Source organism: Podarcis bocagei, assembly GCF_964188305.1.
Source record: "Podarcis bocagei genome assembly, chromosome: 1".
Classification (NCBI taxonomy): Eukaryota; Metazoa; Chordata; class Lepidosauria; order Squamata; family Lacertidae; genus Podarcis; species Podarcis bocagei.
Window position 1 is genome coordinate 129,860,585 of NC_138125.1, and position 72,089 is coordinate 129,932,673.

Here is a 72,089-nt window from a genome sequence, read left to right on the forward strand (position 1 = left end):
TCCAATGCTCAAACCCTCCAACATTTCTCCACTGAAAATAAGGACATCCTATTCCATAACGATTTTACTATTTATACCCCACCTATCTGACTGGGGTGCCCCAGCCACTCTGGGCAGCTTCCAACATATATAAAAACATAATAAAACATTGAACATTTTTTAAAAAATAAACCCTCCTTACCTATGCCTTCAGATGTCTTCTAAAGGTGCTATAGCTACTTATCTCCTTGGCTTGGGGCTCAAGCATAGCTGTCAAGCGTCCCTTATTTGGCGGGACAGTCCCTTATCCCAGCACCATGTCCCGCTGCTGTTCCTTATTGATGAAGCTTTGTTTGGCTGCTGGCTGGGCTTTCTGCCTTTGGCTCGGAAGGGCTCAGAAGTTGAACATACCTGTGCCCGGAAAATCCCTTATTTTGGTTGCTGATCCCTTATTTTCGAGGCTGCTGGTCCCTTATTTTCAAATCTGTAAGTTGACAGCTATGGGCTCAACAATTGCATAACTCCATACCCTCCAACATTTCTCCAATGAAAATGGGGATGTCCTAAGGAAAAGCAGGACGTTCCAGGATCAAATCAGAAACCAGAATGGCTTCTGCAAATGAGGGACTGTCCATGAAAAATAGGGACACTTGGAGGGTCTGCAATGTACATGTGTATGTGGCCTCCTCCCTTTTCATCCCTCTTCTTCACAGCAGGCCCGGTACCAGTGGTACCATACATTTGAACATGTAACTGACATGGCTTCCTCCAAAGAACACCGGGCACTATAGGTTGCCCACCCCCACAGAGCTACAGTACCTAGCACCCTAAACAAATTACAGTGCCCAGGATTCTTTAGGGCAAGCCATGTGCTTTAAATGTGTGTTACGTGTGCTTCAAATATGCGCTATGAGTAAGGTAAAAAGGTAAAGGACGCCTGGACGGTTAAGTACAGTGAAAGGCGCTCATCTCACTTTCAGGCCGAGGGAGCTGGCGTTTGTCCACAGACAGCTTTCCAGGTCATGTGGCCAGCATGCCTAAACCGCTTCTGGTGCAACAGGACACCTTGACGGAAACCAGAGCGCACAGAAACACCATTGACCTTCCCGCTGCAGCGGTACCTATTTATCTACTTGCACTGGTGTGCTTTCAAACTGCTAGGTTCGCAGGAGCTGGGACAGAGCAACAGGAGCTCGCCCCGTCTTGCAGATTGAAACCATCAAATTCTGATCTGCAAGCCCAAGAGGCTCAGTGGTTTAGACCACAGCACCACCCGTGTCCCGGAGCTATGAATATGACCCTTCAGAAGGATTGGTTTACAATGATTTTTCACTGTATTTTATTTTTGTGTGTATAGTTGCACTTTAAATTATTGCACCTCACTTCGATATTACTTCTGAGGAGAGGTTGGATATAATTCTATAAATGAATGAAATAATTTCTACTCAATAAGCAGTACAACAAGCAATTACGTTTTTTCCACTCTAGATCTACAGTGGTACCTCGGGTTACATACGCTTCAGGTTACAGATGCTTCAAGTTATAGACTCCGCTAACCCAGAAATAGTACCTCGGGTTAAGAACTTTGATTCAGGATGAGAATAGAAATCGTGCAGCGGGAGGCCCCATTAGCTAAAGTGGTGCTTCAGGTTAAGAACAGTTTCAGGTTATGAATGGACCTCCAGAATGAATTAAGTTCTTAACCAGAGGTACCACTGTATTCACGCAGATTCACATTGTCATCCATGGATGGCGTACGAGGGATAGGCAGAGAGGGACGTACCTTACTTGGGTCACAGACCTTGTCTGATACTTGTAGGCAGGATCAGGTAATGTGTTCTCTTTCCAATACACAAATAATACTAAATGTGGAAAGACTTAACATTTGTGAATAGTTTTTGGGACCCTTCCAATTACTGAATTAATTCCAATTACACACTTCCAATTACTGAATTAAAAATAATATTAACGTTAAGTCAGAAATGATTGATGCCTGTGACCCTACTTCAGTCTTGCCCTCTTGTATTTTTTCTGTTTGATTTCTGCTTGAGCGGAATATAAAAAAGTCTTGCTGTATCCATTATAAGACTTGAAGACAAGCAAGTTCATTGCCAGCAGCTACTCCACTTATTCTTTTAAATGGAAATTTGCCGTCTGCTATATCACACAGGGTGAGGGGAGGGGGAATACAGAACTATTTTTTGCAGCTTGTTCACTGAACAGATTATTGGAAGGGGGAAAGGCATTTTTTCCCCCTCTTACACATTTCCAAATTTCAGTGAAAATACCATCTTGGCAACTTGAATTGGGGGAAACAGTTTTACTCTCATATTGCTACTATGCTTCATTCGGAAACTGTAACTACATCCATGGCAAAAATAATACTAATCCATGCTCCGAGGACGTTACCTATCAAAGACTTCATTTCTAAACTCGCATTATGCACAGTGGGACTTGTTTCCAAGTAGACGTGCATTTCTTTTTCAGTAAATTCCTCAGGTGATTTGCAGGATTTGGTTTTTTTAAAATAGAGGTTTGCAAGATTAGAAAAGACTGTCCAAGGCAGCAGTGGTGATGCCTGAACTTTTTTCTGATAAATTTATACGCTCTACCACACATTCTTATTCTACCCCTAAGCCTATTTATTACTTCCAAGAATTTTCTATTTATCTTATATCACAATATTTAGCTAGGTATTCTTTAAATTTCTTCCAATCCTCTTGTGTCTCCTCTTCCTTCTGGTCGCGGATTCTTCCAGTCAGGTCAGCCAGCTCCAAAAAGTCCAACATCTTCATCTGCCATTCTTCTATTGTTGGTATTTCTTGCAGTTTCCAGTTTTTGGCTAATAAATGTCTTGCCGCTGTAGTGGCATACAAAAACAGTCTAACATCTTTTTTAGGCAATTCCAGTCCTAGTACTCCACTAGGCCTCTGGTTTCTTAATAAATGCATTTTTCAACATTTTTTTCAACTCATTATAAATCTTTTCCCAGAAGTCTTTAGGTGGCATCTGGTTCTAGGCAACAAGACTGCGGCCTCCTGAGTTCAGTCACGGCTTTCTCCTGTTCTACCTCCCCACTTCACGGGTCAAAGCCACCCCCAGCCTCCACTGAGGCTTTCTGTTGTTGTTGTTGTTGTTGTTGTTGTTGTTGTTGTTGTTGTTGTTTGGTAGTTTAGTCGTGTCCGACTCTTCGTGACCCCATGGACCAGAGCACGCCAGGCACTCCTGTCTTCCACTGCCTCCCGCAGTTTGGTCAAACTCATGCTGGTAGCTTCGAGAACACTGTCCAACCATCTTGCCCTCTGTCGTCCCCTTCTCCTTGTGCCCTCAGTCTTTCCCAGCATCAGGGTCTTTTCCACGGAGTCTTATTTTCTCATGAGGTGGCCAAAGTATTGGAGCCTCAGCTTCAGGATCTGTCCTTCCAGTGAGCACTCAGGGCTGATTTCCTTCAGAATGGATAGGTTTGATCTTCTTGAAGTTCATGGGACTCTCAAGAGTCTCCTCCAGCACCATAATTCAAAAGCATCAATTCTTCGGCGATCAGCCTTCCTTATGGTCCAGCTCTCACTTCTACTCCACATGAAATCTGGACGGGGGGCGCCAGCATTCCTCTTTCAAAACAACCGAAGTTGGGGTAGAGATTCCCATTCCCCCAACCCAAGTTCCTACCATTCAGGCCCCCCTATCTTTATTTCTCCCACCTCTTCCGTCAGGGCCTGCTGACCCCAACCTGTCCCTGGCAGACGTCATCACTCCTTTGAAAGAAAGCATCAGAGCAACACTATGCCATTGTGGTCATGACTGCGCTGTTAGACTTTATTCAGTTGTTTTGCTATCTGCTGCATTCTGTCCCACCATTGGTAGTTTATAGCATCAAGTTTGGCTGAGAGATGGCAAGTTGCCCAAACCCACTTGAGGGGCAACACCAAAAGAGTGAGGATTCCCCTTGTTCTTTGCTCTACATTCAAGTATGCCTGCAGACTCTCTCTTTACCAACACATAAATTCCTCCTGGTACCCTTCATGCTGCCACAATTGCTCTATTCACTTGTCTCAGGTGTGCTTCAAATTTGCTGGGGCTTCAGTGTCTGCGTTGCTAGGAAGCAGCTGGTAAGGCCTTAGCGTGCAAGTTGTATTTGCCATAACACGTTTGTCTCTCAGCAATGACACCTTGCTTTTCGATTTGCGGCGTTTTGAAATCCCCTTTCTTGTACAGCCTTTCATGTCGCTGCGGTCTCATTCATTTCCGTTTCTTGAGGAAAGCTTCCTAGACAAGTGCTCAGGTTTTCCATCATTGTTCCTGACATTCTGCCACTTTCATCTGGAGCGGAGAATCTTAGGAGGCTCCTTCATAGAGAATGTGGTTAATTTTCGTTTCCCTTTGAGTGGAGACAACCATTTGGTTGATTTGCAACTTTGTCCCTGGCTATGGTACAAGGAGCACTGGAGAACGGGGTTTTTCCTCCTTTTGCTGCTAATAATCATAATATTTCTACAGGGAAAGGAAGGTGGAGTTCAGAAAGATGCATGCTTCCTGCTACAGAAAAGACCTAACTACAGTCATACCTCATGTTATGTCTGCTTCATGTTAGGTTCTTTCAGGATACGACCCGGAAGTACCAGAAAGGGTTACTTCCAGGTTTCGCCACTCGCACATGCGCAAATGCGCAAAATGACGTCACATGCATGCGCAGAAGCGGCGAATCGCAACCCGCACATGCGCAGACGCGGGTTGCGTTCTTTTCATGTTGCGAACGGGCCTCCGGAATGGATCCCGTTCGCAACTAGAGGTACCACTGTATTTGAGACACTGGTGAAATTGTTCAAGAATTTGCCTGCACTTCTGCCAATACTAGCGAGACCTTGACTGAGCTTTACTGAAACCACTGCACCCTAGAATCAGTTTTTAGGCATCCTCAGCTGGCTGCTTAAAATATTATCTCCTTGCTTTTTTTAATCATCTCCTTTTGGCATCCCTATGAATATAGTGAATATTCCCAGTGTGGAGGCTAGTCTCACATAAACAATTCATAAACATGGTGCTCACAGAAAGACGTCAAAGTGCAGTGAATATGAAACCCAGTTCCTTCATTCGTACTCATTATTGCCATGTTGTCAATGCTTTTCTACAGGATGCTATGTAGTAAGGGCTTGCCTTAATGTTTCCACTTGAACAAACTCTTGGTAGCAGAAATGGTTAAAAAAGAAAAAAAAAAGACTGCAAAATAGTTTATAATAATCACCCTGTTGTATCTCAATTCCCCTAGAATTCTCTTTAGGCATTTGTAATGTAGATTAGAGGGACGCGAGTGGCGCTGTGGGTTAAACCACAGAGCCTAGGGCTTGCCAATCAGAAGGTTGGCGGTTCGAATCCCCGCAACAGGGTGAGCTCCCATTGCTCGGTCCCTGCTCCTGCCAACCTAGCAGTTCAAAAACACATCAAAAGTGCAAGTAGATAAATAGGTACCACTCCAGCAGGAAGGTAAACGGCGTTTCCATGCGCTGCTCTGGTTTGCCAGAAGTGGCTTAGTCATGCTGGCCACATGACCCGGAAGCTGTACGCCGGCTCCCTCGGCCAGTAAAGCGAGATGAGCGCCACAACCCCAGAGTTGTCCGTGACTGGGCCTAATGGTCAGGGGTCCCTTTACCTTTGAATGTAGATTAAGGAAACAGACAGGAAAAGGGCCAAAGCTGCTGTGACGAGGGATCTGAAAGCATTATGAAAAGAGGACTTCTCCAGAAGTTTCCAACGGTTCTCCAAATGTTATCAATGGTGCATTGTATCAGAGTTGGCCTACTTTGAAGGCCTGTAAGGCATGTATGCTCGAATATTTCTTGCTGTCCGATTTCTGTGACCATACACCAAACTTTCCGGTCACACCTTGTATTTCATCCAGGTCAGGGTTGAGGCAGCAGCAGAGCATGCTTTAATGGCCCCCTAGATGTGCGTGTGCCCAGCCCACGCCAACAATGCCAGAGCAACACCAGCTCCAGGCCACTTTGTGACCGTTTCGGTTGGTTTGTGAACTATTTTTGGAAGCCAAACGTCTGACGGCACTTCCGCGGCTTCCGATTGGCTGCAGGACCTTCCTGCAGCCAATCAGAAGCCGTGCTTCGCTTTCAGAAAGTTTTGGAAATCAAACGGACTTCCGGAACGGATTCCGTTCGACTTCCAAGGCACGACTGTGTAAGAGAACAAGAGAGGCGTTCATGGTGAGTTCCGGCACCTCTTTTTCAAGACAAAAATAAGGCTAATATAGTTCTACCAGTTTTTTTACCAGATTCCTAAATGAAATCTCATTTTTACTTTCGAAAGAAAGAAAGAAAGAAAGAAAGAAAGAAAGAAAGAAAGAAAGAAAGAAAGAAAGAAAGAAAGAAAGAAAATACTGCTGTGGCATAAAAACCATTCACAAAATGGCAAAAGATACATACTTGGCCAACTCAAAGGTCTGATCCAAATAACAGATCAATTCCATTGAATGCTTGACCCGAATCTTCTGTTTTTAATGGCAGTATTTTATTAATGTGCATTATATCATTGTGCATTTTTAATTAAGAGTTTTCACTTTTTAATGTTCATATAATTTTATTTTATTTTTACATTTTGTAAGCCACTCCTATTTGGTCATTAAGTGGTATATAAGACGCAGTAGTAGTTTCAGGAGCCCTATGATTTTAAGACTTGCAAAGAGGAACAAATGATTCAAATTGCAATCCTAAACACACCAGGGAGTAAACCCTGTTGAACATAATGCGATTGCACTGTAAAATATTAAGAATGAACAATTTGCTCATTTAGAAGACACATTTTAACCCCCAGATACTACTGAAATCCAGCCAGGCAGTTTTCTCGCACGCTTTGAAATCAACGAAACTTTAAGAGTGTTTAATTTTGACTGGATTGAGACCATGTAAACGTAAATTGATTGTGGTGGGGGGAAGAGATGGAATCCAAGTAATGATGAAGAAGGAGGTCGTGTCCAGTTTACCTGTCAACAGACAAGTTGACAAGGCTCACTAACTTCACATTTTAGCAAACTTTTCAATTAGCACCCTCCCCCCTCCCCTTGCTATTTAAATATGCTTAAAGTAATGGTTTTCTGTAATTTCTCTCTCTCTCTTTTCCCCCTTTGGAAACATACCGTGCTATTGTCAGCTTTAAAAAGAAGCAATTTCCTGACTTTTTGAGATTGAGCAGGTCAAGGAGAAATTACTACTGTGGAAACCCTATAATTAAATAGACTAGACAGCTGCACTTATGAGAAACTAAATTTAAGTTTATGCTATTAATACTTGAATTGGGGGTGGCACTTGGAGTTGTAAGCAGAAGTTAAATTTGCTGCCAGCCACCACCACCCCCCCACTTGAAACACGTTTTCAAGAAGAAAATCTTTTTTTTTCCTTCAAAATAGCCTTTCCTTTTTCTTTCTTTTTGGAAAAAAAATATATATTTCTAATTAGCTGATAGAACAATTAGAACATGCAGCTTAAGAAAAACTCCTCTCTCCCTTCCTTTTTTACTTTCGGTTATTATAATGTTATAATTTGGGCAAAATAGGTAAAGGTGAAAACAACATATATGTTCTTCTCTACAATCATGGAACTAGAAAAACACTTTTAAACATTCAGCTAACTGAAATAAAACACAGTTTCCCAAATTGCACTAACAGTGCATATATACTTACATCTCGCACATCAGTTTTAAAAAAAGTACAAATGCAGTCATTTTAATGTTTGCAGACTGCCAACTATATATAAAGGCAAGGTTTTCTGAAGAAAAATTTAAAAATATCTTAGATTCTTGGAAGATAAATAAAGGGATGGTTGTTATTATTACTTCACAATATCACTATTTTGAAATGAAAGGGGGGGGGGCGAAGAGAAAAGAATTGTCAGCCCATAGCATGAATCTCTGGAATAACTCTTTCAAAACTAAGTGACCCAGAAACCCAAAATAAAAGTTGGCATATGACGAAACGAAGAAGGGAAAAAAGGAGAGGGGGGGTTATTTTGAAGTGGCAATACTCATGATTTTCCACAATGGGGAGTTATTCTAAGTCTTGAGGTACATTTTGCTTTCGTTTTCTCAGAACACGTGTCACTGGCTAAATAGGACTTCTAATATTATTTTTGCCTTTGGGAATGTCATGGAAGTCTCTCTCTCTTACACACACATACAAAACAAAAAAAAAGTCTTCACAACTTTCCCCCCAAATGCATGCAAAAGCAATTAATACACCTTTAGCCAAAAGAACATTACAACTACATTGTTTCAGGCAGATTTTTATCTGTGACGCCATTCAAAAATCCTTTATTGGGCCTTTTTTCCGTAATACCTTTTTTATTATTGCCATCTCTTTGTTCCTTGCATTACAGAATATGTGGAAACTCAGAGCTTGCATCTTCAAGCAGGGCATGAATTGAACCCAGGTTTATGTGCTAAACCGATCCTTAGCAGTGTCAAAAGAAATACAGTACACATGTCCCAATAGGTGTGTTCCTAGTTATCATATATTTAACTAAATTGATTCAACAACTGCTGGTAGGTGACACGTATCAAAACATGTCACATACATGCACATTAGGTAGATTGATGAATACACCAATAAAGGAAGCAATAGTAACTGGCAAAATATTTCAGATCCATGTCTGCTTCGTGTTTTCGTTCCTGCGTCTGCTTGGCGAGTCGGTAGCAGCTTTTTCCCCTTTTGGTGTGTGTGTGTGGTGCTGGAATTCTGTTTTCCAACTGCCCTGGTTCCATGGAGTAAAGGAAAACTGAAAAGGAAAGCTTCTCGTCAGTAGATGCAGGCATCGTAATAATAATATTAGATTATCATGCTGTCACGAAGCAGTCTACTTGTGAGCACATCCAGGGATAAACACACGAAAAGAAGGCCTGCTTGGAAAAGGGTGATTAGAGACTGCCACCTACCCAAACGAGCTTTGCCCACAAATCAGCAACTGTGATCCTCTCCTTAAAAGACGGAATAGTGGCAAGAAGTGACGGCGACTATTTAAAGCATAATTATGCACTGCCCCCAGCGTGCAGAATGCTTTTGCTTAACTTCAGCCAAGAGTTAATTGATAATGCCACTTTGCAAAAGCGCTGGGCCTGCACCACGCAGTCGTGTTTCAGCTACGGCTCAAGCAAATGGTTTAAAAAAGAAGTCTTTTCGGATCAAGAAAGCTTGTCATTCTTCAGATCTGATTGTCAGCTCTTGTCGGCAGCTGTGAGGATCAGCAGAAATAGTAAAACATGTGTGTTGCTGCGACGGTATACCTGGTGAAATCTAATAATCGTTTTCTTAAGAAAGAAAAGAACACTTTTGCTGATTGAGCTGCTATTTTCAGCTCCAACGCAAGATTCAGATTGCTTCTACTTTTCTTACTTGCTTAGCAAGTACTTCAAGGATGCTTTGTGAAATAAATACTTTTGGTCTTCTGTTGTTGTCAGTTGCGCTGGGATCTAGTGGAAATTCCAACGCAGTTGAACGAATCTAATGAACTATATAATGCACAGTTTATAGGAAGCCCTCAAACTAAGGAGATTACTGGAAGTCTACACCTATGAAACTCCTTGCATGGCATGATCCACTGCGGTCATAATCTACCACAAGAAAGGAATGGAAATAACTTCCGCTCCTTTCTGTATGGTCTTCGAATACAGGAATTGCCTTGATATATATTTCTCTCCCCCCCCCCCCCAATTCTGTTGGCCTTATTTTCAGTCCATATTTTATGTGTATTGAGAACATTCTTTTCAAAATCTGAAGAAAAAGTAAGATCAATAATAGCAATCAATGGCACAGTAACAAAAATGGCAACAGAATCAGGGAACTCCTAGCTTTAAAGTTTTCTGCTTTTAAAAAACATGCTTCTGTTGTCCAAGCAGAGAAAATGATATACTTGGCTGTGAGCAGAAGAGTCACATCAACTGATGCTTTGGAGTGGATTGTGTTTCAGGCTAAAATTGAGCATGTCTGTTCACCAGTGTAAAAAGTGGTGATATATGTTCATAGGATATGCATGATTCAAGGAATGTGAGAAGTATATTTCTGTTCCCAACTGAATCACTTTCCACCTCCCTCTGCCCTGCTTCCTGGTCCTGGTCATTAAAAAAACAAAAACAAAAACCACCCATCATTATAATTATTAGTTGCTGTTTCTCTTCTTTTTCCCCCCAGAAAAATGAAACTCAAACTGACTTACAAAAATGAACGTTAAAAACAAGGCGAAAACTTAAAATGCACAAGTAATGTAGACTAATACATCAAACTTAGCCCCATCCCACTAAAAGATATGCAGACAATTGAGATCCAAATGTCTGGGAGAACCAGAATGTTTTAGCCTGGTTCTCAAAAACAAATAGTGAAGGTGTTATGTCCCTATTTTCCAGGGACATCCCTTATTTAGAGAAGCCATCCCGATTTTTTATTTGATCCCAGAACGTCCCACTTTTCCTTAGGATGTCCCTATTTCCACTGGAGAAATGTTGGAGGGTATGGAGTCATCCGACCCCCAAGCCGTCTGAAGGCAATCCTGTATAGGGAAGTTTTTGTTATGTTTTTATATATGTGGGAAGCTGCCCAGAGTGGCTGGGGCAACCCAGTCAGATGTGTGGGGTATAAATAGTGAAGTTATCATTGTGAAATGGGACGTCCCTATTTTCACAGGAGAAATCTTGGAGGGGATGACACCATGCCTTTCAACCACAGTTGAATCACATCCATCACCGCCACTGCTAAGCATTGTGGACACTGTAGTTTACCCCTCATTGAGTTACAACTCACAGCAAACAAACTACAGTCCCCATAATTCTATGGGGGGGATGTGTTATGAATATGCTTTGAATGTATGGTGTATAGACAGATACAATTTATAATGAAACACATCATCTGTTGGAGGTCCTCATGCATTTGCTTGTACCTGAACATGAGGAAGCTGAATCATAAATATAATGGGCTCTTCCCCGAACCCACAAGCGGGTGGTAAATCATACTGAAATGTGGATGTGAAAACCCCCCTTGATTCACTGATCAGGTAGGGTACATAAATCATGGTTTTGCACATGCGGGACATCTGTTCTGTATGCAAGTAGCCATGTGAAAGGACAAACCACCCCAGAGATTAGCCTTCCAAAGGTGTAAAACAGGATATTTACAGGCATTTAACACCCGCTGTACATGTAAACAATGTGAAAGATGCAGGAACCAAATGAGAGGAAGGGTGCAGGCTGCAGGGTGCTATCGGCCCCTGTTGCCCAGTGAGATCTATATAAATCTGGATCCAGCCAGAGGTGGATTTAGGGGAGCGCGATCAGCACAAATGCACTGCACACAGAGCCATGGAGTCCCACAACTATGGTGCAGAATGGATGATGAGAGGAGGGGAAGCCAAATTTTGGCATCACACGGGGCTGGAATTTGAGACCCCCAGGTCCACTATAGAACCTGCTCCTCATCTGTCTGCTACACATAGCATTAGGTTCTAATCCTAAGCATACTTGCTGAAACCAGAGGGGTTTGTTCCTTAATAAACATCGTTCGGATTGTGCTGCAAGTCTGACACGTGTATTTGTAGTGCATGATTTTGAGGCCAACAGCTAATGGGCAGCTTTAGTACGTCATTTGTACTTTTACCCTCCTTTTTTTAAATAAGAAATGGTGCTGGTATGCACATGTTTGTGTGTGTTGATCTAAGCGCATTTTCCCCACCTATACTGCCTTAAAAGTTGTGGCATCAGCTGTTCTTCCATGCAGTTGTTACAACGGCCTTCACTCAAACTACAGTAATGACCATTTTGTCATGCGGCTGTTTAGCCTTAGCGTGGACGTTTTATGCATCTTGTGGAACCTTTGACAAAATAATGTCGCGCAGCAACAAGTGATCTTGTTTAGAAAGCATAATTTTCAAAAGAAGCTTTCTGGCACGGATTCCTCAGTAAGCAGTAATCAACGGGGACGCTCCTTTGTAATTTTTCTGTTTCAGAAATAATATAGGAGTTTACTAACAGGAAGTTTGTGGGCAGGAACAGTAAACAGTCTCACGGTCCATCTGTTATTATGGGATGCAAGAAAGCTGAATAAGGACTTTCTTTTTTAAAGAGGCTATTTAGGTGGGGGGGTTTTAGGGATCAGAGAACTTTATGGGCAAAGGGGAATAGTTTAAATATTATTAATCAACCAAAAATAAATAAATCTAGAAACCAGATCTCTCTTTGTTTTCGTTTTCTGAATTAAACTATCTGACTTTAGCCAAAAGTCTTGTAGACGACCCAAATAAAATACTTTAAATGCTGAGGCACAATCCTGCCCATGTTAAGCATTTTAAAGTCCCATTAATTTCAATGGGTGTGTAGGAGGTCGTAAAACAAATGCTTGACTTCCATGGGAGCTAAAAATAAAATAAAATGCTGAAGTTTGGCTGGATTTTGTCTTTTGTGTTCAGTTGTTAAGGAGGGAGCTTTCTTTGCCTTAACTACCAACTGAGTTGAAAAATCAGATGATACACTCCTGCTGGAATTTCCAGTAAAGTATCTGCTATCCTGGGGAGGGGGGGTGACAGAGTTGCCTTCGCTTGCTTTCTGGGGTGAACTGAAAAAGAGTTTCATGGAGAGAGAAGGATGTCACAAGAGCTGTAAAACAGACGATGGGGAAACTGGGTTATGGCTGGAACTTAATGCTTCATGTTCCAGTAAATAAGTGCTAACAACTATCGCACGTTGATTTTTGCAGCAGTGTAACTTCTTATAGCTTCCTTCCTTCCTTCCAGAATTGACTCACAGATAGGGATGGAAGGATCTGTCAGCTTCACTTCTCTTGGTTTCTCTTTTTTTTTTTTTCCTGTCTTAAATTTGGTTCTCCGCGTTTCTGCAGAAATTTGCAAGGGTTCTCTTTGAAAACCCTCCTGAAAATTCTTCGGCATTTCAGTGCCAGTTTCTCCTGATAAAACACATTTTTGGTATGGACGCCTGGCATTTTTGCAAGCCGTTTGTCCTAACATAATGCATTTTCGTATTGTACTATGCTGATACAAATGCACACTTCCACCAAATAAATGCATTTAAAAAAACCAAAACCACCGCTGTTTAGAAAACAGCATAGCAAATTTCGGGTAAGTGCAAATTTCAAAGGAAGGTTTTTTTCATTTCCCGTTTTAATTTGGAAAGTGCGAGCTCAATAAATTTTGCTTTAAATATGAACAGAATCTAATTGGTTCCCTATCCTTATTTGCAGGGTGCTGGGTTGACATGCCATGGGAGGGTGCAAATGATTCGGGCTTGGTTTTTTAAAATTGCACTTAGCTCTGTTGGTACGTTTGTGAAATATTTTGGGTGATATATGCAACGTGGTGTCCTGCTTGTATAGATGGACTTCCTCTTCCTCTTCTTCTCTTCCTCCCAGCAGTAGCACCCACTGCTACGTACCCATACAGTGGTGCCTCGCAAGACGAAAAGAATTCATTCCGCAAGTCTTTTCGTCTTGCGATGTTTTTCGTCTTGCGAAGCACGGTCCGTCGCAACGGCGCCTCTTCAAGTGGCTTTAAGAAAAAAAGCACAAGACATTTTTGTCTTGCGAAGCAAGCCCATAGGGAAATTCGTCTAGCGAAGCAACGCAAAAACGGAAAACCCTTTCGTCTAGCGAGTTTTTCGTCTTGCGGGGCACCACTGTATCTGCTTAAAAGGGTTGAGGAAGATTGCAGTTTGCAGAATCGGGGTAGGAGAAGAAATCAGATCATGTTAAATCTTGCCCTTTGGAATGAATTTCCCCTAGATAGAGCAATGTGAATCTAGAAGGAGAATGCAGTCACGTTTATCATTTTCTCACTTCTACAAAAAGAGATGGTGATTTGTCAGAGAAGAGGTTTGGACATAACATCTTCTCCTTCACATCAACGAATGATCTTCTAATCTACAGTAAAATATCAATGCTTACGAAGGCCTTTCTGTAACCAAAAGCCAAATCCGTAAGTACAAGTCAATACCCAAATTTATATTTGAAGCAGTTTGGTTGAAATAATGTTTTTTATTTTTCAAGTGAGTGAAATTGTTACTCAGCCCAATTATAACATTATCTGGATTCATCTCTAGTCTATTGCTGTGTTCCATTGGATGTGAATTTGACTTTCAAAAAAAGGCTTGTATTCACAAAACATACGGACATGATTCAGCCAAATGGAAACAGTTTGTAGTCCCATTAATTTCTCTAAACAGAGACCATGCCCACACTATTTCACTGTAAGGTATTCAAATCAGCATCACACATAGAATAATGCCATTTTGTAAATACTATATATCTATAGCCTGATTGCATGCATAATTCCTTCAGAGTAGCCCCCACTGACCTCAGTGAGATTACTCAGTGAGTAACAACACACAGCACTGCAACCCAACCCCAACCCCCCCGCTAGTCACAGATAATTTACAGGTCCAGATCTATTTACATGTTTTATTGCATGCATTCTAGGGTTGGCATATTTCAGAAAATGACAATCTGGACAAAAGAAGTTGATTTTTTTTGAGGAGGGGACCGAAGTTCTTGAGCTTTCCTTGCCCCCAATTTTTTCTCCCCCCCCCCCCAAATGAAGTTATCATGGTTACCATATGTCTGGGGAAACGGACGTTTAAAAATCCACACAGACACCATTTTCAGGATCAAAATCCCGGGGGTGTCTGGGATTTTGTGAATGTATGGCAGCCCTAATATATTCATGACAGTATTCAAAAATAATACCCACATTGTGTTAGAAGCAAAAATGCATGCATAGGGATATGGCAAACTTCAGGCACCTGAAATTACACGGGGGGGGGATGTTTTGCAAAGGTAAGATGACAGATTTGTCTCTGCAGCACAGGAAAACAGATACACGGGTACATTACTATTTGATAAATTACAGAGGGGCAGGGAGCCACGCTAATCTTAGAACGACGGCCAACATACTGTTACGCGATGCCTTACAGACTAGGGCCACAACCGTGCTTGGAAGAAGCACTCTTGAACACCGTGGGACTTGCTTACCAGCAAAGCGGCACAGCAGTGGGTTGTAGCAAATTTATTCTGGCAAAGGGTTTCATGGACTTGAGCCGAATTTGTGGTGCGATGGCTGTTTGGCATTATTCCAGTGTTACCACTCAAACGCTAGGTTTTCTTTCCACCCTCTGCAAGGGCGCCATCTTCTGGTTTTCCATTTGAAAAATCAACCCTCTACCTGAAAGAAATGCAAATTTTACAGGGAGATTTTTACAGGGAAAACAGTTTGTGTTGTTATGGGGGGGACTGCTCCTTTTCACTTATGGGGTACCCAAGAGCCCATGTTGTTGTTGTTTAGTCGTTTAGTCGTGTCCGACTCTTCGTGACCCCCTGGACCAGAGCATGCCAGGCACTCCTGTCTTCCACTGCCTCCCGCAGTTTGGTCAAACTCATGCTGGTAGCTTCGAGAACACTGTCCAACCATCTCGTCCTCTGTCGTCCCCTTCTCCTTGTGCCCTCCATCTTTCCCAACATCAGGGTCTTTTCCAGGGAGTCTTCTCTTCTCATGAGCCCATATAGAGTCCTTTTGTAGATCCCTTGATCAGTAGGAGAAAATAACAGAGACCAACCAAAGAATATTGAGAAGCAAAGCAGCTAGTAAGCCTGATCTTTATTAAAGCTGTTGCAACACACACACACACGGGGGAAAACCCCAAGCCATGCGCGCAAGCCCTTATATAGGCATTTTAAATTGCCCGCCCTAGAGTCCAAGACCACCCCCAGAAACATCATACATACCCTGTTTCCCCGAAAGTAAGATCACCCGAAAATAAGACCTACTTCCAGTTTTGCCTCTTGCTGTAATATAACCCCCTCCCCCAATATAAGGCCTCCCCGATAATAAGGCCACCCCGGAATATAAGGCCCCCGAAGCTACCGTAAGACATTGTACCGTATACAGGTAATAAATTTCCTCTTTTTTTGTTTGTTCAACAATAAATGTGTAGCGTATTCTTCTTCATGGAAAAATAAGACATCCCCTGAAAATAAGGCCTAGCGCATCTTTGGGAACAAAAATTAATATAAGACACTGTCTTATTTTCGGGGAAACAGGGTACATCACAGAAGGGGTGTGGCCCAAGACCACCCCCCAGATACATCAGAGAAGGGGCGGAAATCTGGGTGTGTTGTTTCTTCCTGTCTGCCAGGTTAGCTGATTGGATTACCTGGGCATCCTGGCCACTCTTTTGTTATGATAACTACTCAATTCCTGAATCCAGGTCACAGGCTCACACCCTATTCATATCTTAAATTGCCCTCAAGACAGGATTTGTGAAAGAGACCATGAGGAGATTTCCCATTACCTTGCAGAGAAATATTTGAGGTCATTTTGGGAGAGAGAAAATGGTTTCAGGACTTTTCTGTGGGTTTCAGACATATTTGTGTGTGTTTGCTTGGTACATTTATGAACATCTATTTTATAGATGTACAGTGGTACCTCGGGTTAAGCCCTTAATTCGTTCCGGAGGTCCGTACTTAACCTGAAACTGATCTTAACCTGAAGCACCACTTTAGCTAATGAGGCCTCCCGCTGCTGTTGTGCCGCTGGAGCCCAGTGGCGTAGCATGGGGGGTGCAGGGGGGGCCGGCTGCACCAAGCGCAACATCTGGGGTTAGGGTTAGGGGGCGCAAATCCACGGGTTAGGGGGCGCAAATTACTTGCCTTGCCCCGGGTGCTGACAACCCACGCTATGCCACTGCCGGAGCCCAATTTCTGTTCTCATCCTGAAGCAAAGTTCTTAACCTGAAGCACTGTTTCTGGGTTAGCGGAGTCTGTAACCTGATGCGTATGTAACCTGAAGCATATGTAACCCGAGGAACCACTGTATACCTTAAAATTCTTATAACAATGTCCATGAATTAAGTCTCATGTATGAACTCGTAATTCTTAGAACTGTCATATCTTCAGACCTGAACAACACCTCACATTTTTTTTACTTCCCTCAGTCTCCTATATTTCCTACGTGGATGATACAGCCCCTCTAGCTGGGAAATATCAATAGTCTTGTCCCTGCCGTGACTTTGGTCAACACTTCAGATGATATTATATATTGCCTATTCATTAAACTTTCAATTGCATCGAGGAACGGGGGAGAACTTCAATTCAGGTCTCACTGGAAAAACAGGACCTATAAAAATTCACGCCTTCCAAAACAGTGTGCAACCTGAAACACAGCTGTCTTCCAAAATTTGCACTTCTCCCAGTTTGGCTAAGAAGTTTGCCAAGCAGACAAAAACACATACATTAGGGGGAAGTATGAACATTCAAATTGGCAGCCTTGAAAATACAGTTTTGCTGCTATAGGGGGTGGAAACAGAAGGCTGTTTTAATTCCCCACCATGTTCCCCCATCAGAGCTGTCCGAAGATATTTTTCCTGCCTGAAGTGAAGGACAAAATGTTCCCTCCCACAATACAGTGAGAAACTGACTGAAATGGCGTTGAATCAGAGCCCCACCACCATCTGCACTGGTGACACCTGGCTTGAGAGCAGTACATGTGAAAAGGATCTAGGAGTCTTGGTTGACCACAAACTTGACATGAGCCAACAGTGTGACGCGGCAGCTAAAAAAGCCAATGCAATTCTGGGCTGCATCAATAGGAGTATAGCATCTAGATCAAGGGAAGTAATAGTGCCACTGTATTCTGCTCTGGTCAGACCTCACCTGGAGTACTGTGTCCAGTTCTGGGCACCACAGTTCAAGAAGGACACTGACAAACTGGAACGTGTCCAGAGGAGGGCAACCAAAATGGTCAAAGGCCTGGAAAGAATGCCTTATGAGGAACGGCTAAGGGAGCTGGGCATGTTTAGCCTGGAGAAGAGGAGGTTAAGGGGTGATATGATAGCCATGTTCAAATATATAAAAGGATGTCACATAGAGGAGGGAGAAAGGTTGTTTTCTGCTGCTCCAGAGAAGCGGACACGGAGCAATGGATCCAAACTACAAGAAAGAAGATTCCACCTAAACATGAGGAAGAACTTCCTGACAGTAAGAGCTGTTCGACAGTGGAATTTGCTGCCAAGGAGTGTGGTGGAGTCTCCTTCTTTGGAGGTCTTTAAGCAGAGGCTTGACAACCATATGTCAGGAGTGCTCTGATGGTGTTTTCTGCTTGGCAGGGGGTTGGACTCGATGGCCCTTGTGGTCTCTTCCAACTCTATGATTCTATGATTCTATGCACTAGAAATATAAAGCAAAACCATACCACTTTAAGCCAGTTTTCACACAAAAAAGCCCTGGGGACTGTAGTTTGCTGAGAGTTTTTAGGAGAGACATATTCTCCTCACAGAGCTGCAATTCCCAGAGTTTCCCAGGAAGGGAGATTTTGACTCTTAATCCAGGATGGGAATCTGACTCCTTAATAACTCCTGTCAGTGGACCTATGGGTGTTGTTGGACTACAACTCCCATCATCCCTGACCACTGGCCATTCTGACTGGGACTGAGAACTGTAGAGTCCAGGGAGATGCCAAGGACTGAACCTCCGACCCTCTGCACACAAAGCATATGCGCTCTCCCGCCGAGCTGTGATACACCTCCTTTCAGCTAGCAGGTTTATTTGCCATTTCCCCCCACCTTTTTTCTTTCTCTTTTTTAAAAGAATTGTTTCTGGTGGAGGTTTGGTGCGCTCCAGTGGCTGAGGGTAGACATTGCACCTATATTCAAATATTTCTTACCAGAAAATCATCAGAGCTTGTTACTCTTCACGTCCGTTCATGTGGTAATTTCCTCTCTGTTTTGGGGAAATGAGCTGTTGTCGGTGGCATTTCACTTCAGCGGAGCCTTTATCATCTTGTGATATATTCTGTATCACTGCTCTAAGCCCTCAAACTTCCTCTCCTTCCCAGGGCCGACCCAAGACGTTTTGGCACCTGAGGCAAACCACATTTTGGCACCCGCTCCCCACCAAGGGAGAAGGGCTGAGTGAAAATCTACATCAGGAACAAGGTAGAAATAAAGATATAGATTGGGATCTGCTGCCCCTGTGGACTGGGCCACCTGAGGCAGTTGCCTCATGGGTGGGCCGGCCCCTTCCATATTTCTGAGGTATTTCATAGTTCACTTCCAGATTGCAGTTCTCTCCCCCCCCCCCTAATTTTTATTAAATTTTCTGTTTTACATTTTAGAATATTCATTCAAACCACCTTAAAATATCAGTGACTTCCCTTCTTCTCTTTCCATGGTTCATTTTGCATAGCATAAATCCCTGCGTATTTTATATAAACTAAACCATTCAGTATTCCATTATTACATCCATCAAAACTTATCTACACTGTTGAATTTATCTTAATGCTGCCCACGTTTTCAAGTATACACAATTTCCCTCCATATATTCAATAAACATTTTCCAATCTTCTTTAAACGTATGTTTTTCTTGTTCTCTTATTCTGTATGTTAGGTCCACAAGCGGCACATATTTCATCCGTTTAAGTTGCCATTCTTTGGTTGGGACCTCGCTCATTTTCAATTTTGGGGCTAACAAAACACGGGCTGCAGTAGTAGCATACATAAATAACCTTATTTGACACCTGGGAATTTCCGTCTGAATTATCCCCAACAAAAAGGACTCTGATTTTGGGGGGGAAAGTATTTTTAAACATTTTTTTTCCAGTTCACTATGAATTATTTCCCAATACTCTTTTAACCTTTTACAGGTCCACCATATATGATAGAATGTACCCTCAGTCTCATTGCAGCTCCAGCAGTTCTAGAGCTTCAGCTGGACTTTGGGATGGATGTATAGTCTCAAATGGCAAATGTTGTCCATCTCTTCTTTTGTGTCAGTATCTTTTTCTTCACATTTAGTCAGGAAGCTCATGTTCAGCCTCAAATGCAGGAAGCAGATCTGGTTCCGTTCACATAGCAGGGAAAGCAGTGCTTCATGAGCTCAGACTGACTAGCAGGGAAGGGCCAGTATCACCATAACCAGTTATCCCATACACCCTTTCCTGGGAGTAAGGGCCCCTCCAGACATCTGTTTTATTCCTTCTCCTTGAGGGACTGCCTTCTCAGGTTGACAAGCCCCCTCTGCCCCTCACTTCCCTTTACAATACATGCAGAAACCACCTTCTTGATTGTTGGACCTACTAGGATCTGCTCGATCCACTAGAGCATGTCTTTGCATGCAGGTAAAGTCCCTTAGTCACTGAAGGTTTGGGACCCATTGGGACCCACACCTGGTTTAGCCAGCCAGCTGAAGACATTGGCTCCCCTTATGTTTCCGAACCTAGCAGTTCGAAAGCACGTCAAAGTGCAAGTAGATAAATAGGTACCGCTCCGGTGGGAAGGTAAACAGCATTTCCGTGTGCTGCTCTGGTTCACCAGAAGCGGCTTAGTCATGCTGGCCACATGACCCAGAAGCTGTACGCCGGCTCCCTCAGCCAATAAAGCGAGATGAGCGCCGCAACCCCAGAGTCGGTTATGACTGGATCTAATGGTCAGGGGTCCCTTTACCTTTACCTTATGTTTCCGAGCACAATTGAAAGTGTTGGTGCTGACCTTTAAAGCCCTAAACGGCATCAGCTCAGTATACCTGAAGGAGTGTCTCCACCCCCATCATTTAGCCTGGACACCAAGGTCGAGCGCCAAGGGCCTTCTGGCAGTTCCCTCCCTGCGAGAAGTGGAGTTACAGGGAACCAGCAGAGGGCCTTCTCGGTGGTGGCGCCCACCCTGTGGAACGCCCTCCCGTCAGATGTCAAGGAAATAAACAACTATCTGACTTTTAGAAGACATCTGAAGGCAGTCCTGTTTAGGGAAGTTTTTGATGTTTATCATTTTTTAAAAATATTCTGTTGGGAGCCGCCCAGAGTGGCTGGGGAAACCCAGCCAAATGGGTGGGGTAGAAATAAATTGTTGCTGCTGCTGTTGCTGCTGCTGTTATTTCCTGGGATGTGGTCGCTGTCACAGGCTGACAGCTTCTAGGAGCCACAGGTGGGAGCTGAGTGCAGGATGGGGACCATAGGTGAATGAACTACCCCAGAAAGAGCATGTTGTGTCCCCCACCAGAGGTACTACCCCTTCCCCAGTACCCCATAGCAAACAAAGCCAAGCAAAACTGAAGCTTCAATCCTATATATACCTATTTGAGAGTAAGCCTCATTGTATACAGCGGCTTCATTCCAATAGGATTGGAGTGTGCAGGTCTTTGCAAAATAGTCATAATACATTTGCAGGACGTGGGTGACGCTGTGGTCTAAACCACCGAGCCTCTTGGGCTTGCCGATCAGAAGTTCGGCGGTTTGAATCCACTCAACGGTGGTGAGTTCCTGTTGCTCTGTCCCAGCTTCTGCCAACCTAGTAGTTCGAAAGCACACCGGTGCAAGTAGATAATTAGGAACCGCTGTGGCGGGAAGGTAAACGGCGTTTCCATGCGCTCTAGTTTTTGTCACAGTGTCCCGCTGCGCCAGAAGCAGTTTAGTCACTCTGGACACATGACCCAGAAAGCTGTCTGTGGATAAACGCTGGCTACCTCAGCCTGAAAGCGAGATGAGTGCCACACCCCATAGTCACCTTTGACTGGACTTAACCATCCAGGGGCCCTTTACTTTTTACCCTTAAAGGTAAGGGTAAAGGGACCCCTGACCATTAGGTCCATTTATTAAGTATTTATTTATTAAGTATACCATTTATTAAGTATTCGCCCTGGTCAGTTTGAAAAGAGAGGTTATACAATATTGCCTATATCTCAGGAAACAAGTGGAATCTCATTTTACAAGTCCCTGGCATGGAAGAATGGGAGGGAGAGAGAAGGGAGGTTGTTATGTATTCAGTGGTTTGTGTTTGCCTGAGCTTGAGTCTGGACTAAGGATTCTGAGCCCCTGTGTTCTGATTCGATAGGTAAAGGTAAAGGGACCCCTGACCATTAGGTCCAGTCATGACCGACTCTAGGGTTGCGGCGCTCATCTCACTTTATTGGACGAGGGAGCCGGCGTACAGCTTCCGTCATGTGGCCAGCATGACTAAGCCGCTTCTGGCAAACAAGAGCAGCGCACGGAAATGCCGTTTACCTTCCCGCCGGAGGGGTACCTATTTATCTACTTGCACTTTGACATGTTTTCCTAACCATAATACAATACACTGATATATTCAATTGTCAGTGAAAGAAAATTGGGCTCTGCTTGTAGTTTGGCCTCAACATTTGTTTTTGCTTCCTGCAGAGGGCTGCAATCCCTAGGTCATCAGAGAACCTGGGGAGGAGGGAGAGATTGAGCTTGCTCCAGGAAATGCCCATATCTAAGATTGCGAGAAAATCAAAATTAGTTTTATCTGCCTAATAGGCTGCACTCATTTTGAGAGAAACCGTTTTATTCTGTCATGGGAGCGAAATGTTCTGTACCTGGGTGTGCTGGTCCTGGGGGCTAACTAAGAGGCGAGGTCCAAGGCCAGTCCACGGTTGATGGTGAGGTATGGAGGCTGTCCGTCAAAGCAGTAGCTGGATCCAAGGCAGGGAGTCAGGTGGGGTCAGGAACTCTGGCAGAAGAGCAGGACAAGGTGCAAGCAGGAACAGACTAGCAACAATGTTGCTCCCACAACCTGGGGCTGGGGCTGGTTGGCTTTTATCTGCCCCGAGGCATAGGGCGGCCCCAGTCCACAGGTGACTCGCCTCTCCTGGCCTGGAGGCGAGCACTCCTCCTGCAGGAACTTAGTTCCCTCCGCCTCTCTGCCCTGAGCCTCTGCAGCTCAGGAGAGGCTGGAGGGTGACCGGACCCAGAGGCAACCTCAGCTTCCTCTGACGGGGCTGAGAGTGGAGCACCTGCAGGCAATGGGTCCTCCATCACCTCCAGAGCAGACTCAGCTGGTGCCTGCACCTGAGGATCCTGCACAGGTGAGGACCCTTCAGGCTCATGCCCCACCCCGACTCAGCCAGCCCTGGAGGCGGGGACTCCTGTGCAGGCTGGGATTCCTCAGGTTCAGCCTCTGAATCTGAATCCCAGGCCATCATACTGGGAAAGCATGCATTTACAAATCTATTAAATCAAGTGTTTTTTGAACACCACCCGGGTGAGACTATAACGGCAAGGACTTTATCCCTCACCCCATATGACTGTGAATGTCTTCTGCACCTACACCCTGAATGGCATCATTACCTTGCCTCTGCCCGATTTTGGCATTTGGGCACACTACCATTTCCCAAAGAATCCCTTCCATACAGAGTGTTCCTTTAGCTGACATACATGGGCATACATTTTGCCTACTCAGGCAGAGTTCTGTACAGCGGTACCTCGGTTTTCAAACATCTCCGTTAACAAACGTTTCAGTTTTCGAATGTGCCTCAGAAGTCGAACATGAAACGTGGCTTCTGTATTGAGTTTTCCGTTTTCAGGCTTCCGTACTGAGTTTTCCATACTGAGTTTTCTATACTGAGTTTTCCGATTTGATGCTTCCGTGCTGAGTTTTCAGGTTTCGAACGTTTCGGAACTCAAATGGTCTTCCGCAATGGATTACACTCGAAAACAGGACTGCAGTGTGCCTAGAGTTACATCTTGCATTCCCTTTCCTTTTGCCACATAGACTACGTTTTTCCTCCAGCTTAACCCATTTCATGCATCTGGTGCCATTGGCTCCAGATCACACAAAAGCTGATGGCACCAGAATGCAGGGGTTTGTACTTGCAAGTAATGATAATAAGAGACGCGGGTGGCGCTGTGGGTTAAACTACAGAGCCTACGACTTGCCGATCAGAAGGTCGGCGGTTTGAATCCCCGCAACAGGGTGAGCTCCCGTTGCTCGGTCCCTGCTCCTGCCAACCTAGCAGTTCAAAAGCACGTCAAAGTGCAAGTAGATAAATAGGTACCGCTCTGGCAGGAAGGTAAACGGCGTTTCCGTGCGCTGCTCTGGTTCACCAGAAGCGGCTTAGTCATGCTGGCCACATGACCTGGAAGCTGTACGCCGGCTCCCTTGGCCAATAAAGCGAGATGAGTGCCACAACCCCAGAGCCAGTCACAACTGGACCTAATGGTCAGGGGTCCCTTTACCTTTACCTTTAATGTAATGATAACATAACTTAGGTAACTAATTACGTAGGTTGTGTTAAGTGACATAATTTCGCCGCAGCAGATAGCAAGATGAATAACATAGCATCTGGTGGGAAACAAACCGCAGTGGAGTGGAAACAGTGTTGCAGAGAGGAATGGGAAATAAGGCCCCCCTAACTGTGATTGACCAAAGGGTACCCTATTTCCAATATCACTTTCACATAATACCAGATATCAAAGAGAAAAACAACTACAGACATTTAGAAGACATCTGAAAGGCAGACTATTGTATTTTAATATTTTGTTGGAAGCCGCCCAGAGTGGCTGGGGAAGCCCAGCCAGATGGGCAGGGTATAAATAGTTGTTGTTGTTGTTGTTGTTGTTGTTGTTGTTGTTGTTGTTGTTGTTGTTGTTGTTATTCTGTCTCAGACCACCGAGCAAGAGGGTCTGAGGTTGGAAACCCTAACGAAAGGCCTCAATAACAATATCAGCCACAATAACAATAAAAATATGCTATGATGTACCGTATTTATTATACTGAATTTCTCTGATCACTCCATCACTCCATTCGTTCCCCATACACATGAAACCCGTAGATGCAGGTGTACTTTGGGTGGTCCCAGTTGCTCAAAATCTTCAAGAGCAGGTATTGGAATTTACCTGAATTTTCTCTCTGAAAATACAGGGACATAAATAGAAGGTTACTGTTTGCTTCCTGTAAAGTATATTTTGTTGCAGGAGTGCCAACTTGGCACCGCAACTGTGGATGCCATGTAGCATGCATGAACCTGGCACAGAACCTAGCACTGTTGACCTCCTTTGTAATATTCTATTCCTTTAAGATAAAAGTTTGGTTTTCTGTTAGTTATGTTGCTTTGACTGTATACTCTATATTTGACTTTCTTCAGAAATGTTTGATTCTGGATTGTTTCATTGATGTTTTAATATGCTGTAAACCGCTTAGAGATTTTTCTTAAAAATATAAAGCAATATAGAAATGAAATAGAATAATAATAATAATAATAATAATAATAATAATAATAATAATACCTCCAGCTTGAAAGTTTGCATAGGGAAACCATCGATTCTGTAGACAAATGACCCTAAAAAGTTCCCTTCTTCCTTCTCAAAATCATCTTTGAATCCCTGAGAAGAGACAAAGAGGGAAAGCTGAAGAGATTCGATAAGAGGCTTCAAAGAAATGAACCAAAGGTTGTTATACAAACATTGATAAGTGTTCTTTAAAAAAAAACTTCCACCTTTAAAATTTCTCAATGCAAAGTCCTGAAAATCATAGGGGAATTACTCACATAGATAGAGAAGTTCTTTGGAGCACTGGTTATTTCTTCTGTGTGAGAAATTTTCTTTGAAATATGATCCAGGGTCACAGCGACCGGGCAGACGGCTTCGGACAATTTGATGACGACATAGCCTTGAGAGCCTTGCATGGCCCAGCAATTCCCAGGGGTGTTATCCCGCTGAAAAACAAAACAGTCTCATGCCTATCTAGAAGAGAGCACACACAAATCTGGAGAATTCAGAAAATAAGTGTCGTTTGTATGCGAATTACACTAAAGGGTAAAGTAACTCTTTACAAGTCCCCAACAGTGGTGGTGCTGGGGGAAACAAGAGTTTGTCCCTACTTTGGCAGCCAACACAAGATAGAGGTCAACGTGTCTGAAAACCTTTATCTGGTTGTCACTGAGAAGCAAAACTATTGGAAGAGTGTTAAGAGGCTGCTTTTGGTACAGAGTACCTTCCTTTGACTTGCTCTTAGTGGGACGTTATCTGTTGCATTCCTGACCCCATTAGCAGAACATACCGTATTTTTCGCCCTATAGGACGCACCGGCCCATAGAACGCACCTAGTTTTTGGGGGAGGAAATCAAGGGGGGAAATTTTATTTCCCCCCCAGGTTTGCGCAACCATCCCCAAGCTAGAAGAGGGAGACGGAGCGCTCCGTCTCCCTCTTCTGTCTTCAGGGACAGCTTGCCCCGCTGTCCCCCGAGTTTGTGGGGCTGGCGGGGGGAGAAGCAGGCTTGCTTCTCCCCCCGCCAGCCTCCAGATCAGGTCGGGGAATAGCGGGATGGCGGCGCCGCGCCTCCCCGCTGTCCCCCAGCCTTTGGGCTGCAGGCTGCTGCCCGCAAGCCTTGCGAGCCCGCGGGACATCCCGCCGGGCTTGCAAGGCTTGCGGATAGCTTCCTGAAGCCTGGAGAGCGAGAGGGGTCGGTGCGCACCGACCCCTCTCGCTCTCCAGGCTTCAGCGAAAGCCTGCATTCGCCCCATAGGACGCACACACATTTCCCCTTCATTTTTGGAGGGGGGAAAGTGCGTCCTATAGGGCGAAAAATACGGTGTATAACAAGCCTGTCCCACCCCGTTATGCCCCACTCTGCCTGTTATGTACTGAAGTTCTCACCCTGAGCCAGCAGGGGGATACTGTAGATAGTTTTCACTCAGGTCCACATATGCAAATAAGGGATTGAAAGTGATGTTCAGTGATTGGATAGTTACAGAAAGTTGTTACTGTTGCTTTTTAGTTGAGCTCTATATAAGCAGGTTGGCTGAACCCTTCAGCCCAGTTCTGTTCTGGGCCTGTGAATAAACAAGAGCTGTTTGAAGAATCGCTGTGTCGTCTGATATGTTCACCCACAACTTAACACTGCCCCCTTTTCTAGCCACTTTTGGGTTGCGGCGCACACATATATACACAGTTGTGTGTGCTTTGGACATGCACAAAACCGTTGTTGCCTGTACTCATATCTTGATAAATTGTAAAATGCCTCTGCCACACCACTTCTCTGCTGAATTGTGGTGCACTTTTAATATAAAAGTTGATAACAGAGGTTTTTAAAATAAATAATAATAAAAGTTTAACAGTTTATAAAAAGCTGTCTGTAATCATCATCATCATCATCTGGCTGGGTTTCCCCAGCCACTCTTTGTGGCTTCCAGCAAAATATTAAAAAAGAATAATAAAATGTCAGACATGATAAACTTCCCTGCCTTCAGTTGTTTTCTAAAAGTTGTGCAATTCTTTATCTTTTTTCTAAATAATTAAAAAATGAACACATACTAAAATGTTTCATTTTGTCATGGGCACAAGTCACAAAATGGCCACCACAGGATGCATAGCATAACACAAAATGGCTGCCGTGGGGTATGACTGAACGCAGAATTAGGTGCTTCCCCCTTCCTCCCAGACAGCCTTATGCTTACTATGAGAAGTCAGCTATGCCCAACTGATCCCAATTGTGGAATCAACTAATTCCCATCACTGTGCCCTTCCTCCTTTCAGGATTGTGAGCTGAGGGTGTGTATGTGTTGTGGGGGAGGGATTAATATGGATGTGTGCAGCTCAGCATGTTCACCCACTCACACAACAGTAACTTTCATGCAGTGCGCATGAGAATGCCGTAGTACAAATTCCAAACATGTCTACCTACAAGTACATTATACTGAGTTCAGCAAGACTTAATGTCCTATGGATTGTACCCTTAAATTTAAAGATGGGACTTGTTGGAGTTATACAGTGTCACACACAACCCCTTCTCTCCCCCCAAAGAAAGCAGACTAATTAGGAATGCATCTGTGATGGTCAGAAGTATACATATAAAATCACCTTCATTGTTAAATATACCACAAACATACACACACTAAGAGTAGGAATGGAATGAGCTAAGAGACATCTGTCCCAACTAATCGAGAGAAATTTAGCATCTCTTTAATAAGTAGGAGCTTTCACATGAAGCAGTGGAACATTAATTGGGTACAATATGGGACAGGAAATGGGATGAGACGCGGACTGCCTCACACGTCTTTTCAGGGACAGATTGAGAAAACATGAGCTGCTGCGTATGCCCATCATCTTTTGTCTTTTATGCCAGTCTACTCTTCAGTTAAAGCTTCAGAATTAACCCTGTGCATCTGACAGCAGGAACTCTATAGCTCATGCTAACAACTTGGGCCCAGGATACCTACAGAAGCATCTCTACGTTTGAGCATTTTGCCACAGAAGGGGGAGGCCTTTTCTGTAGTGGCCCCTTCGTATGGCATCACCTTCCCTCTGAGCTCTGAGAAGCACCAACACTAGCTAAATTTCAGTGTTCTTAAAAACACAGCAGTGTACTTGGCGTTTGTGTGTGTGTGTGTGTGTGTGTGTGTGTGTGTGTGTGTGTGTGTTAAGGAGTTAGCCAAAGGTGCCTTTAGCATGCTGCATTTTATTTGTTGCATTATGCATGTTCTTCACTTATCATTTTTATGTGATACCTATATTTTATACTTATGTATACCTCTTTGAGAAGGATGGTAATAGGCAGCATATGTTTTTAAGAAATAAAGTGATTGTTTTGCTTGCAAGTGTAATACAGTGGTACCTCAGGTTAAGTACTTAATTCATTTTGGAGGTCCGTACTGAACCTGAAACTGTTCTTAACCTGAAGCACCACTTTAGGTAATGGGGCCTCCTGCTGCTGCCGCGCTGCCGGAGCATAATTTTTGTTCTCATCCTGAAGCAAAGTTCTTAACTTGAAGCACTATTTCTGGGTTAGCGGAGTCTGTAACCTGAAGCGTATGTAACCTGAGGTACCACTGTAATATGCTAGTGATTGAGCCCAGGGATAACTAAGATGTGCTTGTCCTAGCCCCTCCAAATGTCTCTATTTTCCAAAGATATCCCTGATTTAGAGAAGCCGTCCCGGTTTCTGATTTCACCCGGAATGTCCCGCTTTACCTTAAAGGGACCCCTGACCATTAGGCCCAGTCACGGACAACTCTGAGGTTGCATGCTCATCTCACTTTATTGGCCGACGGAGCCAGTGTACAGCTTCCGGGTCATGTGGCCAGTATGACTGAGCCGCTTCTGGCGAACCAGAGCAGCGCACGGAAACGCCGTTTACCTTCCCGCTGGAGCGGTACCTATTTATCTATTTGTACTTTGACGTGCTTTAGAACTGCTAGGTTGGCAGGAGCAGGGACCGAGCAACAGGAGCTCACCCCATTGCGGGGTTTCGAACCACCGACCTTCTGATCGGCAAGCCCTAGGCTCTGTGGTTTAACCCACAGCGCCACCCGCGTCCCTGCTTTTCCTTAGGATGTCCCTATTTTCATTGCAGAAATGTTGGAGGGTATAGTAGGATGTCCCTGTTATCATGGGAGAAATGTTGGAGGGTATGGAATTATCCAGACCCCGAGCCGTCTGAAGGCAATCATGTATAGGGAAGGTTAAAAAAAAAGTTTAACGTTTTATTATGTTTATTTATATATGTTGGAAGCTGCCCAGAGTGCTGGGGCAACCCAATAAGATGTGTGGGGTATAAACAGTAAAATCATTATGATGGAATGGGACGTCCCTACTTTCATCAGAGTAATGTTGGAGGGTATGTTGTCTTGCACCTGCAGCTGTGAGTCAGAAAACTTGTGAGAGTGAGTTTGAGAATGACGCAGCACAATCTAAAGTATAAACACCCTTGTGTTTGTAGCAAGTTTGCTTCGGCCTCTGCCCGTTGGCAAGAACCTAATCTGTGTAGGAACGCTGCGAGGACATGTTGCTAGAAAGGCCTTCTATTACTTCTTGCTGTAAGCTGACTGTTGGGACAGACTGAGATAGGATTAGTTTATGCTACATCTGTATGTAACTACTAAGCTGAGGAACGGCATTGAGTACCTGTCAGTAAAGGAACTGACCCTACGCATGCTGGGTTTTCCATTGGCACAATCTGCTGACGTCTTGAATTGACCCTCTCCCCATGCCCCAATAAGCAATGCACGGTGTGTTGCAAAGTGGGCACTGGACAACACACTTTCAGTCACAAAGATGAGCCTAGGAGCCTCAGGTTGCCCAAGTCTGCTGGAAATGCGTCAAGCGACTGCTTCTGGTGTTGAGCGCCTTCCTTGGACCCACTCTTAGTGGGTAGGGCTATCTGGTTTTCAACATCACAGGATATCACCAGCTAAACAGTGGGTGGTGCTGTGGTCTAAACCACTGAGCCTAGGGCTTGCTGATCGGAAGGTCGGTGGTTCGAATCCCCGCGTCAGGGTGAGCTCCCGTTGGTCGGTCCCAGTTCCTGCCAACCTAGCAGTTTGAAAGCACATCAAAGTGCAAGGAGATAGATAGGTACCGCTCCGGTGGGAAGGTAAACAGCGTTTCTGTGCACTGCTCTGGTTTCGCCCGAAGCAGTTTAGTATGCTGCTCACATGACCCGGAAAAACTGTCTTCGGCAAACGTCGGCACCCCTGGCCAGTAAAGCGAGATGAGCGCCACAACCCCAGAGTCGTTCGCGATTGGACTTAACTGTCAGGGGTCCTTTACCTTTACCTTTTAAACATCATTTTATGTTGATATATCATGATGTCTGAAATAAGGATGGAGCTATGTAGAGACGAACTGTAGGGTTGGGTGATAACTGGTTTTCAACATTGTGCTATATCACCAGCTAAACATTGTGATACCGATACAGTGGTACTTCAGAAGTCGAACAAAATCCATTATGGAAATCCATTTGACTTCCAAAATGTTCAGAAACCACGACGCGGCTTCCGATTGGCTGCAGGATGTTCAGGTTCCAAAGAATGTTCGCAAACCAGAACACTCCCGGTTTTGCCGCATTCGGGAACCAAAGTGTTCAACTTGCAAGGCGTTCGGGATCCAAGGTACGACTGTATATCACAATGTCTGAAATGAGGATGGAGCTATGTAGAGGCATTGGCTTGTATTTTTTGCATAGCACACACACATCATTATTCACAATATATTGCCAGGTCAAAAATTATGAAAACAATATCATGATATGGACTTCAAACAGGTTTTGGATGATATATCAGTGGGACATTTCATTCCACCCGCATCATGTTGGCTGTTGAAAATCCTGCCGCTATTTTATATCATTTTGTTTCATGTGTTGTGCTTTTACTGTATATTTCTTTTGTCTTAATGTGTATTAGTGTTTCCTGCTTGGGAAGGGCTCTTGGCTAAATAGGGGTGCACATATTATCCATGCCATCGAGACTGGTGGGTAGGTGGATTTCTCTGCTGGATGCTTGAGAGGTAGTGGTGGTGAGTCAAAAAAATTGAGAAGGACCCCAAACATTGCTTTCCAAGATTCCTACCTCAAGAATCACTTCTGGTGCTCGTGAGTAATCCCAGCACAGCCCCAACATGCAAACCTGCGCTCCCGTTTCATAGCTTGTGCTGAATTTTACGATCGATGCGCCTACAGATATTAGGGCATTAAATAGGGAGGGTTTCCCCCCACCACAAACACACAAACAAAATCCAAAATTAGTAAGAGAAACATAGAGAATCCAATCAGAATTAAATTATCACAGTTGGCAAGTGCTAAATGCAAATCTATCGGGGTTTCCCAGTTCAAGTCAAACAGCCTCCAATATGGCTTTGTTTCATTACTTCCACCACAACTCCTAGAATGAACTACATTTGGCAATAGAATGTTGCGTTCTTCATTTTTTTTAATACATTGCTACAGGGTTCATCCCTCTCATTTTCCTTTGTGTGTAATCATCAAGCAAATCCTATAGGGCTTTTTTTAAAAAGGTGCCAGTACTCACACATAAAATACTTTAAATATTTGGGGGTGACGGTACTGCGTACCCTTGAGTACAATGCCTGTTTTTCTCCTCTTTCTACCATCCCTTCTCTCTCTCTCTCTCTCTTTCTCTCTGATAAGTCAATCATCTTTCTCTCTTCCCATTCCTTTTCCTCCCCACCAAATTGGTTCCTGGGAGAGGAATTGGTTCCTGGTCTGGTCCTGAGGGATTCTCCTCCCCCCGCACCTGCCTTCCATCACGTCATCCATTTGGGCTTCCTTTCCCCCCACCCTCCTTTCCCTTCCGACATGTAATTTGGGGAACAGCTACCTGAAATTTCCTACCTTTGCCGTAAAGCCTACATAGTAGAATGGTGCGATTGTACCATATCAGACCCTCCAAGTATCCCTGTTTTCCAGAGACAGTCCCGGATTTATGGAAGCCACCCCAGTTTCTGATCTGATCCTGGAATGTCCCACTTTTCCTTAAGGTAAAGGTACCCCCTGACCATTAGGTCCAGTCGCGGAGGACTCTGGGGTTGTGGCGCTCATCTCGCTCTATAGGCCGAGGGAGCCGGCGTTTGTCTGCAGACAGCTTCCGGGTCATGTGGCCAGCATAACTAAGCCGTTTCTGGCGCAACGGAACACCAAAACCAGAGCAGCGCATGGAAACGCCGTTTATCTTCCCACTGGAGCAGTACCTATTTCTCTACTTGCACTTGACGTGCTTTCGAACTGCTAGGTGGGCAGGAGCTGGGACCGAGCAACGGGAGCTCACCCCGTCGCGGGGATTCAAACCCCCGACCTCCTGACTGGCAAGCCCAAAGCTCTGTGGTTTAGACCACAGCGCCACCCGCGTCCCTATGACTTTTCCTTAGGACGTCCCTATTTCCCTTAGAGAAATGTTGGAGGGTATTCCATATTAATATGAAGTTAGAAGCCTGCAGCCAATATTCTAGTGGATAAATATTTGCACACACCAGAAATCAACAGATTCAAGGGAGGAGTTACTCCCCTCTTGCTATATCGCTGCTACTTCCACCCCAACACCACCTCGCTTCCCCGCTCGCTCCATCTCTGTCTCACTGTTCCCTTGAAGCTCTGCTGCCTCCTAGTGTTTGCCTACCACTCCATCTATACCCTCTTCTTACCTGCAGATTTCAGGGCAAAGTCTTCTTTTTCAATCTGATTGCTTTCCACTGCAGTGCCCCCCAATTGCTTGAAGAGATGCTGTCACAAAAAAATATACAATTGAGGTGTAGGAGAGAGAGCCCACCTGCCACTATGCAAACACATGCCCATTACTGCAGGTTATAGAAATAATTTCTCTTCTCCCATCCTGAGTCTTTGCCCCTGGTTGATGTGGCCAAGTGGGGAATACACAATGTCTGGAAGTGGGGGTTGTGGTGAGGGAGAAGCTTCAACAAAGCAGCCAGGGATCAGTGGAGGAAAATGAGGGGAACCACCAAGTAGAGGAGGAACGTTATGACTTTGGTGCATCCATACCAGAAGTATTGAGTTATTTTCTTCATAAGCAGAGACATCCCCTTGCCAACAAAGGTCCGTATAGTTAAAGCCGAAGAATTGATGCTTTTGAATTATGGTGCTGGAGGAGACTCTTGAGAGTCCCATGGACTGCAAGAAGATCAAACCGATCCATTCTGAAGGAAATCAGCCCTGAGTGCTCACTGGAAGGACAGATCCTGAAGCTGAGGCTCCAACACTTTGGCCACCTCATGAGAAGAGAAGACTCCCTGGAAAAGACTCTGATGTTGGGAAAGACTGAGGGCACAAGGAGAAGGGGACGACAGAGGACGAGATGGTTGGACAGTGTTCTCGAAGCTACCAACATGAGTTTGACCAAGCTGTGGGAGGCAGTGGAAGACAGGAGTGCCTGGCCTGCTCTGGTCCATGGGGTCACGAAGATTTGGACACGACTAAACGACCAAACAACAACAAATTTAACTTTCATCCCACCATGAATGGGGCCAAGAACTTAACAACCAGCAGAGCTGACTTAGAATAGATGAATGGCAACCCAGCCAGATCAGTGAGGTATTAATTCTTCTTCTTCTTCTTCTTCTTCTTCTTCTTCTTCTTCTTCTTCTTCTTCACTGTCACCCTTAACCTCTACCAGCATTGATAGCCCTGTTTATGGCTGACTGTGGAGAGAAGGCATTTTGCAAAAATCTTCATGAGAGTAGCACAAGGCTCTCTTCTTTGGGTGATTTCTTAGGGATCGCTGTGAAAAGACTGTGAAGGATTCATTTATTTATTAAACTCATATCCCACCTTTCCACAAGGACACAGGCAGCTAACACTGACCCTATAAATACAAAAAGACCATCATATCAATTATATCACAAAGTGTTCATTTTTATTATCCCTGATTGTATGTGATTCTCAGTAGGCTACGTACACCAATATGATGTGTGGGAAATATTTGGATTTTGAAGATTTTCTAGTAAATACTGTTTTTATAAACACCATCAAAATATTATTGCCTCTGTAGATTTTTTTCTGAGATGGTCAAATTGAATGTCTTTTTTCATTACTAAAATTGTTACAAGAAATTTTAATCAACATATTGTGCCAGTCTTGGCTTACCTGGGTGGATTTCTATTATTCGTCAGTTCACCTTCAAAGGGATGCATTACCTGATTGACTGCTAGCCAGTGATAACTGATAATTAGTTATTATAAGTCAGAAGCATAAATAAATTGTAGCTCAGGTGACCCTCACCTTCTGGGACTCCCAGTGTCCATGGACACTTCCGAGGGCATCTACAAGGCTCTGGAGACCAACGACGTTTTGACGGAAAGTACTGATCTGTTTCTGAAGATTCTGCTGAAGGGCCTCATTCTGGCGACTAAGCAGAAACGTGCAAAACAATCAAAATATCCACAGTATTGCTTAAGCCTAAGCAAAATAGCTCACCATGGGGTCAAAGGATGGATTGTATGGCTGTAGGGTCCTGTGGGGTGGGGAATTTGCTCTTCTGTTTTTAAAAAAAGAACAAATCAGAATATCATCAAATTTTAGAAGCAGAGAGGGATAGATATTAGACTTATTTTTCCAGGAGTCACACATCATAGGGAATTTGTATCTGAATTTCCAGATCTATATATCGGACGTATTAAAATGGTCATTTGCCTTGTGCCAGTGATCGGAGAGCCGTATTAATTCCTTGTTTTACTATCAATTTCCTCATGCTTCCTGACACCTTTCATTGCAAGTGAGGGATGAGGGCCTTTTCTGCAAAACACCACCTACTGCAAACCAGATTTCTTTTTCATTCACACTGACAGGAAGGTCAGTGCTAAAATATTCTTTCCATGTGCAGCCTGCCAAAGGTTGCAGACACATCAATCTCTCTTCCTCCTATATTTTAACAAACTTGCTGTTGAGTTGCCAGCCAGGACCTGAGTCGCATCTTTATCAGAGTATAATCCTGCTTCTTTCTTATGGTGGGTGTGGGTGTGGGTGTGTGTAGAAATCACCAGACTTTTACAAGAACCACCTTCTGCCTTGCTGTGCAATTATCAGCTTGCGTTTTAGGAGGTACAGATATCACCATTCAAATCTAACCCATGGATTATGGCAGAGCTGGGAGACCTCTGGCCCTCTAGAGCAGTGTTTCCCAACCTTTTTTGGGCAAAGGCACACTTGTTTGATGAAAAAAATCTCGAGGCACACCACCATTACAGCCCCGTGACGTCAGCGCGCAGCGTCACGCCGGGAGGGACGCACGAAAGTGTAAGTTTCAATTTTTTCCCCTCCCCCTTGCCGGGGAACCTCCAAGCTTTGGGGGGGGGAGGCAGCAAAGCGAGGCAGGAAGGAGAGCGCGGCTTGGCTGGGTGAGCTTTGGCAGGGTTAGGGAATGAGAGCCGCGAGGCGGGCGCTGCGGACGGAGGCGCTGCCCGCCGAGCTCGCAGGCAGCCAGGCAGGCAGACGGCGAGAGCCCCGCGCTGGGCGGCCTCTCCTCGCCGCCCCGCCTCTCGCCGCCCGACTCGCCCGCCTCCCTCCAGGCAACATCTCGCGGCACACCAGGCAACATCTCGCGGCACACTAGTGTGCCACGGAACAGTGGTTGGGAAACACTGCTCTAGAGAGCACTGGACTTCAAATTTCCATTAGGCCCAGACTGTAGGGCCAATAGTAAAGAATGATGCAACATCTGGAGGCCCATAGGTCCCCCATACTGGCCTATCCAAGGGTGGTGAACATCTGGCCCTCCAGATGTGGCTGGCCTACATCTCCCATCATCCCTGATCATGGACAATTCTGATTGCAGCTGGTGCTGGTTGGAGACCAACAAGATCTGAAGAGCCACACGCCCCCATCCTTGGAGCATGGGTTTTCATCTTTGCCTCTGCTAAGCTCATCCAAGAGAATCAAACTGCATTTGCGTGTTTTTGCCTCAGGCTGAATTCAAAATGACTGTGTGCCGTACATCAACTGAGAAAGTTGTTTTACCTCAGCTGTACCTTCATCACCTGCTTGAAGGTATCAGAGGGGTTGCACAAGCCGTACAGAAATCCTAGAAAGAAACACGAAGCACATTAATGGCTTTCTGAACCAATCAGAAAACCCATACACTTTTATCAGGATTAATCAGCAGAACATTGTATTATGTCTCTTCTCTTGTGTAGCACAGTTGAAAATATGTTTATCCACCGAATTCAGTAAAGCATGCTTATTGTAGTGGAACAAAAATTGGCAAGATCCATATCATTCGGAAATCTGGGTTCATCTCATGGCTATCCACTGGGCAGCTGAAAAATTAATCCAAATCTGACTGTTGGTTGGTGATAGGCCTCAGGGGCAAAATGGCAATAGTAGACTTGTTCACATTATGCTGAACACAGGTACAAGTGTTTGTGTGAAAAAGGATATCCTTGTTGATTTGTAAAACTCTACAATTTGTGTACACAGACTACATACCCATTGAATGTTAACATGTGAACACCTCAGATATTTTTGCATGGCCACCACACACAAATTCACTCTCGCGTGAATAGACATACAGCACACATAAGTGTGACTTAGTAGAAGTCAAGGTCTCAATAGATCCGTTTTTAGCAGTCTGTATTTGATACACATTACAAATAAATGCACATTGCAAATATATTCTGCAGGTTATATAACAAAAAAAATGTGCTTAGGCTAGCTCTTTGAGGAACATACCAGAAAAGATGCCCAACAAGAATATTAGGGTCAGAAAAGCCAACATCTTCATGACAGGCCTTGGATGGTCTCCTGAGAAGATATAAATTCAAGTGGAAATCATGGAAATATATGATTTCTGAGCAATTGTAAATGGAGCATGTATACGCCTGAAAAAGGCAAACATGAGCAAGCAAGTCTACATATGCTCTCTTCCTGTTATCAACATTGCTGCAGATTTTGGCTTTATTTATTTAGGATTTGTTTACTTAGGAAAGCAAGGGTCCCACCCTTTATAGGTAGAAAGGAGAGGGGTGGAACAGTTTTGCTTGTTTTTATAATTGTGACTAGGGGTCTAAGAGGGCATCACTTTTTGTTCAGTCCTGTAGTTGTCACACGCAGCGCTGTTTCTGCTCTGCTGCAATTTGTCTTCTGCTAAGAAGTACATTATTTGTCTTGCTGCCCACTATGACAAAATTACATAATTTATGTGATCTGTGTAGATATTAGATAATGTAATAAATTATGTCTCATTTGTGGGCTGAAAGCAACTACGGAAAATATGGATCATATTCACTGGATATATTACCGTTCCAGATGTGGGACCAATGAGCAAGCATTGGCAATTTCTGCTCCCATTTCTGTTTTTATCTGACTTGGCCAATATCCCTAACTGAGATTGGTTTACCTGTTTCTATAACTATATATTATGGGTTGTATCCATATATAAAAATTCAATAAATAATAATAATAACAAAAGTTGTCCTGTTCACACAAGGACTTCTGCCTGTGCAAAGGAATCTGCTCTGAAGGGTTGGGGTGAAACCCAAAACAGATTTGGGGGAGCACAGAGGGAAGAGAGGAAGCGAAAGTTCAGTCACATAAGCAGAAGTTCTTGCACAATTGGAATGACTTCACTGGATTCAATCCTATGTTGCTATAACGCACCCTGGAACCTTAAGGTGAAGAGCGAGTCAGAATTCTTGTAGATAGATCTAGAACCCATTCTCCTTACTTCTCTATTTCTGTTCTCCAAGTGAAAATATTTCATCTTAGTTCAAAGCTTGTTCTTTGAAGCCTGTTCTGATAATAATTTTATTAATTTGAATTACCATTCAATAATAGCCCCATTATAACAATGCCAAATTATAGTACAATTACTAATACCAATCATTCAAATGCAGATTTATATAATTTAGATGCACAACCCCCCACATGATAGATTTGATGGTTTGATTATTTTCTTTATTTCTGCATTCCAAAATCTTACTAATTTCAATTACATTCTGGTCAAAATAAGAATCGTTTATACAACAACTGCAATATTAACAACTTCCATTCGTATAGACACATTCTATATCCTTGTTCATCCTGTGTGTGGCAATTATTCTGTCTGTGATGTTTCTTCCTGTCCTTGTAAAATTTTATGTCTCTCTTTTCCTGGTTGTTGCTGTTCTCCATCCTGCCTTGGGCAGAGCCGATATCCCATTGTTGTTTCAGAAATTTCTCCATCCCTCCGTCCCGTGCTTCTTTGTTTTGCAACTTTAACAATAGCGGCAAAAATCACCATCCCAATAAATAAGCTGTTTTCACCATTTTCCCTCTGAGCCTGGGAAGAGGAGTGGTCTGTCGAACTGAAGATGACTCAGTAATGAAACTTATCAGTCCCTTGGCAAGTTCACAGACTTCTTTCATCATTCCGTCCAACTGAAGATAAATGAGCGTTTATACTTCCAATTAAAGCCTGTTGAAGCCCGTTCACACAATCAATTTACTGTTGATGGTTCTCATATACATCTACCAATGCATGCAATATTCGTCTTTTGGGAAGGTTGTGGTTCAAATTGTTGTTATTCAGTCGTTTAGTCGTGTCCGACTCTTCGTGACCCCATGGACCAGAGCACGCCAGGCACTCCTGTCTTCCACTGCCTCCCGCAGTTTGGTCAAACTCATACTGGTAGCTTCGAGAACACTGTCCAACCATCTCGTCCTCTGTCATCCCCTTCTCCTTGTGCCCTCCATCTTTCCCAACATCAGGGTCTTTTCCAGGGAGTCTTCTCTTCTCATGAGGTGGCCAAAGTATTGGAGTCTCAGCTTCAGGATCTGTCCTTCCAATGAGCACTCAGGGCTGATTTCCTTAAGAATGGATAGGTTTGATCTTCTTGCAGTCCATGGGACTCTCAAGAGTCTCCTCCAGCACCAGAATTCAAAAGCATCAATTCTTCGGCGATCAGCCTTCTTTATGGTCCAGCTCTCACTTCCATACATCACTACTGGGAAAACCATAGCTTTTACTATACGGGCCTTTGTTGGCAAGGGGATGTCTCTGCTTTTTAAGATGCTCTCTAGGTTTGTCATTGCTTTTCTCCCAAGAAGCAGGCGTCTTTTAATTTTGTGGCTGCTGTTACCATCTGCAGTGATCATGGAGCCCAAGAAAGTAAAATCTCTCACTGCCTCCATTTCTTCCCCATCTATTTGCCAGGAGGTGATGGGACCAGTGGCCATGATCTTCCTTTTTGCAAATTAGAGAACTTGATTAAGGGCAGAACATTGAGAAGATGCATGCTCTCCCTGTTTCCCTAAACCAGGGGTAGGGAATTTGTGGCCCCAACTCCTATCTACCCCAACGAGCAAATGGTCCATAATCAGGGATGGTGGCAAAGGAGTTATCACCCAACAACATCCAGCTGGACCAAAGTTCCCCCACTTCTTCTCTAAAACTACTCAGCTAACCTACCTGCTTGTTGGAATGCAAGAGAAACTGGGTTGGTTCTCAGTGTCCCGGCTCCGAGGAGAGATGGACTGCTGTAGCTCTTCATCTGCTGCACTTCTATAACTATCAAAAGTAAAATGTCACCTCAATAAAGGTAAAGGTAAAGGAACCCCTGACCACTAGGTCCAGTCGTGACCGACTCTGGGGTTGCGACGCTCGTCTTGCCTTACTGGCCGAGGGAGCCGGTGTACAACTTCCGGGTAATGTAGCCAGCATGACTAAGCCGCTTCTGGCGAACCAGAGCTGTGCACGGAAATGCCGTTTACCTTCCCGTTGGTGTGGTACCTATTTATCTACATGCACTTTGACGTGCTTTCGAACTGCTAGGTTGGCAGGAGCAGGGACCGAGGAACAGGAGCTCACCCTGTCGCGGGGATTTGAACTGTCGACCTCCTGATCGGCAAGCCCTATGCTCTGTGGTTTAACCCACAGCACCACCCGCATCCCCACCTCAATAAGCATCTCTATTAAGGGCCAAGGGTCTGTAGCTCAGCGTCAGAGAACATGCTCTGCACACAAGAGGAGTGTGGCTCAGTCTCTGGCCCCTTCCATTTAAAAGGATCAGAGATCAGGTGATGAGAGAGATTCTTCTTCATCTGAGACCCTGGAGAGATGTGTCAATCAGAGTAGACATTACTGGGCCTGAGGGGCAAAGTAGCTTCCTAAGGCTGGCTTGCAATTTCTTACTTTCCCATGTTCTATATTTCCTCCATTTATTTTATTAGCAATATTTATAGATCACCCTACAACCAAGTTCTCAGGATGGTGAGAGAGAGAGAGAGAACAGGGTAGAAATTGTTAAAAGAATTTAAAGGTCTCAAATGTCGAGTAAATATTTGGGCAAAATAGGTCAAGGTAAATGTGAAAGCAACATACATGCTGCTCTTTACAAACATTGAACTAGAAAAACACTTTAAAACGTTCAGCTAACTGAAATAAAACACAGTTTCCCAAACTGCATTTTCAGTGCATATATACTTACATCTCACACATCAGGTTTTTTAAATATATATATACAAATGCAGTCATTTTAATGTTTGCAGACTGTCAACTATATATAAAGGCAAGGTTTTCTGAAGAAAAAAATTAAAAATACCTTAGTTTCTTGGAAGATAAATAAAGGGATGGTAGTTATTATTACTTCACAATATCACTATTTTGAAACGAAAGGGAGGGGAGAAAAGAACTGTCAGCCCATAGCATGAATCTCGGGAATAACTGAAATGACAACAGTGTTGTTGTTGTTTAGTCATTTAGTCGTGTCCGACTCTTCGTGACCCCATGGATCAGAGCACGCCAGACACTCCTGTCTTCCACTGCCTCCTGCAGTTTGTTCAAACTCATGTTCGTAGCTTTGAGAACACTGTCCAACCATCTCATCCTCTGTCGTCCCCTTCTCCTTGTGTGTCTTTCCCAACATCAGGGTCTTTTCCAGGGAGTCTTCTCTTCTCATGAGGTGGCCAAAGTGTTGGAGCCTCAGCTTCAGGATCTGTCCTTCCAGTGAGCACTCAGGGCTGATTTCCTTCAGAATGGAGAGGTTTGATCTTCTTGCAGTCCATGGGACTCTCAAGTGTACACTGCCAACAGTGTAGGCCCCAGGAAATGCTCTCTAGAAAGGGCATTCTATAACTGGGGTGCCACCACTTAAAAGGCCATATCCAGGAACAACAGCGGGTAAGACTGAGAAAATTGCTCACTTACTCGCTTTACGCTCTCTGAGGCCCCAAAACTTACTAGGTCCTTCCATTTCCCCAACTTCAGTTCCACATTTAGAAGAGAACATTTGACGTATTCTATTTTAGAGTAAAAGTTTGAATAATATTTTTATGGGTCTGGACAATGATTTATTCCAAAAGGAGTCAGTTCTCATGCTTCCTGTTGCTTCAAATAGAGCAATATTAATTTCGGCAACAAGCCCACCAGTAATATTGGAGGATGCCCTCCATGGAGAAGACGCCATGCTGAGGACACCCTCAAAGCTGAAGTCATCCTTGACTGCAATGCTAAACAGCTACCGCAAGGACAACTGTGTCTCTGACCGCCTGATGCAGAGTCCTCTTTCATCATGGACCTCTGTGCCTCTTCTCAACAGATCGTGTGCCCCATCTCCAAATGGAGCTTAAAATGGTAAAGGACCCCTGACAGTTAAGTCCAATCGCAGATGACTCTGGGGTTGTGGCGCACACCTCGCTTTACAGGCCGGGGGAGCCAGCTTTTGTCCACAGACAGTTTTTCTGGGTCATGTGGCCAGCATGACTAAGCCGCTTCTGGTGCGACGGAACACCAAAACCAGAGCAGCGCACGGAAACACCGTTTAATTTCCCACCACAGCGGTACCTATTTATCTACTTGCACTGGTGTGCTTTCGAACTGCTAGGTTGGCAGGAGCAGGGACCGAGCAACGGGACCTCACCCCGTCACGGGGATTCGAACTGCCAACCTTCTGATCAGCAAACCCAAGAGGCTCAGTGATTTAGACCATAGCGCCACCCACATCCCTAAATGGAGCTTAGAGGGAGCCATATTGCCGCTGCTAGCTAGCTTACTTTTCAAGAAAAAATGCACCCAAGATACGAACATACCTAGAACAAGTGGCTTCTGATCAGGGCACATCACGATGTTAGCATTGGGTTCCATCGGTGGGGGAGTTTCAAAACAACGTCGTGCTATTAACGGATTTTGATCAGGCAAGTCTTTACCTGTTAGAGACAGATGACATTGTTAGCACAGAGGCCCAGAGGAATCAAGGAAGAGCTTGATGTTTTGGATTTGTATAACATGCACAATCAAGTTGGTAAGAAATGAGTTGTCCTCCCCAGACCCAGCTTAAAGATTTGCTGTGGGGGCAGCAGGAGAATGACTGCATTCCTTGTGGACTCACATGCTCAAGGCAGACAGACCACCGAAAGTGCAGTGGGAAGGCTTTCCCCACATAGAGAACGAAAACAAGACCAAGTGCTGTTCTCAGAACAATCTAAGTCTCACCACCACAACCACATGGCTTTTAAAAAGTAATGGACTATGTGGAATTTACAAAGCTGACAGCAGTATTAAGGGATCAAAATAATGAACATTTTATAGAAGAATGGAGGCCCTTTGTGGACTATTTGAAAAAACACTACAGTCAAATGAAATCATGGGCAGGATTCGAGATAGGAGCTGCGGAAGGAAAACAAGAAAGGACATTCGTACCTTGGAAGTCGAACACTTTGCGACTCAATCCTTTTGGCTCCCAAACGCCGCAAACCCACAAGTGAGTGTTCCAGTTTGTGAACGTTCTTTGGAACCCGAACCAGAAAGGTCTCCCACCCAAGGTTTAGTGTTACATGTGAATTTGACCACTTCACTTTTCAGAAAATGCACCCTGATCTGCATCAGGACTAGAGTGCACAGGGAAGGGAGGTTGAAACCTTTCCCCCCTCCCCTTACTGTTTTCCAAGTCTCCCACCACCACCAGCAATCACTTTTTCCAGCTGTAATTTGACCATAAAAGCAAAAGCAGTGGTACCTTGGTTCTCAAACACCTTGGTTCCCAAATGCCGAAAACCTAGAAGTAAGTGTTCCGTTTTTCGAATGTTTTTCGGAAGCCGGGTGTCCAATGCGGCTGTCAGCGATTGTTTCCAGGCACCAATCAGAAGCTGCGCCTTGGTTTTCAAACATTTCGGAAGTCAAACGGATTTCCAGAACGGATTAAGTTTGGCACTTTTGTTTCTGCTATTTATTTTGTGTTTTTGTTTTTGAGGCTTTGTCGGTTAATTTCTTTTTGTGACTGTGTGGAACCCAGTTCAGCTACTGATTAATTGATTGATTGTGTGACTGCAGAAATGGACAATGACTATCATCAATGCAGATAAAAAAATAATAATAATTTTAATTTTTATCATCTACAGTATTGTCTTATTTATTTTATAGTACAGTACAGTGGTACCTCAAGTTACATATGCTTCAGGTTACAGACTCTGCTAACCCAGAAATAGTACCTTGGGTTAAGAACTTTGCTTCAGGATGAGAACAGAAATCGTGCGCGGTGGCAGTTGGAGGCCCCATTAGCTAAAGTGGTGCTTCAGGTTAAGAACAGTTTCAGATTAAGAACGGACCTCCAGAACAAATTAAGTACTTAACCCGAGGTACCACATTGATTATTGCTTTCATTTTATGGATCAATGGCTTCGTTGGATAGTAAAATTCATGTTAAATTGCTGTTTTAGGGGTTGTTTTTAAAAAACTGGAACGGATTAATCCGTTTTGCATTACTTTCTATGGGAAAGGGCGCCTTGGTTTTGGAATGCTTTGGTTTTGGAACGGACTTCCGGAACAGCTTAAGTTTGAGAACCCAGGTGCCACTGTAATGTTTGCTAGTAAAAAAAAATTAAGTTAACCGCCTTCTTATAATTTGGCAAAAAGAGAATAAAGCTATAGAGACTAGTATGGCACAGCATTTGAGCTAACTCACTCAAGATACCATATTGCACATTCCACTCTCCACAGTGTTTACTTTAGGCCTTATCTCCTTCACCCCATAAAGCAAGTGTTGTGGGAAGTTGAACTCGATTCCAAATGCTGATTTGAGGATTATGTCCTAAGCACACCCACCAAACATCACTGTAATATCTCAGCGCTCAGTGGAAATGTTGCATTATGGCACATTTTTGTATCTTTCATAGCCCCTCTGAAAACCCGGACAGGATTCAAACTTGGGTCTGGAATGCAAAACTGCATTGTGGGTTTATGCATACCAGTTTTTATTCTGGAATCTCAATCTGCAAGGGAGATGCTGTTTTACAATATAATTCTTAGCACTTTGATGTAAGGAATTAGGGACCAGGGGTTTGGTTTTTTTGTTTTGTTTTTAATGTTCCGATATTAATGGCATCGAATCTTTGGCATTAGGCTTGATTTTGCAGGCCTGCATTTTATGACTCCTGCGCTGCGTTCCCTTTCCCTATCTGACCCTGGAAGCAGGGCAAATGGCAGGATGTTTTGCTATGTCTGCTGTGAGTTAGCGCCACAATCGCCTTGAGAGCTTCCAAGGAACAGATAGGGACAGGAATGTCAACAACCCTCCGAAGGCCTGGATGCTAAGGAAACAGTGATAAAGGAGGACATCTGAGACCCCAATGGCCTGAGCAGTTAAGGGGCACCCCAAGGTAATTGTGGGGGTGAGGTTGCCAGTATGGAGCCATGTGTGTTTTACTTCTCATGACCTGTAGCCTTTCTCGATGTATGTAGAAGAATCTTGACTCTTTGTGTACTGTGTTTGAGCCACTATATAAGCTTTGTTCGGGACAAACTTTTTTAAACTGGTGGTTCAGCCAGAACAACCAGTTGCTAGAGCATGAGACCCTTCATCCCAGGGTCATGGGTTTGAGTGAAAGATTCCTGCATTGCAGTGCTCCTTTCCAACTCAACACGTCTGCGATTCTGTGACATTCAGAATATGTCAAAACCCCATTAAACTGGGCTCTGTCCTATTGCAATACAGTGGTACCTCGGGTTACATACGCTTCAGGTTACATACGCTTCAGGTTACAGACTCCGCTAACCCAGAAATATTACCTCGGGTTAAGAACTTTACCTCAGGATGAGAACAGAAATCGCGCGGCAGCAGCGGGAGGCCCCATTAGCTAAAGTGGTGCTTCAGGTTAAGAACAGTTTCAGGTTAAGAACAGACCTCCGGAACGAATTAAGTACTTAACCTGAGGTACCACTGTACAGTCATACCTCATGTTACGTCCGCTTCATGTTACATTCTTTTAGGTTACGTCCCATGGCGACCCGGAAGGACCAGAAGTTCTGGGTTTCGCCGCTCACGCATGCGCAGAAGTGTGAAATGACATCACGTGCATGCCATGCGCAGAAGCGGCAAATCACAACCCGCGCGTGCGCAGACGCACCGCTGCGGGTTGCGCTCTTTTCATGTTGCGAACGGGCCTCCGGAACGGATCCCATTCTCAACCAGAGGTACCACTGTAGTTAATAAACTGGATCCCTAACTGGATCTGCTTGCTGCAATTCACTTGGTCCCGTTTTTATTTAAGCTTGGCTACGATTTAAAGTGACATGCCCGTGTCTCGCTTGGCCACTGAGGGAGCAGAATTAAATCCGAATAAGGCCATTTGTGCTACACACAAACAAACCAAACTGCAGCTCAGTTGGTTCAAGTGTGGTGCTGATAACGGCGAGGTTGCAGGTTCGACCCCCTATGAGACAACCACACATTCTTGCATTGCAGGGGGTTGGACTAGATGACCCTCAGGGTCCCTTCCAACTCTACGATGCTATGATACACACTGAACATGTGCGAGCGCCGGCAAGTTAAACCAAAGGCCTCACTTCACTTGGCCAGTGAGCACACTCACTACAGCAAGGCTGCATCAGGTCTTCCGATCCACTGCTTTTCGCCCCCCAACTCGTCTGGGAGCAAGTCTCCTTCCAGGTTTTGGAATCCCATTTTCCTTCTGAGGCAAGAGAGTTGCGCTTCCTGCGGATTCTTTTGAAAACCCTGAGAAAAGAAAGCTCAAAGGTTTTTTTGTGGCAAGAGAGGGGACCTTACAAGGAGGGGAACCCATGGCTCAGGAGTACATGACTGCATTGCCAAAGGAACCGGGTTCAAATCCTAGTGTTTCCAGGTAGGGCTGCCAAGGACCCCTGCCTGAAACCCCAAAGAGCCACTGCGAGTCCGTTAAAGGTAAAGGTAAAGGGACCCCTGACCATCAGGTCCGGTCGTGGCCGACTCTGGGGTTGCGGCGCTCATCTCGCTCTATGGGCCGAGGGAGCCGGCGTACAGCTTCCGGGTCATGTGGCTAGCATGACTAAGCCGCTTCTGGCGAACCAGAGCAGCGCACGGAAATGCCGTTTACCTTCCCGCCGGAGCGGTACTTATTTATCTACTTGCACTTTGAAGTGCTTTTGAACTGCTAGGTTGGCAGGAGCAGGGACCGAGCAATGGGAGCTCACCCCGTCACGGGGATTCGAACCGCCGACCTTCTGATCAGCAAGTCCTAGGCTCTGTGGTTTAACCCACAGTGCCACCCGCGTCCCTTGCGAGTCCGTTGGGGATGAGCAAATCTGTCCATTTTGGCATTTCCTCACTTTTTCTGTATCATTCAAAAAAACCCAAACGAAAAACCACCCAGCTGCAACCTCCCTCCAAGATGATTCCATCAGGCAGTGCCAGCTCTGGTGCATTGCTTGTACAAGCAGAATCCTGAACCAAAGAGCAATGGAAAGAACACGAACCGTTTCCACATACACTGATATGCAAGCATGCCACAGCACAATGTTATTCTTACATAAACCAGGCCACAATATGTTACCCAAGCTCCCTTGTACCTCCTCACTCCCGTTTCTCGGTACGAAATGGGTTTCAGCCTCTGGAGAATGGCCAATCTTTCGCTGCGCCGTTCCAGTATAATCCTTTCGCTGTGGCATTCCATGGTCATCCTGCTCAACATGATCAATAATATTTATTTATTTATTTATTTATTTATTCATACATACATACATACATACATACATACATACATACCCCACTCATCTGGCTGGGTTTCCCTAGCCCCCTGGGCAACTCCCAACAGAACATTAAGAACACAATAAAACATCAAACATTAAAAACTTCCCTAAACAGGGCTACCTTCAGATGTCTTCTAAAGGTCAGATAGTTTCCTTGACATCTGGTGGGAGGACCCTCAGAGCTGGACCTCAGTGCCTGGGCTGAATGATGGCGGTAGAGACGCTCCTTCAGGTATACTGGGCCGAGGCCGTTTAGGGCTTTGAAGGTCAGCCTCAGCCACATCACACATGAAGTGTGATTTCACGCATCCAGAATTGCGATCCAAGTGAATCACAATACGGGCAGCGACAAACCACAGTGAACGATATTCACCTTTTGTGCTCCTGCTGTGCCACAGCAGGGAATAGTGCCATGTGCAGAAATCAACATCCCGATATATCTCACCTTTAACTTGGTTGGAAAAGCCAGTTTCTGGTCCTTACTGCTACAGAGATGGGCTTGGAACAGTGAGGGAAACGTATGGCAAAATCTCAGAATTGAGCAGAGCAACGAAATGTTCCTCACCGACTCCCTGCAAACCAGAACCAAGCAATAAATAAATCATTTCAACCTTCACTGTGAACCAAAATCAATGAAATTGGCGGAAGGAATTCCATGGGTTCATTTGGAGTTGGTGCACGTCGCACAGTTTCCTGCTGAAATCATGCAACTTTTTATACCCCCCCCCCCCAAAAAAAGTTTCAGGAAGGGGCAGGTGCCCCTGTTTCGTTGTGCTAAAGTGCAAGGTTACCCTCTGGGTGGCGAAATTGGAGAAGCAGAACGACTAATAAAGCAGAATTCTCTGTGGATAGTATAAACCCATCGCTAACGCACTATTATTGCAGAATAAGGTAAAGGTAAAGGGACCCCTGACCATTAGGTCCAGTCGTGACCGACTCTGGGGTTGCGGCACTCATCTCGCTTTATTGGCCGAGGGAGCCGGCATACAGCTTCTGGGTCATGTGGCCAGCATAACTAAGCTGCTTCTGGTGAACCAGAGCAGCACACGGAAACGCCGTTTACCTTCCCGCTGGAGCGGTACCTATTTATCTACTTGCACTTTTGATGTGCTTTCGAACTGCTAGGTGGACAGGAGCAGGGACTGAGCAACGGGAGCTCACCCCGTTGCAGGGATTCGAACCGCTGACCTTCTGATCGGCAAGTCCTAAGCTCTGTGGTTTAACCCACAGCGCCACCCACGTCCCATTATTGCAGAATACAACTGCATAAAAACCTCCAACCAACCCAAGTCCAGGGGAACCTCTCTATAACCCCTTACAGTTTCACAAGGAATGTTACAAATAATTCTATAAGAAGGACAGTATTACTGACCTTACAATGGCCTAATCCTTCATCTCCCAACCTCAGGAACATCAACTTGAATGAAGGAGATCCGAATGTGGTACTTCTATGTCCTGAAAGGGAAGTGATTCCAATGTATCTGATTGGATACAAACTGCATGTATTTCATCCTTGAGAGGCAGCATATATAGAGGCCACCTATGAAACAGTTTGAAGGTAAAACAAAATGACCTCACAAACGACTTCACTTTGGTAACACTGCCCCGGGTGTGAGGTCATGCGGGAGCCCCAGCAGCTGCACTGTGTCATTGACACTTAGGCAGAAAATCCTTCATCATATATATCTGGAAATCAATATTGGCTCTTGGCTCTCCTATCGCCGGTACCGTGGATACATCATGGCAACTTTTCCATTTAGCATTCATTAAACTTCTGGTGCCTTTTATTGACTTAATTTGTTTCCTCACTTCTTCTGCCTCTTCCCAACGCTCAGGGCAGTTAACAACAGGTTTGGTAGAGTGAAATATAATAAGAACAGGCATATCCCAAGGAAAGATGTTAAAAATAACCTCCCAACCATCAGGTGTTAGCAATCAGCCTGGACAAGAAAGACTAGACTGTGTATCGTCAACTATAATGGAGTACTAAGGAAAAGGAGATCCAACGCTGAGAGACAACTAAGGACACATTATGTTGTGTTTTTGTTGTTTGAAGGTGTTACACAGACGGTACATTCATGATGGTCCTATTGATTGATCATCGTGTCATGATGCAGCAGAAAGAAGAAAGCACCCTCTGCAATATGGAGGATCCAAGCTATTGGAATTGATGGAAGCTGGAAAGAGATTCATTAAATAGGTTGTCCTCTACTTCTGTAAAGCTTGCTCCTATTGAAATAAACAACTACAAGTAACATGGTTTATATGCAAGTGAGATGTTTGATGGCTACCGGGAATGCGGGTGGGAGGCAGGCAGTGGCTTTAGATTTTCCATTTCAAGTATTGCATGTATGAATGTGGCCCATAAACCACAGAGATCACATTGGGGAGAATTCCAATGGCAGTGGAGGTGTGTTTTTCAGAAGCACAAAATGCTAAGAAATAATCTCTCATCTATCAATAGGAGCCAATTGACGGCTACAAATGGGAGGTGGCTCTGAGACAAATAGGGATTGGACGAGGGAAGTCTGGCAACTTACACAACTATCTAACTGGAAGGTTTAGGTGAAGGGATGGAAGACAGCAAAACCCGAGATTTGAGAAAGGATGTGTGCAGAGTGAAAAACAGGAAAACCAAGAATCATGTGGATACTTCCAGGATCAGATGCAGTCTGCCTCAAAATACTAGTAGCTGAGGGACAGCGGTAGGAGACGACTGTTGCCCTCAGGTGAGTTTGTGGACTTCCCATAGACATCTGGTTCTCCAGTCAAGGAATCTGGCACTAGACTTGATAGACCTTTTGTCTGATCCAACAGGACTCTGATGTTCTGATAAACAAAGGCTAGGATAAGCCCATATTATTTTATTTTATTTTATTTATACCCTGCCCTCCCCGGCCAAGATTGGGCTCAGGGCAGCTAACATCAGGTATAAAAACAATTGATTAAAATACAACTTAAAAACAAGAGTAAAATACTACTTAAAATGCAGCTTCATTTCAGTGGAAGCCCAGATCAAAAACTGTCTGCGGGGAGAAAACGTCAAATCTTCACCAAGGCCAACTATCCAGACTGGTCCTACGTGGGCCAGAAAAGCCAGGGAAGTCCCCAAATAGGGGTTCCAGCTCTTCTTCCTCCCCAAGCTCAGCAGAGGCGGCATTGGCAGGGGGAGTGGAGATATTTCCGGATCAAACCAGAAGCTGGGATGGCTTTCATAATTCTGAGACTGTCCCTGGAAAAGTAGGGATACTTGGAGGGTATGAGGCAGTCCAGATGAGAACATTAAAAGAGCAGCGGGATTTTTTCATGGTTTAGAAAGGAGAATCTGACATAGACAACACAACCTTCTTCAAAGCAGAGAGCGCAGCCTTGTAGCTGCACAGCAAATTAGTCTAAAAGAGAAATCTGGTGCTTGTTTTTGATTCGGCCATCCTTTCAGACAACTGTATAAAATACATTCTTTTGATTATACTCCAGTGTTTAAAAAGGGAGGGAGAGGCATTATCTCTGTAGGAGGTTCTTACTGCACATCATTGAATAACTTTGTGTGTAATAAGATTGTTTTTTAAGCTGTGCATTCCCAGTCAGAACGGACCAACATTATAAAAAACTTCAATTATCTCTTAACGGTGTTTTAGGAGTCTTTTCTTTTAACTCACCAGCAACAGATCTGTTGTGAGTCACGCCAAAATTCCAATATATTGCCTTATAATGAGAGTAACCAAATATAGAGAAAATCTCATCTGAAACACCCAGACAAACAGCTGTAGAAATATGCCTCAAAGCTAGTTTTATGCTTTAATTAACGGCACACTTATTTAATGTTTAATTGTCTCAAACAATCAGCCATTCCAATTTGAGAGAGATAACAGAACCCAATAATCAAGATAACCAGAAGCACAAAGGAACCACAACAGGCTTGATTTTGTGGAGGAAATTAGGCCTCTACATAGAAGTGTGGAAGTGCTCCTGGGTTCAGCTTTACACCCAGTGCTATTTTTCTCCCCCCCCAAAAAAGAAGAGGTTCTGGAACTCACCATGAACACCTCCCTCGTTCTCTGAGAATGGCAATGGCGCCCACCTGAGAGGGGCCAGAACTGAGTTCCGACAACTTCCAGCTGGAAAAAAGCCCTGTTTACATCTGAATGACCCGGTGGCACTGGGCACTTTTCTACAAGTTCAACTGGTGCGCCACAGTGTCTCACACTAGATGTAAATGAATTGTGAAAAAGACTCTATGAATTGAAAGTGGAGACGCCCTACGTACTTTGTTTGTTTTGTTTGTTCCACGAGAAAACCTTTAATAAAAAAATTAATTAAAAATAATGAGTGTACCATCTGCTCTTGTTTCTGAGCACATCAGGCCTGGCTATGGGGACATGTCAATTTGTATCCTGCCAATTTCCTTCTCAGCCCAATTCATAATATCAGCAATTAAATAGTTTATAATTCATAATATCAGCGATTAAATAGCAGTGAGAGATTTTACTTTCTTGGGCTCCATGATCACTGCAGATGGTGACAGCAGTTACGAAATTAAAAGACGCCTGCTTCTTGGGAGAAAAGCAATGACAAACCTAGACAGCACCTTAAAAAGCAGAGACATCACCTTGCCAACAAAGGTCCGTATAGTTAAAGCTATGGTTTTCCCAGTAGTGATGTATGGAAGTGAAAGCTGGACCATAGAGAAGGCTGATCGTCAAAGAATTGATGCTTTTGAATTATGGTGCTGGAGGAGACTCTTGAGAATCCCATGGAGAACAAGAAGATCAAACCTCTCCATTCTGAAGGAAATCAGCCCTGAGTGCTCCCTGGAAGGACAGATCGTGAAGCTGAGGCTCCAATACTTTGGCCACCTCATGAGAAGAGAAGACTCCCTGGAAAAGACCCTGATGTTAGGAATGATGGAGGGCACAAGGAGAAGGGGACGGAAGAGGACGAGATGGTTGGATAGTGTTCTCGAAGCTACCAGCATGAGTTTGACCAAACTGCGGGAGGCAGTGGAAGACAGGAGTGCCTAGTGTGTTCTGGTCCATGGGTCACAAAGAGTCGGACACGACTAAACGACTAAACAACAACATGGTGCAGTTACACTTGGAATACTATGGACCAGGGGTCAGCAAACCGAATTCCTGTGCCCCACAAATTACCCAGAGATGCAACAACAACAAATAGTTTTTGTCCAGGACCACCTCCTCCTATACCTCCTCCTGCCTCATCTCTAAGGTCAGAAAGACCACTCCCCACATTAAATGGAGGGCTGCCCTTTGCGTGGTCGCGTGCAGCCCCCTGGACCCTATGCGGCAACCTTAGCACAGGCTTGGCTTCGCCTTTCCCAGGTGAGATACCTGGAGGTCTCCGCCTATCTCAACCAGTTGCCCAATCCTGCCTGGGGAGGCGTTGCCAAGGTGATCAGGCCAGGTAGGGGGAGGGACCATCTGCTCACACAATAGGGGGAGGATCTTACCTGGGAATCATCAGTCGGCTCCAGAGCTTGTGTCCCATCATTGTTCAAAACCACGCTGGTGGGGATTGTAAGGCCAAGTGTCTCTGTGCAGTGACACCCAGGTGGAATGGAGACACATATAAAAATGTTTTAAAATATATAAAAATACTTTTTTAAAAAAAAGTTTTGAAAAACATATTGAATCTGCCATAGCTCACCATCGCCATCTAGTGTCACATTTGTATAATGCACTTTACAGTGTTTTATCGGCAGAGTCCCCAGTCTTTGGAACTCTCCTTCTGAATGCCTCCTCTGGTTTTCCTTTCTGATGACAGGTTAAGGTCGTTCCTTTTTTTTTGGCAAGCATTTTGCAGTGGTTGAGTCTGATGTTGTATCTCTTTGGATGTCTAAAGTATTTTCTTAAATTGTGCATGTGTGTTTCAACCTGTGAGATTCTTTTCAGCAAAAATGCCACACAGAACTAAAATAAGAACACCTCCTTTTCTATACTTTCTGGTTTTCCTAAAGATAGGTCCCCGACTTCTCATTCCTTGCCTACACAAAACATTCTGAATGTATAAAATGTGCTTTTATGATAGAAATCCTCAAAGCATAGCAGAGACACAATGTGCCAGAAGTTTCTGTTCTTCACAGACTGTATTTGCACACTGGGTGACTAGCAACAGATTCCCATTTTGTCTAAAATAACCAAGAACTGGGCTGCTGTCTTCTCTTTGAAGCTGCATTTCAAAAGAACCATGTCAGCTTCAGATTCCAAGAACTGTTTCCATAGATGTATAGGACAAATTACCATTTTGCACACCATTTCTCTCTCTCTCTTTCTTTTTTGAGAAATAATTAAGTTATGAGGTTTCTCAAAAGACCTGATTTCCCTCAGATTAGGTCTCCAAATTACTTCCACCACCCAAAATAAGCTCATATAGATTGAATCTCTTGCAGCCGTATTATTTACTTACTTAAAGGTAAAGGGACCCCTGACCATTAGGTCCAGTCGTGGCCAACTCTGGGGTTGCGGTGCTAATCTCGATTTATTGGCCGTGGGAGCCGGCGTACAGCTTCTGGGTCATGTGGCCAGCATGACTAAGCCGCTTCTGGCGAACCAGAGCAGCACACGGAAACGCCGTTTACCTTCCCACCGGAGCGGTACCTATTTATCTACTTGCACTTTGACGTGCTTTTGAACTGCTAGGTGGGCAGGATTACTTACTTATAGCATTCATAATTTATAATTCCTCTTATAATTTATAATTCCTCTTTTGGCTAAGAGGAAGGCACGTGATCAACTCTCACTCAGAAACCAATGTCCCCACTATGGAAGGATGTGTGGATCCAGAATTGGCCTCCACAGTCACTTACGGACCCACCGTTAAAGACCATATTCATGGAAGACAATCTTACTTGGCTACGAGTGATCACCAATGTTAAGTTGTGGGTGAACATATCAGACGACACAGCGATTCTTCAAACAGCTCTTGTTTATTCACAGGCCAGGACAGAACTGAACTGAAGGCTTCCGCCAGCCTGCTTATATAGAGCTCCAGTACAACGTTACTGTAACAACTTTCTAAAACTATCCAATCACTGAACGTCACTTTCGATCCTTTATTTGCATAACTATCTACAGTATCCCCCTGCTGGCCCAGGGTGAGAACTTCAGTACATAACAACCAAAGAAGAAGGAGCATTTATATGTCACACTTTAGCTTAGCCAAAAAGACCCCAGCTGACCTTAATTGATCACAAGATGCAGTGTGCACACACCATTTGAATAGCAATGCCCATTAACTCTGGGGGGCCCAGGGCCCTCAAATATTTTATTGGTGGACCAAAGGGACCTCAGCCCCTAGGAGTTGGCTCCTATGTGTCATATGGTTCTTCCCTCAGACAGTTGACTTACTTCATTTATATGCCATATTTAAAGAAATCTTTAAGAAGTTTGCAACATATGTGAAATCATCTTGAATAGAAAAAAATGCAAAAACAAAAAAACCCAGAAAACGTCACCTTAAATATAAAAAAGAAACTCTAAATAAAGCATTCAGTGTTAAAATAAGCATTGTATATAGAAATCAACTACAAAGAACAAAGAAAGAAAACCCCGTATTGTAAAACAGTAAACAGCTAGACACAATATCTTATCAACACCCAGAAATGAAATATGACAGATGAAAATTAACAAATATAAATTACTCATTTTTAAATAATATAACTGATGACAAGGCAAAAGAAAAATCAACTCCAAATTATTTTCAATTTTTTTGGTGAAATAAATTGGTTTTCTCTTATTTCATTGCATTTCTCTTACACAATTGTTTGATGCTGATGGAATACTGTTCGAAGACTTAATTCAACCAGCTGTACCCCACACTGCAATTTGTACTATACCACAGTAGCAGAGGAAGGATCTATTTTGTGTACACACAAAGTTTCTGTTTGAACCGCAAAAGAGAGAATGGAACAGATCAAACTTTAAAGTGTTTATAAATTTCACAATCTTCAGATCCCTCATTTCTCCTAGATTCTTTTTTTCTTTGAGCAAGACTAAGGTGAGCAACGCAGCCTTCGTATCATGTTTATAAATCATAATTTATTATTATTATTATTATTATGTTGACCCCTCTGGAATTATTCTGAAATAAAGCAGTCTGTCATGTGAAGCAGTCTCTCCCTCATCCATGCGCCGCTTGATTTATCAATAGCTGAAGCATGAATGCCTGGCATCACCACAGCCTATCATTTGTTCAAGAATCTGTTGCCATCCTCCAGCTAGATTGCAAAAGAGCCAAATCACGGATGGCAAAGTCATTACATTTGTAAAGTACATTCTAATGGATGCTTTTCATCACTTCAGGGTTTTTCCCAGCATTTATTCATACAGCTAGCAGATGCGAAGTGCTTGAACACGTTGTCCCGTTTAAGCTACATGTTGTTATTTACTTACCTCTTAATGGAGCATACATATCTTAAAACTCAGATCCTAGCATTCATTTCATACATCCACTGCCAACCTAGCAGTTCGAAAGCACACCAGTGCAAGTAGATAAATAGGTACCGCTCCGGCGGGAAGGTAAACGGCATTTCCGTGCGCTCTGGTTTCCGTCATGGTGTCCTGTTGCGCCAGAGGTGGTTTAGTCCTGCTGGCCACATGACCTGGAAAGCTGTCTGTGGACAAACACTGGCTCCCTCGGCCTGTAAAGCGAGATGAATGCCGCAACCTCATAGTCACCTTTGACTGGACTTAATCATCCAGGGGTCCTTTACCTTTACCTTTTTACATTCACGTACATGTTCAGCTTAGGATAGTTCCTTACCTTACCTCCAAAGCTCACTGTTGTGTATATCAGCAGTAAAATACCTTTAGCCACATTTGTGGGTTGTTTTTTTCTTAATCATACGTTTTTATTGATTTTCATAAAAATTAACAAATTAAATTCAGTTTCCACACAATATTCCCTTAGCATTTTGACTTCCCACCCTTACTTCCATGACGTTTCTGTTCAAATAATTTTATCCACTGCCTTAAATATAACATATATCCTACTTTACATTATTTTATCATTCTCATTCCTTTGCTTATATTTCCAGACCTGTCTACAATTTCAGTTGACTATAATATTTTCTCAGATGAACCGAAAAGGGTCTCCACTCTTCCACAAACCCACACACATTTTGTGAATTATAAAAGTTAGTTTTGGATACTATTTACCACACCTCTGCACCTTGTGTTGTAAAAATTCCCCTCAGTGCTGGACAGGATTGGCATCTGACCATCCAGGGTGGAAGAGCTTTCACCCTCAGTAGAAAGCAGCTTCCTAAAGTTTAACATTTAATACACATTGGAAATTCTAGTGCTTTTAATCTGTGCTATTTTTCTCGAAAAACTGGTGCCCCAACTCTCCGTGAACACCTCCCTCACTCTCTTAGAATGGCAATAGTGCCCACCTCAGAGGTGCCAGAACTGAGTTCCAGTGAGTTCTGCCTGGGGGGAAAAGGAATAGATACACATATTTTTTTTTTGAAAAGCATTGTTGTTGTGGTTGTTTAGTTGTTTAGTCGTGTCTGACTCTTCGTGACCCCATGGACCAGAGCACGCCAGGCACTCCTGTCTTCCACTGCCTCCCACAGTTTGGTCAAACTCATGGTGGTAGCTTCGAAAACACTGTCCATCCATCTCGTCCTCTGTCGTCCCCTTCTCCTTGTGCCCTCCATCTTTCCCAACATCAGGGTCTTTTCCAGGGAGTCTTCTCTTCTCACGAGGTGGCCAAAGTATTGGAGCCTCAGCTTCAGAATCTGTCCTTCCAGTGAGCACTCAGGGCTGATTTCCTTAAGAATTGAGAGGTTTGATCTTCTTGCAGTCCATGGGACTCTCAAGAGTCTCCTCCAGCACCAGAATTCAAAAGCATCAATTCTTCAGCGATCAGCCTTCTTTATGGTCCAGCTCTCACTTCCATACATCACTACTGGGAAAACCATACCTTTTACTATACGGACCTTTGTTGGCAAGGTGATGTCTCTACTTTTTAAGATGCTGTCTAGGTTAAATCAACTTAATGGTTAGCAAAGATCAATAATTTGCCATTCAAATGACTGTCAAAGAATTTCACTCTCTGGGACACTTGAAGAGAGGTGTTGGCTGGGCATTCAATTCCGTAGGGCTTGCTTCTGAACAGACGACAGTCAGGGTTGCTCTGTAAATGGGAACCTCCATGTTCATAGGGACTATAACCTTGAATACCAGTTGCTGAAGACAGTGGGGTGGTAATAGGAGAGGACTGTCAATCAATCCATCTTCCCACTGTGGAAACTGGGATGCTATTCTTGATTATCTGATGCAGCAGGGCTCTACTTAATTTCTTATTGTCCGCATCACCAATGTATGCAAAGCTACAGATTGGGGTTGTTGTCACATTTCAGACCATGGAGAAATTAAGCAGGCGATTCCCTACTCTGAGCAGTGAGATTGGAAAGGCTACATGTTTTGATTTCTCTCTGTGAAAAGATCCTTGTTTGCAAATTAGCAGCACCGTGGTTAAGAGAGTGCAAAGGCTGTGGGTCTCCACATAAATATGAAAGAGGTAAAACAGATTTCTCCACTGTTGCCTGCAGCACAATGCCTTTTCCACCCTGTTGCCTTATTGGGGATTAGACGTTGGTGCATAATGCCAGTAGCAGATGCTTGTGAGAGGTGTGGAAGAGTCTTTTTGTGTGTGTGTGTGTCTTTGCCACTAGAGGGTGCACGCACCGTACTTCCCTTAAAACGCACAAGCGTTCATTGTCAAGTCTATTTACAAAGGGCACATTCAGACATCAAAAATTTGCTCCACGCACCTAAGGTTTTCAAATTTTGTACTAACCCTGCAGGCTTGTTTGTTTTAATTTTTTGGTTTTACGGGGGGGGGGGGGAAGATTCATGGAAATTTAGCAGGTGAAATCTGCCCCTTTCCCTTTGTGCAAGACAAAGGCTGCCCAGTTCTATTCCTGTTATGCTGCTGCTAAAGGGATAACGAGCGAAGCCAATATAAACACCAACAGTCCTGGGCCAATTTTATGATAGAACCAGCGATTTGGGAAGGATCTAAGGGACGTGGGACTTCATTCCAATGAGCAGAGCACCCAAACCAAAATTTAAATTTGCCCCATCCTTACTATTAGTTTGTTTTAGTTACAAAATTTCTATTCAATATTGCCTTAGCTACCGTATTTCTAGGGATGCGGGTGGTGCTGTGGGTTAAACCAGAGCCTAGGGCTTGCTGATCAGAAGGTCAGCGGTTTGAATCCCCGCAACGAGGTGAGCTCCCATTGCTCGGTCCCTGCTCCTGCCAACCTAGCAGTTCGAAAGCACGTCAAAGTGCAAGTAGATAAATAGGTACCGCTCCAGCGGGAAGGTAAACGGCGTTTCCGTGCGCTGCTCTGGTTCGCCAGAAGCGGCTTAGTCATGCTGGCCACATGACCCAGAAGCTGTACGCCGGCTCCCTCGGCCAATAAAGCGAGATGAGCACCGCAACCCCAGAGTCGTCTGCCACTGGGCCTAATGGTCAGGGGTCCCTTTACCTTTACCTTACCGTATTTCTACTCTCATCGAAAATCCATCAAAAAATTGTCTCGGAGAGATTAACATTAATGCAACAATTAAAAAAAGCAACATTGTTTGACTTCATAGTGACTTTGCTATCAATCCAGCTGAGGCTACAGCTTGCCTAGGATTATGGGATCATTTTTGGTTGATGGAGCCAGTTGATGTGGGCCACCAGCTTGCTGTCTGTGATTTATCCAACCATATACCCTCTGGAGGCCTGCTCTTCATGGCTGATTAAAGTCAGCCAGAGTGGGGTGGCTGGGCGAATCCAGAGTTTTGTGATGGGGAGCTGGCAACCACCCTTAAAGAGTCAGTGGTGCACCTGCTCCTTAAAAAGCCCATGTTTAAACCCAATGGCAGGGCATATCTACCAGCCAGCTGCCCATATTTCAGGAAGGAAGGAGAGAGTGTGGTGGCAGAGTAACAGCAAGAGTTCCTGATGATACAAAACCATTCCCAAAGTCTTTTCATCCCCTAAAAATATTTATGACCTATTTTTCCATGGGTCCCTTCCAACTCTACAATTCACAACTGTATGAATAAGTAAAAGGAAGCAGAAGTTAGCTATGGGGTTTTCTGAAGGTTTTACTCTGGATGTAAAATGGCTGGATTCTGTAATTAAAAGAAAAAAATACATAAAACCTTGTTTAATGAAGAGAATTCTGAAATTTATTTGGAAAAATAGGTCATAAATTTTTTTTGGGGGGGGACGACTTTGGGAATGGTTTTGTATCATTGGCTGAAAAAGAGAGAGAGAAAGATGTTGCTGTTTTCATCAAAAATAATGTTATAGAAACCCCTGTTACAATCTGAATGGCTGTGTCTTCCTCACTGACATAGTCTCTAGCAACGCGCATCAAATTGAAGATCGTATCCCCATAGGAGGTGTCCTGCACTCAGCTGAAATTGCAGCGTCAATCCAGTTTCTTCTCTAAAGGAATAACCAGTAGTTTCGATTAATTCAGCATTTTAGCTACGGCTTGCTGAATGTTGCTTTCATCGCACCTGGCACAGAGAAGATTCACCACTCTTTGCCAAACACATCTCTGTGTGTCTTCGACGCACTGGTAACTGTTTCTAGGTGCATTTCCATGGCCTCATGTGAAAACTCAGAGCTACCAAGAATGCATTTACTTCCCAGTGCTAACAAAGATTCGTTTTGCAGTGCTGTACGAATGGGACTAAGTGATTGAAGGCACAAACAAGCAGGGTTGGCTCACTTTCATGGTGGATGATTCAATCAATTGCCTCCAACAGCACGGCTTTCCTTACAGTCGAATGCTCTACTTCATTGGAGTTTGTGGGTTCTTGAACTTTGTTGATAATTCCCAGCGAGATGACTGCATGCTGATGGATCTGCAGCAGTCTCAGAGGCTTCACAGATACCAATGGAGCTCAGGTCAAAGTCATAGGGGTCATTCTGGAGATCAGTTGGCAGGATCATCACAATCCTGCTGAGTTTTCAATATATTCCGCCAGCACATCGCTTGAATGTAACAGAAGGCAATATTAGCTTGATTATGATGACTTTGATTTATTTGGGAGGAGGGCCATATTGGGTGCTATTCAGCTAAATACTGAATAAATACTATTCAGCTACATATTGGGTGCTATTCAGCTAAATAAATAGTGCAAAAGTTTTGGGCCGTGCAGGTGAACTCTCCCCCTTCTCTTATATAGGCGGCTTATCTTTAAACTAGACTTGGACTGGATATTGCTGAAAAGGTGGAGACCTTCAAAGGACACCTTCAACTAGAAGGCTGTTCTCTGTCAAGTAGGAGATACGGCCACCCTGGAATTGTTACAGCCACCAAGTTCAGCTCTCGGGCTTGTTCAGTAGCAATTGCAGTTCTCACTTCTCTACCTCCCTGTGCAGAGGTCTGCAGCCCTTGGGATGCAAACCATGCCAGCATAGGGGGTCCTGCTTGCATCCAACTCAGGCATGTGGACTCCTTAGCAAAGGAGGAACGCACTGCATTACCCTATATAGCTTTATCCCAGCCACGTTCTGATACTGTCAATCAGAATATTCTGGTCCAGGCCTGACTAAATCCTAGCACGTCGGGAAGATGGAGAGACCCTTTGCCACCTTTAAAGACCTCCATGTGTGGGCAGAAAAGCTCTGAAGACTTTGCTCCCAATAAGAATATGAGCTCTAATTTCATCATTTAGAAAGATCAAGTGATTCTTTAGTTGGATTTAACCCATAGCTGTCAACTTTCAGATTTGAAAATAAGGGATCAGCAGACTCGAAAATAAGGGATCAGCAGCCTCACCTGTCCTGGGGACAGTCTACGGGATATTTAACAATCCGGAATAGCAGCGGGAAGCAGCGCTGGAATAAGGGAATTTCCCACAAAAAAGGGAAGGTTGACAGCTATGATTTAACCATATCAGCCAGCAGTTAACCAGCAGCATGTTAGCCAGGGCGGATCCATTCTCAGTAAATTACTTTGTTCTCAATTTGTGGTGTGGTTTTATGAGTAGGTCTGTTGCCTCATAATATTCCACGTATCTCTGTTTAGTAAGTGATTGATCTAAATCAATATATTTTTCCTACTGTTCACATGCTATTGAAGGCAAAATTCTGAACATGTATTTCATCAGTGTGCAGTAATCGACTTAAAACATGGCTCATTTTTTTCCCATAGCTTTACTCTCTCAGAAATGTGCAACATGAACATAATAGTGTTAAGGAATCAGAAAAATAAAACAAAATAACTTAATGCATACAAGATTTTCAGACTCAAAATTTCAACAATTGGCCTTTTTGTTGAGTAAAATCAGCACATTTGTTAATCAAATTAATTTAAAAAGCTTTTCAAAATAAAAGCAATGCTTAAATAAATATAGTCTCTTATATCAATAGAACACTACTTTCTAACAGAGGTAATGCAGATACATACTCAAGCACTGAGAAGATTGAAATATAGGAACACCATTAAGAATGTTTGAGCCAGACATTATGAAGGATGGTAAAATGAAGACTTTTTGTTTTTGGTTTGCTTATGTCCTTCAGCTTCACCATGAGACAGAACCCTAGCAGACAACAGTTTCAGCATGAAGTTGAGAACGGTGGCAATCATTAAATTTCCCAAGCTATTTATTTCTGCTACCATGCCTTCTGTCAAATTTCTTCAAATTTCTAGCACATCACGTTCACCGAATCACACTGGCGTGGTGGAAATATGATTTGAGTAGACTGGGGAGGAGCCATATTTGCACTGGAATCGTCATGTGACTCATGCACCACTGTTGACGCACTACCAGCTTTGTCACAGCCCAGCAAATTAGTGTATTTATATAATGACATCAATGCGCATAACACTCCAAGTAGTAACATGGTAAGTTTGATCATGTGATTTTCAACAGCTGGTCAGGTTAGAGTTTTATTCAACCACTCAGCTCTCACCAGATCATCCTTCTTTTCCACCAGCTATATTTCATTGTGTGCTTGCTCTTGGACATAGCAAAATAAGGCTATTATGTGTTTGCCTTAGGCCTGCTTCTCATGTTAAATGTGTGAGTTTATTCTCACAACTCTTCCTGAAAAGACAGGCTGAGAGAATAACACCACACACAACTAGCGCTAGAGAGAAAAGGCTTGAGAACTGCAGAGCAACTGCTGTTCAGCAAGTCTTTCTTCTGAGTAGCATCATTCCATGTTACCTCTACAGTGGTACCTCAGGTTACATACGCTTGAGGTTACAGACTCCGCTAACCCAGAAATAGTGCTTCAGGTTAAGAACTTTGCTTCAGGATGAGAACAGAAATCGTGCAGCGGCGGCGCAGCGGCAGCAGGAGGCCCCATTAGCTAAAGTGGTGCTTCAGGTTAAGAACAGTTTCAGGTTAAGAACAGACCTCCGGAACGAATTAAGTACTTAACCCGAGGTACCACTGTATTTTGAAAAAAAATAATAATAACGAATTCCTAGGCCCCACAAATAACCCAGAGATGCATTTTACAGTGGTACCTCAGGTTACATACGCTTCAGGTTACATACGCTTCAGGTTACAGACTCCGCTAACCCAGAAATATTACCTCGGGTTAAGAACTTTACTTCAGGATGAGAACAGAAATCGTGCAGCAGTGGCGCAGCAGCAGCAGGAGGCCCCATTAGCTAAAGTGGTGTTTCAGGTTAAGAACAGTTTCAGGTTAAGAACGGACCTCCAGAACGAATTAAGTACGTAACCAGAGGCACCACTGTACTTGTATTCCTAGCCAGACACTTAACTTCCGTTTGAATGCAGGCCCATGTTTGACATGTATCATGAGAAATAGCCCTTGCTGGTTATATGCGGGATTGTTCATAGGAACAAAGTAAGCAGAATGAAGTTCTTTGAGCTTTATCTCAAGCTCACTGTTTGTATAAACTTCCTTCAGGTAATGACGCTGGGAAACATTCCAGAGTTACTAAGGAGCACCTTCGTATTCTATTATGTCTAAAGGAATATTTGATATCTCACATTTCATAATCAAAGCTTGGAAATCACTCCATCCCTAATTTTGCAGAGCTGAATTATCACCCTGGCTTCCTTGCATGAAACAAAATGGCCAATTTATTCTATTAATATGAGTGCATTTCAAATCATGATTAGCCAAAAAAAAAAAAAGTTAGTGGAATGTTCATCAGAAGTCCCATTGAGATCTATCCAAAAAAAATTCTGATTGTTTAATATTTCATCAACTTAATTTAATAGGTAAATTAATTATTTATCATTCCCACTATGCTGAGGAATCCATTATTCATCCATGCCAATAAAAGATTAGGTTCATGTCTGTGCTTTCTTCTGCTGGTAAAATCTGTATTACATAGTTGGAACAGCACAGTTTATTAGAAGCTGCCACTAAAGCAACAGTATGGTACAAAAAAGCATTAAAACTAATGTGTTATGCATTCTCTCTATCCACCAAGATCTTCAGAATGATAAAACCAGTGCTTTTTTTCTGGGGGGACGCAGGGGGACGCATACCTCTAAACATTATGTGAATCTGTCCTCATTGAGGGGCAGTATTTCAATATGAGTAGGAAAATGAGAGTACCCCTAAACATTTTTAAAGCAAAAAAGCACTGGATAAAACTCTGATCAAAGATGCCAAAATAAATAAGGGAAAGGGCTAACAATGTAACTTCATGACAGAGCATTTACTAGATCTCCCCACACAAACACACACACACACACACACACAGCTTGGATTTATTAGAAATATCACTACTTCAAGAGTTTAAACTTGGATAAATGAACTCAAATAAAACACTGGCATTGTGAGGATTTTAATACTTCTGATATCCGGTAGAGGGCAATCTAGTGCGGTCTTTTCTCTTTCTCTTTTTAAATGTGTTAAAAAAATAATTTCAGGCTATTGAAATATATGCCATTGCCAGACAGCGATGGTCTTCTTTCACAGCCTCCCATTCTCATCGCCAGTCTCCTTTTCTTCTATTGCCTCCAGGCACCGTTTGGACTTGGCATCCAAAATCCCGGTTCTGCTGAGTCCACATGACAAACAAGCCAGTTGGACCTGCTTCATGTTCTCTATGGCTTCGTTCTTGGCGTTCTTCAGTAGATCACCTTGTCCCTACGAATACACAACAAGCACACAGAAAGAAGATGAGTCGTGAATAATGCAAGTCCTTAAAAAGTTAAAGAAGGGCTGTCTTTCCTCTCTCTCTCTTTCTTTCTTTCTTTCTCTCTCTCTCTCTCTCACACACACACACACAAACACATACACTTTGTCACAGCATAACATGCACAGGCAACAGACAGAATGATAGTGGATGCAGCTGGTCCCTCCGATTTAATACATTATGAGCTGTTAGCAATTCAAGTGAGTTATTAACGCCTCTTTAACCCATCTCCTGACACTAGAGAAAATGGCCAAAATCCAACTAGCAAAAAGGTGCCTTAAATCCTATTGAAAGTAACAGTTCTTAATCATGTACACCCATGCTCTGGACTGATGAAGTTGACTCCTGTCTGGACAATGCTGCTGAGAGCAAATGCTTAAGGGGGAAAAAGCACCTTTGGAGAACCTAAGAATCAAACCAGAGTAGACATTTGTTAATCAGCTGAAACACTGAGCCAGCATCAGAATGAACATTTACATCCTCTATTCTTGTTAATGTTTTAGTTGTAATAGTATCCATGGTATAATTATTCAATAGTTTTATATAAAATCAAGAGTGGATCCCAAAATAATCAGATTCCCCCCCCCCCCAACATTTAAACTAAAGGGCTTACTAGGGTGGGGGGTTAGCAAACTCCAGAAAAGCTGTAATGAACATATTTTCCCCGTTCCATTCTGTTTTTAGTCTGTAGGCTCACTTTATCCTGCATTCCTAATTCCCCTTGCCTTCTAGTTCAGCTTGGAATTGGCACATACAGTTTACTGTAGTACGGGTTACTGGAGCGCACCAAGGAATAAACACATTAATAAACTAAATCACAGTGCAAAACTAAAAAAACCCCAATCCATGCAATAATGCAATCACATCAGAAAGGTTCACCATCAACCACCCCAAACCTCCACACAGAGAAAGCACATGTAAGTGCTTTGGTGGTGATGTAAATGGCCTTCACACAATTGCTTGATGTATATCCAGTGGGGGTAACTCTGCTACATTCAGCACATGAAGGAGAAGGTCTTGTGAACCAGGAAGAATTAATTTCCGTGCTGTGATTATTTGAACAATGAATATGTGCACTGGTGCATGTCAGCAATCTTATAAGGCAGGAAAATGCAAACCAAACTATGGCAAACTGCGCATGCACAGCCATCTGAACTTAAGTCTGGAACTCAAAACCAGATCCCAGCACTTTGACAGAGTTCCGCCAGCTTTTAGATTCGATTTTTGACATTTGCTGGACAGATCATGAGAGTAATGATGCTGCTTTGGAGACAAGACCAGGTCACCAGGAACCACAAAACTGTGTGAGAAATTCACATGGGGAGGAATCTGTAAGCATCCCTACAGAAAAGCTCCTCTTTGGGGACATTTTAGAAGAGCACTGCAGCCACCGAGGATCAAAGGCACACAGGTCCTTAAAAACACTAGCCATAAAAATAGAATGGAGAAATCTGTCAAGCACAACTCCCACAGACGTAACTGTAAGCTTCGCGTTCTAGCTGAAGGGCAGAAGAGAACAAATCAAATAAATGAAGGTTAGGGCTTACACCTTTCCAGGAAACACAGGATTGCTTCCAAAAACAGAAAACTCCATGCCCACACCTGCATAACCAGTGATGTGGAGCAGGCAAGGAAGCAGCACAATGCAGTGGTGCCAGTATTCGCATAGCCTAGAAATTTTAGTCTGTTGCCACATTCTCCGCAAAGAATAGAACCGGAACACAAGAGGGGAAATATCCTGCTGCTACTGTGCATCTGTGCACTGTGACCACCATATTTCTTACAATCATTACAATTCACCTTTTTCTCCCCAAAGAGAATGATCCCAGCGTGGTGTAGAATACGAACCTGCAAAGGACCAAAGGGAACAATCTCAAGAAGCGTGAGAAATACATTTTTGCCACATTCAGTGCAAAGCTGTAGACATCTGCCATCCCTCAGCTCATGCAGAATCCCCCTTTTTAGCAAAATTTGGCACTTGGTAAGAACCTGTTGTGATTCGATGATGCACTGACACATGCCATGTGATTCTGCATTCACTCCATTACTCCGGTCCTGGCAAGCAAGTTGAGAGAGACAATGGTAGCTGGCAAGGTTCAGAACCAGTAAACAATGCTTGGGAACAATAGCAACTAGATATACCAGCGTGAGCTAAGATTGCATCACAAACTGATAACGTCCGGGGTCATTCAGTCATTCTGCTAAACAACTTAGTGATACAAAGGAGCCCCTGTTCAACAGGATGGCTCTAGTGTGATTTCAGTGCCCATCCTGCCCTTTATGCCAGACTTCTTTTAAATATCATCACAGCGTTAACTGGTCAACTGCTTCACGACTCCTACAAAGAGAGCATGTAGGAGTGAGCACAAAACCTATAGGTAGCTTATAACACAGTGTAACTGCACACAGTGTTTCCGTTCCATCCATGTACACTAAATACATGGACATGAAGTGAAAATACTCATGTAAGAGACAATCGGACATTATGATCTGCAGATCTGCTTCAGTTATGGAGAAAGTGCAGATAAGCATATGTGAATATGTGTATGTGTGTGGATGGATGGAGAGAGAGAGAGAGAGAGAGAGAGAGAGAGAGAGAGAGAGGTAAGATAGTCTCTAGGATGGATAGAATCCAAATCTTTCATTGAGACCCAGGAGCAGGGATGAAATTTGTAAGGGCCACTCATCTTGCATTCGTTATTGTTGTATTGAATTATCATCCCAGAAAATCACCCTACGATTTCCTGTTTTGAAGCTGCCAGCAACAGATTGTATCACTGGATTACCTGGGGATCATGCAATAAACTAACTGGCAATCATAAATGTTTGTGAATCATTCATATACTCCCATGTTGATCAAAGCTAAATACCATGGGTAGACAGATGGATTGGCATTGCATCACTGATGAAATGCAGTGATTTCTTGTCAACTGATGGCTCTAACAAGACTGTTCTCAGAGTTCAGTCATGACAGAGGGATCTAAAGCAATTCAGTTTGAGCACTAAAAAAATATCAGGGCTATGCTGTTCACCACAAATCTAAAACATATAATCCTTCACATTGCCGTTACATAGATTTTCTTCTATTTAAGTCACTTGTTCTTAGAGTGGCATGTATAGAATCTTTAAAGGAAATTTGGCAAGCGTTTTCCTGCTTAATATTGCTTTGTAGTCTGTTTTCTACAGATTTGGCCTGGGGATGGGAGAAAAATTGGATTCAGCTCACATTCATAAATCTACCTAATTTGCACTTTATAAAACAGTTTGTGAACTGAAGGACAGCCATTCTTCAAAAGTTGCACTTCTCCAAATTTTGCAATGCAGTTCTCCAGCCAAGTGGTGCGTACACCTTACCTTAGCATACACATTATTATTATTATTATTATTATTATTATTATTATTATTATTATTATCTACCACTTCAGCAATTAAAAAATAAAACATCAAGAACATAAGAAGAGCCATCAGACAGATGGCTGCGTGAATCCTGCAAGCATTCTCCTCTCCTGCTATTTCCAACAACTGGTATTCAGAGGTATACTGACTCATTCAGTGGAGGCAGAACATTACTCTCAAGAATAGTAGCCATAAAGGTAAAGGTAAAGGGACCCCTGACCATTAGGTCCAGTCGTGCCGACTCTGGGGTTGCAGCGCTCATCTTGCTTTATTGGCCGAGGGAACCGGCGTACAGCTTCCGGGTCATGTGGCCAGCATGACTAAGCCACTTCTGGTGAACCAGAGCAGCGCACGGAAACGCCGTTTACCTTCCCGCCGGAGCGGTACCTATTTATCTACTTGCACTATGACGTGCTTTCGAACTGCTAGGTGGGCAGGAGCAGGGACCGAACAACGGGCGCTCACACCGTCGCGGGGATTCGAACCACCGACCTTCTGATCTGCAAGTCCTGGGCTCTGTGGTTTAACCCACAGCGCCACCCGTGTCCCTATCCTCTGTAAATAAGCCATCCAAGTTGGTGGGCATCTTGTGAGAGATGCCTCTTGTGAGAGCAAATGCCATAGTTCAGCTATGCGCTGTGTGAAGAAGCACTTTTTTGGTCTGTCCTAAATCCTCCAACATCCTGCTTTTAGTTTTATGTGTTTTAATTTTAGGAAAGAGAAAGAAAAACATTCCCCAATTCAAATTGCAATGACAATGTATTTTGCAATTTGATATGTATATCCCCACTCCCCAATTTTCATTAAAGTTTTGTTGGCCTTTGAGGAAAATACACACACACACACACACACACACACACACACACACACACCTGCTTTATGTGAGCAAGGTGAGAAAGCAAATAATGGTTCTGAGTAACATCTCACAAGAAAATGAATGACAAAGATAGGTCTCTTGTGGCAATACTGTTCTACTTCTGCAAGGGATAATTTCCGCGGACATGCTCTTGTTTAGAAGCCATCTGTTTGCTTTGAGAAAATTGGTTGTGAATATAATCTACTTAAAAGGGGGAGGTGCCAGCAAAATTATGTCAACACCTTAACAAAACCAAATACTAGAAAGAATGTGGGGTTAGTTCCAAAAATCTGGTTAACCCAAAATAACCCCTGGAAATAAGTCACTGCAATAACCTGAGAACACAGAACCATTTTCTTGACACACACACACATAAAGAACTCATTATTTCTGTCAGACAAAGAAAAGTCACATTCCTCTATCCTAGCCTTCGAAGGCTCCTGCTTCTTTAGCTGTTGATGTTATCATAGAGTCCAGAAATAAGTATCAAACCATAAGAAAAAGTTAAAGACAGTGTCTGGTAGGATGATACAGTAGGATGTTTAATGCTGTATTGTGTTTTTATTATTCGATTGGGAGCTGCCCAGAGTGGCTGGGGAAACGGAGGCCAGATGGGTGGGGTATATATAATAAATTATTATTATTATTATTTTATTATTATTTTAATAAAATAGTAAAGGGCTTCTATAAAAGGTGGGAACATTTGGCAAACACCATTGCCTTCAACAAAATGCACTTCCCCTTTCATCAATTTTTCAAGAAGGCAATCTTCCCAACAGTTCTCTCCAGAGGGAACATCCTCCAACAGACATTTAGGTAGGTGGGCGATACCTAATCAGGTAGCTCAAAGTAACTGGACTTCACTAGCAGCTTCTCCATGGTTCCAGTCCAGAAGGCTCAGCAAACATCCATACATCATTTTATTTCAGCACCATTGTGGTTTGAAAACTAACCCTCCTAGTCACAGCGACATCATTGCACAGCCAATCCTATTGGGTTACATGACGACAAAACTGAGGGGAAACGTGATCACTGTAGTCAAATCTGATTGGGTGGAGGATGATGTCACTGTTACTAGGAAGAAGGAGGGCTATTTTTTCAAAGAAGAAGATATTGAAGTCACCGCCATCTATAAATGTAAGCAACATGGTTTTGCTGAGGGCATCTGGTGAGCTATGGCCCCGTTAAGGGCTGAAAAGCAGAAATGAAACACGTGCCTTCATTCTACTATGTGATCATGAGAGCACCAGGATACCACACAAATCACACAGGTTGGTTTCACCTGCATTGAGGGCACATCTGATGTGCAGCTGACTCACAGATCTGTGCTTCTGCGGGCACAGAATGACAATCAGCCTCTTACATATGCACATTTGTGGGGATATGTAAAGCCAGGAATAGAAGAGGAATCACGGGTGATATTTCTGAGCCCATCACCGATGATTACTTCAGTTGAGATACTGTTCAGGAGGTTGTGTTTGGCATTTATTTGCTCCCTGGTGAGCCACTGCTTTGCCTAATGATGACTCATGCTCTTCCAGACTTTCCTTCAAGGAACTTGCCAAAAGCAACCATCTGCATATATAGTAAGCACACCACAAAGGAGTACTAGATAGAGTTGCTAGTAATGTTTGTTTCAATGAACATTAAGGGCCCTGGATTATTCTCCAGCTCAGATTACCATCTAAATCAGAATTCTTGGTTTACCCCCTCCCACCCACCCACCCAGCTTCCCTCCCCCACCAATTTCCCACCAACCCCTTTTAAAACACTTTTTCCTGACCACCAGCCTGGCAGCAATAAGACGGATGCTCCAGGCACTACGAGAGATAAGGAAGGCGGTACTGAAGTAGCCCCGGGGAAATCACTTTCCCACGGACCCTTGTAACCTTTTGTCCTGGCACACTGGTGTAGCATGCCAGGTGCCGGGAAGGAATAGGAGGGAGAGACCTCATTTTCTTTGCCTCCCAATGGCTGGAGTGCCACTGGCGGCTCTGTCACTGGATTGACCAGTAGGTAGTGTTGAAGTGTCGGAGAACAGGGTGCTTGGATCGAGGATTCTGCTTTGACTCAGAAATCAGTCTAGCTATTTCATTTGGGAAAAGTAACTTGGCTGATTTCCAAGCCAAAGCTTACGCAACCTGAGGGTGGTTCACCCATCACAGTAGCCAAGACAGTAAGTTATGTATTCAGAACTGGGAAGTTAAGAAAATGGAGCAACAGCAGTATAAAGTTATTCCTTTTAAGGCCTTAGAAGTAAAATCTAGGATGCATGTCAGCTGGAAATCTGAAGGCATGCTTTCATAATCTCTGTACGGAAGGTTCACAATAAATGAATAACTAGAAACATTTTACAAAGATAATATACCGTATTTTTTGCTCTATAACACGCACCCGTCCATAACACACACGTAGTTTTAAGAGGAGGAAAATCCGTAGGCATGCCACCTGTAGGCATTCCCTCCATAACACGCACAGACATTTCCCCTTACTTTCTAGGAGGAAAAAAGTGAGTGTTATGGTGCAAAAAATACGGTACATGAAGGGACTTAGCTAATGTCTGGTAGGTGCAATGATATATTAAACATTGTTTTTAAATATTGTTTTTTAAACTAAGGATTAAACTCCACAAATCTGGAATGGAGTCCCTAAAATGGTTGCCAAGCTGGTGCCAAGCATATTGCTCTGCTTTCTTTTGGACCATATCAACAAGGTTTGAGTGGGGTGTTTTGTCACCTGGACAGCCCAGGCCCTCCAGACACGCTGCCAAGGCTTGTGCCCCAGGGAGGTCACTTTGGTGATGCTAATGCAGTTGTTGAAGCTACCAGCATGAGTTTGACTAAACTGCGGGAGGCAGTGGAAGACAGAAGTGCCTGGCGTGCTCTGGTCCATGGGGTCACAAAGAGTTGGACACGACTAAATGACTAAACAATAACAATGCAGTTGTTTGACTTCACCCCCGGAGGCACACTCCATTGACTCTCAAGACAAACAGATGCCAACAACAAAAACGTTGTTTTTATATACCCCCCCAAAAAAAATTCCCATGCCTTAACCATGATAACTACCGTATTTTTCGCTCTATAGGATGCACTTTTCCCCTTCTAAAAAGTAAGGGAAAATGTGTGTGCGTCTTATGGAGCGAATGCAGGCTGCGCGGCTAAGCCCAAAGCCAGAACAGGGAGACGGAGCGCTGTGCAGCGCTCCGTCTCGCTGTTCTAACTTGGGGTTAGCTGCACAAAGCCTCCACAGGGCAGCGGGGTGAAGGCACCCCGCTGCCCTGTGGAGGCTTCAAAGGCTGTCCCCGAAGCCAGAACAGCAAGAGGCTATCCCAGAAGCCAGATCCCTCTTGCTGTTCTGACTTCTGGGGTTCAGAATTTTTTTCTTCTTGTTTCTTCCCCCCAAAACTTGGTGCGTCTTATCGTCCGGTGCGTCCTATAAAGCAAAAAATACGGTATTTCTAAAGATTTTTATTATCTGTAGCAGATTTGTATGCTTTTCAAAAGTGACAACAGGAGAAAAGAACAGAGACAGTGAAAGAGTAGGGGTTTAAGAGGGTTGCTTATATTTCAAGAACAGGTGAAATGAGTTGCCAGAGGCAGGGCTTATAGCACCCAACAGCTGGAATTAACAACCCGCCACCCATTTTTCCATCCTTCCCATGTGAGATAGGACTCATTCATTAGTATCC

At 43.7% G+C, this 72,089-nt stretch overlaps 2 protein-coding genes across 5 annotated transcripts in view; both read right to left on the reverse strand.

The window, feature by feature from the left end:
* Positions 1-24,487: 24,487 nt before the first annotated feature.
* LOC308580148 (SUN domain-containing protein 2-like) lies at positions 24,488-47,527 on the reverse strand. Of its 3 annotated transcripts, none has more exons than XM_081181462.1 (13): positions 47,419-47,527; positions 46,794-46,904; positions 45,821-45,963; positions 42,044-42,160; positions 39,426-39,524; positions 36,710-36,781; positions 35,999-36,062; positions 34,265-34,391; positions 32,674-32,752; positions 31,086-31,189; positions 25,289-25,456; positions 25,029-25,124; positions 24,488-24,651 (listed from the first exon to the last, which is right to left on the reverse strand). In XM_081181462.1, exons 2-13 carry the CDS (start codon positions 46,901-46,903, stop codon positions 24,538-24,540), a joined length of 1,293 nt encoding a protein of 430 aa, XP_081037588.1. In that variant the 5' UTR covers position 46,904; positions 47,419-47,527; the 3' UTR covers positions 24,488-24,537. The 3 variants fall into 3 exon arrangements, with proteins under 3 accessions (XP_081037588.1, XP_081037590.1, XP_081037589.1); XM_081181464.1 differs by having other exon boundaries at positions 47,457-47,508; XM_081181463.1 differs by having other exon boundaries at positions 46,794-46,907; positions 47,419-47,502.
* Positions 47,528-63,776: 16,249 nt separating this feature from the next.
* Positions 63,777-72,089, reverse strand: part of PLCL1 (phospholipase C like 1 (inactive)) — a 196,897-nt gene continuing 188,584 nt past the window's right edge. For both annotated transcript variants that reach the window (XM_081201730.1, XM_081201729.1), the window contains exon 6: positions 63,777-64,097. In XM_081201730.1, the coding sequence (XP_081057856.1) occupies positions 63,921-64,097 (177 nt within the window). In that variant the 3' untranslated portion in view covers positions 63,777-63,920. The remainder of the gene's footprint in view (positions 64,098-72,089) is intronic.

What these genes read in the sequence shown, in the direction of transcription:
- LOC308580148 (XM_081181462.1), bottom strand. Translation starts at nt 46,903, where the DNA reads ATGACCATGGAATGCCACAGCGAAAGGATTATACTGGAACGGCGCAGC. An exon ending in CGAGAAACGGGAGTGAGGAG is followed by an intron (nt 45,964 to 46,793) that starts GTACAAGGGAGC and finishes TTCTTTTCTCAG; the next exon opens with GGTTTTCAAAAGAATCCGCA. An exon ending in GTGATGAAGGTACAGCTGAG is followed by an intron (nt 34,392 to 35,998) that starts GTAAAACAACTT and finishes GTTTCTGCTTAG; the next exon opens with TCGCCAGAATGAGGCCCTTC.